The following is a 72,089-nucleotide window of genomic DNA, read 5'->3' on the forward strand; positions in this document are numbered from 1 at the left end:
TTTGGCTTTTGTTGCCATTGCTTTTAGTGTTTTAGACATGAAGTCCTTGCCCATGCCTATGTCCTGAATGGTATTACCTAGGTTTTCTTCTAGAGTTTTTATAGTATTAGGTCTAACATTTAAATCTCTAATCCATCTTGAATTAATTTTCATATAAGGAATAAGGAAAGGATCCAGTTTCAGCTTTCTACTTATGGCTAACCAATTTTCCCAGCACCATTTATTAAATAGGGAATCCTTTCCCCATTTCTTGTTTATCTGAGGTTTGTCAAAGATCAGATGGCTGTAGATGTGTGGTATTATTTCTGAGGACTCTGTTCTGCTCCATTGGTCTATATCTCTGTTTTGGTACCAGTACCATGCTGTTTTGGTTACTGTAGCCTTGTAGTATAGTTTGAAGTCAGGTAGCGTGATCCCTCCAGCTTTGTTCTTTGGACTTAGGATTGTCTTGGCAATGTGGGCTCTTTTTTGGTTCCATATGAACTTTAAAGCAGTTTTTTCCAATTCTGTGAAGAAACTCATTGGTAGCTTGATGGGGATGGCATTGAATCTATAAATTACCTTGGGCACCATGGCCATTTTCACTATATTGATTCTTCTTATCCATGAGCATGGTATGTTCTTCCACTTATTTGTGTCCTCTTTTATTTCACTGAGCAGTGGTTTGTAGTTCTCCTTGAAGAGGTCCTTTACATCCCTTGTAAGTTGGATTCCTAGGTATTTTATTCTCTTTGAAGCTATTGTGAATGGGAGTTCATTCCTGATTTGGCTCTGTGTTTGTCTGTTACTGGTGTATAAGAATGCTTGTGATTTTTGCACATTGATTTTGTATCCTGAGACTTTGTTGAAGTTGCTTATCAGCTTAAGGAGATTTTGGACTGAGATGATGGGGTTTTCTAAATATACAATCATGTCATCTGCAAACAGGGACAATTTGACTTCTTCTTTTCCTAACTGAATACCCTTGATTTCTTTCTCTTGCCTGATTGCCCTAGCCAGAACTTCCAACACTATGTTGAATAGGAGTGGTGAGAGAGGGCATCCCTGTCTTGTGCCGGTTTTCAAAGGGAATGCTTCCAGTTTTTACCCATTCAGTATGATATTGGCTGTGGGTTTGTCATAGATAGCTCTTATTATTTTGAGGTACTTTCCATCAATACCGAATTTATTGAGAGTTTTTAGCATCAAGGGCTGTTGAATTTTGTCAAAGGCCTTTTCTGCTTCTATTGAGATAATCATGTGGTTTTTGTCTTTGGTTCTGTTTATACGCTGGATTACGTTTATTGATTTGCGTATGTTGAACCAGCCTTGCATCCCAGGGATGAAGCCCACTTGATCATGGTGGATAAACTTTTTGATGTGCTTGGATTTGGTTTGCCAGTATTTTATTGAGGATTTTTACATCGATGTTCATCAGGGATATTGGTCTAAAATTCTCTTTTTTTTTGTTGTGTCTCTGCCAGGCTTTGGTATCAGGATGATGTTGGCCTCGTAAAATGAGTTAGGGAGGATTTCCTCTTTTTCTATTGATTGGAATAATTTCAGAAGGAATGGTACTAGCTCCTCCTTGTACCTCTGGTAGAATTCAGCTGTGAATCTGTCTGGTCCCGGACTTTTTTTGGTTGGTAGGTTATTAATTATTGCCTCAATTTCAGAGCCTGCTATTTGTCTATTCAGGAATTCGACTTCTTCCTGGTTTAGCCTTGGAAGAGTGTAAGCGTCCAGGAAATTATCCATTTCTTCTAGATTTTCTAGTTTATTTGCATAGAGTTGTTTATAGTATTCTCTGATGATAGTTTGTATTTCTGTGGGTCTCATTTTTTATTGCGTCTATTTGATTCTTCTCTCTTTTCTTCTTTATTAGTCTTGCTAGCAGTCTATCAATTTTGTTGATCTTTTCAAAAAACCAACTCCTGGATTCATTGATTTTTTGGAGGGTTTTTTGTGTCTCTATCTCCTTCAGTTCCGCTCTGATCTTAGTTATTTCTTGCCTTCTGCTAACTTTTGAATGTGTTTGCTCTTGCTTCTCTAGTTCTTTTAATTGTGATGTTAGAGTGTCAATTTTAGATCTTTTCAGCTTTCTCTTGTGGGCATTTAGTGCTATAAATTTCCCTCTACACACTGCTTTAAATGTGTCCCAGAGATTCTGGTATGTTGTATCTTTGTTCTCATTGGTTTCAAAGAACATCTTTATTTCTGCCTTCATTTTGTTGTGGACCCAGTAGTCATTTAGGAGTAGGTTGTTCAGTTTCCATGTAGTTGAGCGGTTTTGATTGAGTTTCTTAGTCCTGAGTTCTAGTTTGATTGCACTGTGGTCTGAGAGACAGTTTGTTATAATTTCTGTTCTTGTACATTTGCTGAGGAGTGCTTTACTTCCAATTATGTGGTCAATTTTGGAATAAGTGCAATGTGGTGCTGAAAAGAATGTATATTCTGTTGATTTGGGGTAGAGAGCTCTGTAGGTGTCTATTAGGTCTGCTTGGTGCAGAGTTGAGTTCAGTTCCTGGATATCCTTGTTAACTTTCTGTCTCGTTGATCTGTCTAATGTTGACAGTGGAGTGTTGAAGTCTCCCATTATTATTGTATGGGAGTCTAAGTCTCTTTGTAAGTCTCTAAGGACTTGCTTTATGAATCTGGGTGCGCCTGTATTGGGTGCATATATATTTAGGATAGTTAGCTCTTCCTGTTGAATTGATCCCTTTACCATTATGTAATGGCCTTCTTTGTCTCTTTTGATCTTTGATGGTTTAAAGTCTGTTTTATCAGAGACTAGGATTGCAACCCCTGCTTTTTTTTTGTTCTCCATTTGCTTGATAGATTTTCCTCCATCCCTTTATTTTGAGCCTATGTGTATCTCTGCATGTGAGATGGGTGTCCTGAATACAGCATACTGATGTGTCTTGACTCTTTATCCAATTTGACAGTCTGTGTCTTTTAACTGGACCATTTAGTCCATTTACATTTAAGGTTAATATTGTTATGTGTTAACTTGATCCTGTCATTGTGATATTAGCTGGTTATTTTGTTCGTTACTTGATGCAGTTTCTTCCTAGCATCCATGGTCTTTACATTTTGGCATGTTTTTGCAATGGCTGGTACCGGTTGTTCCTTTCCATGTTTAGTGCTTCCTTCAGGGTCTCTTGTAGGGCAGGCCTGGTGGTGACAAAATCTCTAAGCATTTGCTTGTGTGTAAAGGATTTTATTTCTCCTTCACTTACGAAACTCAGTTTGGCTGGATATGAAATTCTGGGTTTAAAATTCTTTTCTTTAGGAATGTTGAATATTGGCCCCCACTCTCTTCTGGCTTATAGAGTTTCTGCTGAGATATCTGCTGTTAGTCTCATGGGCTTCCCTTTGTGGGTAACCCGAGCTTTCTCTCTGGTTGCCCTTAAGATTTTTTCCTTCATTTCAACTTTGGTGAATCTGGCAATTATGTGTCTTTGAGTTGCTCTTCTCGAGGAGTATCTTTGTGGCATTCTCTGTATTTCCTGAATTTGAATGTTGGCCTGCCTTACTAGGTTGGGGAAGTTCTCCTGGATGATATCCTGAAGAGTGTTTTCCAACTTCGTTCCATTTTCCCCCTCACTTTCAGGCACCCCAATCAGATGTAGATTTGGTCTTTTCACATAATCCCATACTTCTTGAAGGCTTTGTTCATTTCTTTTTCTTCTTTGTTCTTTAGACTTCTCTTCTCGCTTCATTTCATTCATTTGATCCTCAATCGCTGATACTCTTTCTTCCAGTTGATCGAGTCGATTACTGAAGCTCGTGCATTTGTCACGTATTTCTCATGTCATGTTTTTTATCTCTGTCAGTTCATTTATGGCCTTCTCTGCATTGATTATTCTAGTTATCCATTCTTCCATTCTTTTTTCAAGATTTTTAGTTTCTTTGAGGTGGGTACGTAATTCCACCTTTAGCTCTTAGAAGTTTGATGGACTGAAGCCTTCTTCTCTCAACTCATCAAAGTCATTCTCCATCCAGCTTTGATCCGTTGCTGGTGATGAGCTGCATTCCTTTGGATGGAGAGATGTGCTCTTATTTTTTGAATTTCCAGCTTTTCTGCCCTGCTTTTTCCCCATCTTTGTGGTTTTAACTGCCTTTGGTCTTTGATGATGGTGATGTACTGATGGGGTTTTGGTGTGGGTGTCCTTTCTGTTTGTTGGTTTTCCTTCTAACAGTCAGGACCCTCAGCTGTAAGTCTGTTGGAGATTGCTTGAGGTCCACTCCAGGCCCTGTTTGCCTGGGTATCAGCAGCGGAGTCTGCAGAAGATAGAATATTGCTGAACAGCGAGTGTTGCTGTCTGATTCTTGCTCTGGAAGCTTCATCTCAGGGGTGTACCCCACTGTGTGAGGTGTCAGGTGTCAGTCTGCACCTAGTGGGGGAAGTCTCCCAGTTACGCTACTCAGGGGTCAGGGACCCACTTGAGCAGGCAGTCTGTCCGTTCTCAGATCTCAACCTCGGTGTTTGGAGATCCACTGCTCTCTTCAAAGCTGTCAGACAGAGTCATTTGCATCTGTAGAGGTTTCTGCTGTTTTTTGTTTGGCTGTGCGCTGTCCCCAGAGGTGGAGTCTACAGAGACAGGCAGATCTCCTTGAGCTGCTGTGGGCTCCACCCAGTTCGAGCTTCCCAGAGGCTTTGTTTACCTCCTTAAGCCTCAGCAATGGTGGGCACCCCTCCCCCAGCCTCGCTGCTGCCTTGCACTTAGATCGCATACTGCTGTGCTAGCAATGACGGAGGCTCCGTGGTTGTGGGACCCTCTGGGCCAGATGTGGGATATAATCTGGTGTGCCATTTGCTAAGACCCTTGGTAAAGCGCAGTATTGGGGTGGGAGTTACCCGATTTTCCAGGTGTTGTGTGTCTCAGTTCCCCTGGCTAGGAAAAGGAATTCTCTTCCCCCTTGCACTTCCCAGGTGAGGCGAGGCCTCACCCTGCTTCAGCTCTCACTGGTCAGGCTGCACCAGCTGATCAGCACAGATTGTCCCGCACTCCCCAGTGAGATGAATCCGGTACCTCAGTTGAAAATGCAGAAATCACCTATCTTCTGTGTTGCTCATGCTGGGAGCTGGAGACTGGAGCTGTTCCTATTCGGCCATCTTGCTCCGGTCTCTGCTTTATGGTTTTATGCAATTTTTAAAAATTTCCTTTACATTTCAGTTTAGAAATATTTCAAATCTGGCTAATCCTAACAAAAATTTTATTCCTGTATAGATCCAAAATTTTCTGCCTCTATGCATGCCTTCCATGTGTTGCTCTACTTCTGCCCTGATAGACTTCAGAAGAGTTTCCTTTTCCACATAGAAGCTCTTCCAAAAAACACCTGTGTTATCTCTTGTGAGGGGTGTCATCTGTAAACTAACTGCTTTCATTTCATCTCTCCATTCTTCAAGAAACATTTCTACCCCTGGATTATCACTTTCTTGTCTGGCAGGAAAGGTGAAGTGTATCTGCAGTGCTGATCATCTTGGGACAATGCACATTGCACAAATGCACATACAGCTGATCCTTTGAACATGTGGATTTGAACACGTGGATTTCTTTTTGTTTCTGCCACCTCTGAGAAAGCAAGACCAACCCTTTCTCTTCCTACTCTTCCTCAGGCTACTCAATGTAAAGTTGATGAGGATAAAAACCTTTATGATGATTCACTTCCACTTCAAAAACAGTACATATGTTCTCCCCCTTATGATTTTGTTAATAACATTTTCTTTTCTCTAGCGTACTTTATTGTAAAAAAAACAGTATATAATACATACAACATAGACAATGTAGCGATTCCGGAAACACCTAAAGGCAGAAATACCATTCAACCTAGCAATCCTATTACTGGGTATATACCCAAAGGAATATAAATTAGTCTATTATAAAGACACATGCACACATATGTTCACTGCAACGCTCTTCACACTAGCAAAGACATGGAATCAACCTAAATGCCCATCAATGGTAGACTGGATAAAGAAAATGTGGTACATAGACACCATGGAATATTATCCCACCATAAAAAAGAACAAGATCATGTCCTTTGCAGGAAAATGGATGGAGCTGGAAGCCATTATCCTTAGCAAACAAACACAGGAACAGAAAACCAAATACTGCATGTTTTCACTTACAAGTGGGAGCTAAATGATGGGAACATGTGGACATATAGAGGGGAACGACACACACTGGGGCCTATTAGAGGGTGGAAGGTGGGAGGAGGGAGAGGATCAGGAAAAATAACCAATGGGTACTAGGCTTAATACTTGGGCGATGAAATAATCTGTACAAGAAACCCCCATAACACAAGTTTACTTATTTAACAAACCTGCACATGTACCCATGAACTTAAAATAAAAGTTAAAAAAAAAAAAAACAAAATATATGTTAACTGACTACATTATCAGTAAGGCTTTCAGTCAACAGTAAGCTATTAGTTACATTTGGGGGGAGTCAGAAATTATACATGGATCTTCAATTGCGTGGGGGTCAGTATCTCTCAATCTCTAACCCTTGCATTGTTCAAAGACCTCCAATATCCTGTGTTCCTGATTTTAAAAACTGCAATCTACTTAGATCAAGTTATCAGCCTTGACATACATAAGCAGCCTAAGAAAAACACCTAAAAATTAAACTATATGTTAGACGTATTTTGATAGGTGACAGGAAGGATGTTAGAAGGCATCAAGCTGTGACTTGCCCTAATCAGCCAAGGCTGAGCATGTGCCCTGCCAGGTGGTAAAATCAGGAATTGGAGCCCTAAGAAGAAGTCAAAGCAGAGGAGGGCAACTGGAGATTGCAAAGCTGGAGAGGAAGGTGTAGGGTGGCCTATACAATGGGGAAACAAAGTGAGGCTAGGCACGAAAACCAGATGTTACCTTCCCATACCAGCCCAGAGCTTGCCTCAGTACATACAGCGACTCTGGGGAAAAAAATGTGATTGATTGATTTATTTAGTAAACACTTCCAAAGTGATGCTTTAAATATTTGGGATTTGGTTGGCAAATTGAAAACACTCTAACAAAACATATTTAGTGAACACTTCAAAAATGATGATTTAAACATTTGGGGTTTGGTTGGCAAATTGAAAACACTCTAACAAAACACTTTTACTCTTCAATGTTTAATCTCTCTGAAGGGTTTCGATACCTTCTTATTTCTCTCACAGACAGTTTCTTAGAAAGTCTTTCGATGTCAAGATCTTCCTATTAACTCTTGAGAGTATTCATTGTTTTTTCCTAAGAATCAGGAATTTACTCACTTTCTTTGAAGTAAGCAAACAAAAACTGTTAAAAGGTACTTGTTTTCAGTTCACAACTTCAACCCCCAAGTAAAGCAGACAACTCTAGCAGTCTTTATCTTCTACCATACACCACCAGCCCACTTAGCAAATGCCTGGCTGTTTCCATCAGCCCCCTGGCTGGTAAGGTATTATTTTAGTTCTAATCGGAGCTGGTGTACTGCAAGGCTGACTGAGTTTTTTTGTCTTGGAAGAATTCAAGAATTATTCAACTGATTTTCCTACCTCAACTCATCAACTTTCAAAATTAGATACATTATAAATGGTCACCACATAAATCAATAGTAAAACGCCTGGCACAAGAAGTATTTTGGATTTTGGATTTTTTTTTTGGGGGGGGTTGTGGAATATCTGCATACACATAATGAGAAAACTCAGGGATGGGATCCAAGTCTAAACACAAAATTCATTTATGTTTCATAATACACATATACACATACCCTGAAGGTAATTTTATATAATACTTTTAATGATTTTGTGCATAAAACCAAATTTGACTGCATTTCAACTGCGACTCATTGCATGAGGTCAGGTGTGAAATTTTCCACTTGTGGCATCCTGTTGGTGCTCAAAAAGTTTCAGGTTTTTTAGCATTTCACAGTTTTGATTTTCAGATTGGGGATACTCAGCTTGTATCATTGTATATGTAAGGAAGGAACCAATATTCTTTAATATTCAATATCCATCTGTGGTGGGTGATACATAGAAAAGCATATTCACATCCTTTATATATAATGTTGTTTGACCATGCAGCTTGTTGGGGACAGGGTACATAGTAGCCATCAGATGCTCAGAGGGGTCTTTGAAACTTTGTTAGGCATGATAAACCAGGAATGCTGCAGTATTCAATGACTTATGATATAGTTTGGCTGTGTCCCCACCCAAATCTCGTTTTGAATTATAACTCTCGCAATTCCCATGTGTCGTGGGAGTGACCCAGTGGGAGGTAATAGAATCATGGGGACAGGTCTTTCTCATGTATTCTCATGATAGTGAATAAGCTTCATGAAATCTGATGGTTTTAAAAACAGGAGTTCCCCTCTTCTCTTTGCCTGCTGCCATCCACGTAAGTAAGATGTGACTTGCTCCTCTTTGGCTTCCTCCGTGATTGTGAGGCCTCCCCAGACATTTGGAACTGTGAGTTCATTAAACCTCTTTCTTTTGTAAATTAGCCAGTCTCAGGTATGTCTTTATCAGCAGCATGAAAATGGGCTAATACAACTTAGCATACCAAATTTTAATTTCTTGTTTATGAGTATTTATGCAATGTACTTTTATTGGGGGGAAGAAGCAGAGAGGAGAGCTCTATTTCTCACACAGTCCCTCAGGATCCAGGCTCACAGAAGCTGCCTCATCTCACAGCCTCACCCTCTGGATCACAGCCTTCTTTGTTACTGTGGCCCAGAGGAGAAAATAGCATGGGTATCACGCATCTGTTCTACTATGCTTCTTCCCAGAAGGGATACATGCCTTTCCTACTTCTTTAGTTCACTGGCAACAACGGGTCACATGGCCCAATCTAACCATAATAGGGCTGGGAAATGTAATTTTTTGTGTCTAGAAAGATAAGAAATCCAGATCTTGATTTTGCTAGAGAAACTTCTACCATAGACCTTAAACAAACGTGGGTTATACTAGGATGTTTATCAAATAGTTTTATCAAAAATCAATGTGTCGATTGGTAGCTGGGACTCTGAAGGATAGAGACAATATTACCTGTATATGATTGATAACTAAATATGTAAAGGATCTGTAATTTATTTATAGAGGTCTCAGGATTTTGTTTCTTAATAACATTTGAACTTATGAACTGAGAAAAGAGAGGACAGCACACAGAAGTGCGGGACAGGAAGTACTAACAATGATGTCTTTGGTCACGTAATTCCATTTAGGAAGACATAAATCCTTTCAATGATGTACTGCATTTTCATAGAAAAACAACATATTTTTGGACATAAAAGCATAAAATAATTTAGTCACAGCAGAAATAGAAGGTTAACATGTGGAAGTGCTTTAAAATTTCACTTATATCATTTAGGAATTAAAGCAGAGTAGAGTGCACCGGGAGAGTGGAGTTTTAGGTCCGTGCATCAGGGCATTTAGTCTTATCTTGCTGAAGTTCATTGTCCCACAGCTACTGGCATTGTCTTGTCGTGTTCTTCTACTGCAAAACATTTTAGGTCCTCATCAAGTGCAGAATGAAGTGCAATCTCCCTAGCACACACTCAAGAGTCTTCAGTCATCTTACTCCTGCCCAATTCTTCAATTTAAACCTCTACCATGACTTTTCCCTTACTTCATTCTCTTGGAACCCAAAACCTCCTCACCCAGGCTATGCTCTATTGGCTTTGGGTATTTTATGTGTATTTAGTAACCACTATACAAGAGAAGAATTAGCAAAAGCAATTACTAGAATATTCTAATTACAATCCTGCTATCAAAGACAAACTTTGGTTTAACTACAATATGTTTTCTTATTTGAAGTGAAAACAGACAAAGAAAGAAAATTCATGCTTGAATTTTCACAGATACATTTGGATCTCACATTCTGTTCTTTAAAAGCAGAAATGTAGACTGGTTGATAGCATTAATTAGAGCAACGGGCTTTTATAAGATTTTTGTTTTCAGTTTTGAATGTTATACATGCTAACAATAAGTGAAATTTAAAAGTATATTAGTAATAATATATAATATTAATGTGGTAATAGTATACTAATAAGATGATTAGTAATAATTTAATAATCTTCTCTCAACTAACTTCATTTCTATTCCTTTGGGAATCAGTATAAACAATCTGTCATCACGTTATTCTTTATCTTTTTCCACATTCACATTACCAAAATATGTAATGTATCCATAAGGGTTTTTTTTTTTTTTGGAGTCTTGCTCTGTTGCCCACACTGGAGTGCAGTGGTGCAATCTTGGCTTCCTGCAACCTCGACCTCCTGGGTTCAAGCGATTCTCCTGCCTCAGCCTCCTAAGTAGCTGGCATTACAGGCGCCCACCACTACGCCCGGCTAATTTTTGTATTTTTTGTAGAGATGGGGTTTCACCATGTTGGCCAGGTTGGTCTCGAATGTCTGACCTCAGGTGATCGGCCCACTTCAGCCTCCCAAAGTGCTGGGATTACAGGTGTGAGCCACCACACCAGGCCAATAAGGGCTTTAAAAAAAAAAAAAAGAGAGAGAGAGAGAAAAAAAAAACCTAACCCAAACTCATTTGGGATGAAAGAGCACATGTAGCTCCAGGTTTGACTTGAATGATGTGTTCAGGATTCAGTTTCATTCCGTCTCAGTATGGCTCTACTGTCCTTTGTGGGTGAGCTTCATGGTGGTGGCTCAATGCCTCTACCAGTGGAGGCCATACACCCTTTTACTTATGTCCAAGTCCTGTAGGAAAGAGACTGCCTCTGCTTTGTTGCCCCAGCACTCCTAGCATTGTCAGAAAAAAAGAGTTTTATTAGATTTTATGGAGTTGGATTGCACTGACTGTACTCTTGAGCTCAGTATGTTGCCACCTGGGTCATGTGCTCCACCCTGTCTTGAGGATGGAAGCCCACATAGAGCATGTGGACTAAGATGGGAGCGACAGGTCCTTAATGAGATTTAGGGGTTACTATTCACAGTCTAATAAACGGATGGTGGGCATAGAGTTATATAGGTCATGGTTTGCCTATTGCTCTCCTCCAAGTCAGAAATTACAGCTCATTCCTTTTAGCAGTTTAATAACATCTTATGATCTAGAATTATCGTAACTTTTTAACTCACCAACGGACACTGAGAATTTTCCTGATTTATTTTCTATACCACAATGTTGCAACAAACATTCTTACATACTGTTGCTTTTACTTTTATATGCTGTGTTCTTCATTAATGTCTCTCTTAATATATCCTTTTCGTATCTATTATGTTCTTTATTTAATTTGCCAAAAATTGTCAGATTTTTTCCAGAAAGGTTGTAATAATTCACACAAAATTTGAGAGTGCTCATCTCCTTACATATGCGTAGGACTAGATGTTTTAGTTCTTTTTATTTTTTAGGTGAAAATGCCATCTTGTTTTTATTTTTTTCTATAATTTCCTTGCAAGTAATGAGATTATCTTTACAAATATTTATTTAAATAGATTCATATATTTATGTAACTTTCTACTGGGCTATGTATATGTGTGTGTGTTTGGTAAATTTTCAAACAATGTTTTTACAATAGAAAAATTAAATATCTGACTGATTTATTTGTTTATTTATGTGCATTTTTGATGTTTTTCCTTTGATTTTAGCATATTCTTTCTTCCTTGGGGAAAAATTAAACTCCATATGGTCAAATATATCAATCTTCACCATATTCTTGAGCTTTCTGTTTTGCTAAAAAAAAAGTTCTCCTTAATACAGGGTTACACAAATCTTACCCTTGATTTTGCCAGATAATAATTATTATTTATATTTATGTATTTAATCCATTTGGAATTTCTAAAAATATTATATAATATGGAGGAGGGAATTTAAACCTTTTATCAATTGGATAGAGCCAATTTACTAGAGGCATTTATTTAAATTATCCTTTTAATAAATAGTTCAAATTTTAATTAATAAATAAATATTCATTTAAAATATTTTCCTACCCTATTCGCATTTTCTTTTTCACATTATTAAGTTTTCATACATATATGCTTAAATGTGTTTCTGGAATATCTCAGCTATTCTACTCTTCTATCTTTCTGTCCTTATACCAATGCCATACCATTTTGTGGTAAGTTTAATATCTGTAAGACAATTTCTTCTAACTCTTCTTTTTAAAAAATCTCTCAGGGGGAGGGAAAGATGGCCAACTAGACACAGCCAAGTGGAACAGCACCCACTGGGGGACAAAGAGAACTGGCGTGCTCCCAACAGATTTTCAGAGGGAAGGCACCAAGAGTGGATGGAGGGAAGTCACCGAAGCTGGGCTGAAGGGGAGGAAAGCTGGGAACCCTGCACCAGGTTACCTTGCACCGGACTCGTTTCTGGCCCTCAGTGGCTCCAGGAAAATGGATGAGTTGAGCTGGCAAAGAGCAACCTGCTCACCCCACAGGCCTCTGGAATCCCGACAGGAGGAGGCCCCTCAGTCACCACAGACACTCAGATTGGCAGGGAGCGATGCTTAGAGAAGTGGTGAGGCAGCAAACCAGCTGATGTGGAGCCCAGAGTGTTTGGTGCAGGAGCGTCTGTAGTGGAGCCCGGCCAGGGACATCCATTCCCTTAGGCTCCACTTGCTCCCATAGGGGGCTTTAGCTCTAGAGAAACTGTGAGTACTGAAGTCTGCAGGGTGTTTTGCCCATCAGATAGGGCCAGTTTGACCTGAACACCCCTTGGTCTGCTGGACTCTCCTGGGGTTCCAACCTGGCCACATCTTGCAGGGCAGCCTTGGGCCCCATGGAGACCCACACCATAGTTTCTGAGCTGGTGGATCGTGCCAGACTGGCGAAGGGTTCTAGTGGGTTGGCCCCTACGGCCACGTACCAGCCCACATATTCCCTCCCCATACTGCAGCTTCACTTGGGTCCATGGACACTCTCCACATCACTTTGCTGATGTGTGTGGGCACAGGTAGGTTTTGCTTGTCTTGCCTCACCAGTCTGCCCCCATTCCCCAGGCAATCACCATTGCAGATGAAGTCTTGGTGGACACAGAGACAGCCAGCCCTGCCCCTACCAAGGTCCTGCCCTTGTGCTAACACTATGCAGAGAACAGATCTTCCCTCACCCTAGGCAACCACTTCTGTTTGTAGGGCACAGAGAACGTACTCAGACCTGCACCCGCCAGCACCCTACCCCTGAGCCAACACCACTGCCAACATGACTAGGTACACAGTTGCCAAAAAGGCCCCCACCACTCCCCTGAGCGTTGCTTTCTCCACTGTGGTGTAGGCCTGCAGGGAGGCAGGCACCCTGGCACCTGGTAGCACTCTGCTACAGCTGCTACTACTGCTCCTGGCACATATGAATGAGGATGGATCCTGCTGTCACCACAGTATGAAATGCTTTCGCTGACACCACTCATCAAAGTGTAGTGACCAGCATTCTGGGAGCCTCCCCTTCATAGTGAATCCCTAACCTTGAGGAGCCAGAGAACAAAGTAAGGGCCCAATACAAGTCCCCCAGTGTTAGCGCACACAGTGCAGGAGTTGGGAGCTGAGTGTTGGCCCCCTAAAGTCTTCTGGAAATGAGGCCAGTTGGCCCAATTCATCTTACACCACAATCAAAACCTCAAGACCATCAAATAGCATAAAAGGAAAAAAAAAAATCCAAAAGTCAGCAACCTCAAAGAATAAAGGAAGATAAGCCCACAAAGATGAGAAAGAATCAGCACAAGAACACTGGTAACTCAAAAAGCCAAAGTTCCTTCTTTCCTCCAAATGACTGCACCAGTTCTCCAGCAAGGGTTCTGAACCAGGCTGAGATGGCTGAAATGGCAGAAATAGAATTCAGAATATGGATAGGAACAAAGATCATTGAGCTACAAGAGTACACTGAAACTCAATCTAAGGAAGCTAAAAATCATTATAAAACAATGCAGGAGCTGACCGACAAAATAACCAGCCTGACAGAGAATAGAAGAGAATATAACCAACCCGACAGAGCTGAAAAACTCACTATAGAAATTTCATAATGCAATCACAAGTATTAATAGCAAAACAGATGAAGCAGAGGAAAGACTCTCAGAGATTCAAGACTGGCTTTCTGAAGTAAGACATACAAGATTATAGGAAAAAATGGAAAAGAACAAATAAAACCTCTGAGAAATACGAAATTTTGTAAAGAGACTGAGTCCCTGAAAGAGACGGGGAAAAATGGAACAAACTTTGAAAACATATTTTAGGATATCATCCATGAGAACTTCCCCAACGTAGCTAGAGTGGCCAACATTCAAATTCACAAAATGCAGAGAACCCCAGCAAGATACTTCACAGGATTATCCAGAAGATACATAATCATCAGATTCTCCAAGGTCAAAATGAAAGAAAAAATATTAGAGGCAGCTAGAGAGAAAAGTCAGGTCACCTACAAAAGGGATCCCATCAGACTAACAGTGAACCTCTCAGCAGAAACCCTACAAGTGAGAAGAGTTTGGGGGGTCAGTATTCAACATTCTTAAATAAAAGAAATTCTAGCCCATAATTTTATATCTGGCCAAACTAAGCTTCATAAGTGAAGGAGAAATAAGATCCTTTTCAGAAAAGTAAATGCTGAGGGAATTCATTACCACCAGACCTGCCTTACAAGAGGTCCTGAAGGAATCACTAAATGTAGAAAGGAAAGATTGTTACCAGACACTACAAAGACACACTGAAGTACACAGACCAGGGACACTATAAAACAACTATATAAGCAATTCTGCATAATAACCAGCTAGCATCATGACGACAGGGTCAAATCTGCACATATCAATACTACTTGAATGTAAATGAGATGAATGCCCCAATTAAAAGACACAGTGGCAAGCTGGAGAAAGAGCCAGGACCCCTTGGTATGATGCTGTCTTCCAGAGACCCATTTCACATGCAATGACACACATAAGCTCAAAAGAAAGGGATGGAAAAAAATCAACCAAGCAAATGGAAAACAACAAAAGCAGAGATTGCAATCCTAATTTCAGACAAAACATATTTTAAACCAACAAAGATCATGAAAGGCAAAGAAGAGCATTATATAATGGTAAAAAGTTCAATTCAACAAGAAGATCTAACTATCCCAAATATATATGCGCTCAACATAGGAATACCTAGATTCATAAAGCATTTTCTTAGAGAACTTCAAAGAGACTAAGATTCCCACACATCATAGTGGGAGACTTTAACACCCCACTGACAATATTAGACAGATCATTGAGACAGAAAATTAACAGAGATATTCAGAACCTGAACTCAGCACAAGATCAAGTGAATCTGATAGATATCTACAAAATTCTCCATCCCAAAATAACAGAATACACATTCTTCTCATTGTCATGTGACACATACTCTAATATTGATGAAATAATCAGACATAAAACAGTCCTCAGACAAAGCAAAAGAATTCAAATCGTAACAAACACTCTCTCGTACCACAGCACAATAAAATTAGAAATCAAGACTAAGAAATTAGCTCAAAACTATACAATTATCTTGAGACTGAATAACTGCTCCTGAAAGACTTTGGGGGTAAATAATGAAATTAAGGCAGAAATAAAAAAGTTCTTCAAGCCTAATGAGAACAACAATACAATGTACCAGAATCTCTGGGACACAGCTAAGGCAGTTTTTTTAAGAGAGAAATTTATAGCACTAAATGGCCACATCAAAAAGTTAGAAAGATGTCAATATAACAACTTAACATCACAACTAAAAGAACTAGAGAACTAAGAGCAACCAATCCCAAAGCTAGCAGAAGACAAGAAGTAACCAAAATCAGAGGTGAACTGAAGGAGATTGAGACAGGAATAACCATTCAAAAGATTAATGAATCCAGGAGCTATTTTTTTAATTAATAAAGTAGACTTCTATCTAGACCAATGTTTGTTAGTCTTATAAACATGTTTAGATTAATAAAGATTGTTAATCTTTATTGAAAGAAAAGAGAGAAGATTAGAATACACACAATAAGAAAGGAAATGGGGGATATTACCACTGATCTCACAGAAATATAAATAACTATCAGAGAATATTATGAACACCTACATGCCCATAAACTAGAAGATCTAGAAGAAATGGTTACATTCCTGGACACATACATCCTCCCAAGACTGAACCAGGAAGAAACTAAATTCCTGCACAGATGAATAATGAGCTCAGAAAATGAATCAGTAATGAATAGCCTATCAACAACAACGACAAAAAGCTAGGACCAGACAGATTCACAGCCAAATTCTACCAGATGTATAAAGACGAGCTGGTGCCATTCCTGCTAGAACTATTCCAAAAAATTGAGGAGGAAAGACTCCTCCCTAACTCATTTTATGAGGCCAGCATCATTCTGATACCAAAACCTGACCGAGACAACAACAACCAAAAAGCTTCAAACCTATATCCTGCTAAATACTGATGCAAAACTCCTCAGCAAAATACTGGCAAACCAAATCCAGTAGCAGATCAAAAAGCTTATCCACCACGATAGGCTTCACCCACGGGATGCAAAGTTGGTTCAACGTATGCAAATCAATAAATGTTATTCATTCATCACATAAACAGAACGGAAGACAAAAAACAAATGGTTATCTCAATAGATGCAAAAAAGGCTTTTGATAAAATTCAACATCCGTTCACGCTAAAAACTCTCAATAAATTAGGTATTGAAGGAACATACCTCAAAATAGTAGGAGCCAAACCTACAGCCAACTATGACAACTATGACAACTATGACAAACCTACAGCCAACATCATATTGAATGAGCAAAAATTGGAAGCATTCCCCTTGAAAACTGACACAAGACAAGGATGTCCTCTCTCACCACGTCTATGCGACATAGTATTGGAAGTCTGTCTTGGAGAATCAGGCAAGAGAAAGAAATAAAGTGCACTCATATAGGAAGACAGAAAGTCAAGCTATCCCATTTTGCAGATGATGTAATCCTTTATCTAAAAAATCCTATAGTGTCAGCCCAAAGCTCCTTAAGCTGATAAACAACTTCAGCAAAGTCTCAGGATAGAAAAATCAATGTGCAAAAATCACCAACAGTCAAGGCGAGAGCTAAATCAGAAATGCAATTCCATTCACAATTGCCACAAAAAGGATAAAATACCTAGGAATGCACCTAGGCAGGAAGGTGAAAGATCTCTACAAGAAGAACTACAAAACACTGCCCAAAGAAATCAGAGATGACACAAACTAGTGGAAAAACGTTCCACGCTCATGGATAGAAAGGATCAATATTGTTAAAATGTCCATACTGCCCAAAACAATTTAAAGATTCAATGATATTCCTAATAAAGTACCAATGACATTCTTCCTAGAACTAGAAAAAACTAAACTTTAAAATTCATATAGAACCAAAAAATAGCCTGAATAGACAAGGCAATCCTAAAGAAAAATAACAGAGCTGGAGGCATCATTCTACCCAACTTCAAACTATACTACAGGGCAACAGTAACCAAAAGAGCACGATACTGATACAAAAACAGACACATAGACCAATGGAACAAAATAGAGGACCCAGAATTATGGCCACAAACCTACAACTATCTGATTTTTTACAAACCTGACAAAAACAAGCAATGGAGAAAGGATTCTTTATTCAATAAATGGTGCTAGGATAACTGTCTAGCCATATGCAGAAGATTGATACTAGACCCCTTCCTTATGTCATATACAAAAGTCACTCAAGATGGATTAAACACTTAAATATAACACCCAAAACTATAAAAACCCTGGAAGACAATATAGGCAATACCATTCGGGACATAGGAACAAGCAGGGATTTTTATGACAAAGACACCAAAAACCATTGCTACAAAAGTAAAATTGACAAATAGGATCTAATTAAACTAAAGAGCTTCTGCACACAAACGAAGCTATCAACAGAGTGAACAATCTACAGAATGGGAGAACATTTTTGCAAATGATTCATCTGATAAAGGTCTAATATCCAGCATCTACAAGCAACTTCAACATATTTACAAGAAAAAGCAAACAAACATTCCCATTAAAAAGTAGGAAAAATACATAGACACTTCAAAAGAAGACATACATGTGACCAACAATCATATGAAAAAAAGCTCAATATCACTGATCGTTAGAGAAATGCAAACCAAAACCACAAACAGATTCCATCTCACACCAGTCAGAATGGCTACTATTAAAAAGTCAAAAAGTAACATGGGCATTGCAGCACTATTTACCATAGCAAAGACATGGAATCAACCTAAATGCCCATCCAATGGTAAGACTGGATAAAGAAAATGTGGAACACATACACTATGGAATACTATGCAGCCATAAAAAGGAACAAGATCATGTCCTTTGCAGGAACATGGATGGTGCAGGAGGCCATTATCCCTAGCAAACTAACGCTGGAACAGAAAATAAAATACTACATGCTCCCACCTATAAGTGGAAGCAAAATAATGAGAACATGTGGATGCTTGGAGGGGAACAACATGTACTGGGACCTATGGGAAAGTGGAGGGTGGGAGGAGGGAGAGGATCAGGAAAAGTAATTAATGGATACTAGGCTTAATACCTGAGTGACGAAGTAATCTGTACAACAAATCCCCATGACACAAGTTTACCTATATAAAAAGCTTTACATTAATTAAAAATAAAATAAAATTCCTTGTCTGTTTTTGGACACTCTTCTACATGAATTTTAAATTCACTTTATCATAGATTTTCCTAAAACACACCCACACGTGAGTGCACACACCCATACACACATATACATCTTTCTTATTTTAGGATGCTTCTGGTGGGTTTCATGATATTTTATTGTGTTCTTAATTTGCATCACCTTGATGCCTAACAACATTGAGCATCTTTTCTTTTGTTTATTGATAATTAGCATATATTATTTCCTGAAGTTTTTGTTCAAGCTGCACATATTTTTCTTGGGTTGCTTGTCTTTTTACTGAGTTGTAAACATTCTTTATACATTCTGAATGCTAGTCATTTATTAAATATATATGCATTATAAATTGTGGCTTGCAATTTCATTTTCTTAATGGTGTTTTTTAAAGAGCAGATTTTTTTTTTTTTTTTTTTTTTTTTTTTGAGACAGAATTTCACTCTTGTCGCCCAGGCTGGAGTGCAATGGTGCGATCTTGGCTCACTGCAACCTCCACCTCCTGCGTTCAAGTGATTCTCCTGCCTCAGCTTCCCGAGTAGCTGGAATCACAGGTGCCCACCACCACGCCCAATTAATTTTTTGTATTTTTAGTAGAGATGGGGTTTCACTATGTTGGCCAGGCTGGTCTCGAGCTCCTGACCTCATGATCTGCCCTCTCGGTCTCCCAAAGTGCTGGGATTACAGGTGTGAGCCACCACGCCCTGCCAAGAGCAGACTTTTAAATTGCTATAAGATGCAATTTATCTATTTTTTCTTTTATGATTAATACTTTCTGTGCCTTAGCTGATGATTTTATGCTAATCTTGGGATCATGACAATTTCCTCCAATTTATTTCCTAGAAAGTTTATAGTTTTAGCTTGTTGTTCAGGCTACAATCCCCTGAGATGTATATGTGCATTGTGCAAGGTACGTTTTGAGACACCTAATTTCTGTCTGGCCTTGTGTCTGATTTCCAGTCTGAAAATTTGCCTGGCACATTGGTCCTTCTAGAACTGGTATCCACCTTGCTTTGGCCTGTACATCCCCCTATCCATCCCACTCTGGGAACAGACTTTTAGACATGAATTTCTGCTCAGGCCCTATTCCCACTAACAGACTTTATGGGACCTACTTCTCATCTCCGGATAGTGCCTGCTCCTTGATTCCTTTGCCCATACTTTCTCTACTTGCCTCTCAGCAGGCCCTGCTGCTGCATGTTCCACGTATTTGCTGCTATTTGCAATACTGCACTAACACCATTGCCTGTATTCTCTTCTCCAGCTTACTTTGCCTCAGACTAGACATCCAGTTTCAAGTCTAGTATCTCCCACTCTGTGCCATCCTGGGCAATTTAACTGGACCATGCCTAGGCATGTCCATGATTGTTGCAATAGGTCTTTTTGTGTATCTGTGATTATTGCTTCTCCTTAGAGGCAGGGATTTTATCTTTCCCATTTACATACATCCCTTGTTCTTCCCTGTGATGGTTAATTTTATGTGTCAACTAAATCATGAGGTACTCAGATATTTGACTAACCATTATTTCTGTGTGTGTCTGTTAGGGTGTTTCTGGATGAGATTAGTATCTGAATAGGCAGACTGAAGTAAGCGGATGGCCCTCCCCAATTTGGTAGGAGACTATCCAATCTCTTGAGGGCCTGAATGCAACAAAAAGGTGCAAAAAGGGAGAATTCACTCTCTCTCTCTCCTTGACTGAGTTGGAACATTCGTCCTTTACCCTTAGACTTGAACTTATACCACCAGAGTTCCTTGTTCTCAGATATTTGAACTTCTATTGGGACTTCACCACTAACCCTCCTGGGTCTCTGGCTTGCAAACAGCAAATTGTGGGACTTCTATATAAAGAGAGCTGGGGAAGGGAGATTCATTTTATATATATATATATGTAGACTCAATGGACAATGCACTGCCTTACATTTATAATCCAAAAGAAGGCTGGTAGAGGCTACAAAAATACATAAAACATATAAAAACCATACATACCAGCACACATATGTGTGTGGGTGTATATATATAAATAATAAATCTCCCTCAGACTCTAATGCTCAGAAAGAGTTAAAAAAAAACAAACATTTTGAAAAACACATGAATTTGCAAACAAATCTAAGTTTTATAAAGAATTTTCCTAAGTCACAAAATGTTTTACAGAGTTCCTTGAGTAAAAAAGGAATAAAATCAAATTGAAGTAAAGATTCGGTTGCTCACAGGCTGATTTGCTTTGAGTAGAATTTATTTTCTTTCAGACAGCAGCTTTATGAGTCTATGTTGAGACTGTCTGGGCAATTCAGAAATTTAAGGGCTCTCTTTGACCAGGGCAGACAGCCTGTAAGTCTTTGTTCTCAATGGACAGTACACTGCATTACATTTATGATCCAAAAGAAGGTCGGCAGAGGCTATAAAAAATATACTTTGCAAGAAAGTTTCCAAGTCATTCAACTGTATAAATTACCCAGATATCTTGCTCTCTACTTAAGAAAAGAACATTTCCCTCCCACAAAACAGATTACTTTTTCATTCCTGAATGATTTGTTTTTGGATATTTATTTGCTGGCTTAATTTTTGAATAGGTATTAAATTCACATACGTCTAAATTTTTAAAATATACATTGAATGAAACAACTTCCTTCAATCTCAGTCCTTCATCTACCTGTTCCCCATCCTCACCAAAGATAAAACATGAAACCATCATTGTTTCTTTCTTGTGTATCCTTCCAGAAGTTTTCTATGCATATACAAATGAATATGAGTGTATATTCTAATTCCCACCTCTTTTACAGAAAAAAAGGGGCTAGACAAGGAGGACTGCCAACTGTCTGTTAGCCCAGGACTTTCCCAGTTTTAGTGCTTACAGTCCTCTGTCTCTGGAAACTTCTTAACTTTGAGCAACTAGGATAGTTGGCCACTCAAGTATCCTTCTCTACACTGTCTGACGCCAATCTATTTCAAAGATGTTCTCATCTCAGTACCAAAATCTTCTCATTCCTTTTTTATATCTTCATAATTTTATAGATACACCACTATGTATTTAATCATTCTCCTGTGGATAATATTTGAGAGGCTTTTTGGGATAATCTTTGGCTATAACAAACAGTGCTGCATTGAATAAGTCTCCAGAGAAACATGCAAAGTTGTCTTTAGGTTATATTCTCAGAAGTGGAATTGCTGAGTGTATTAGTTTGTTCTTATGCTGCTATAAAGAACTTCCAAAGACTAGGAAATTTATAAAGAAAAGAGGTTTCATTGACTCACCGTTCCGCATGGCTGGGGAGGCCTCAGGAAAATTACAATCATGGTAGAAGGGGAAGCAAACGCATTGTTTTTCACATGATGGCAGAAAAGAGACATGCTGAGCAAAAGGGGGAAAAGTCCCTTATGAAATCATCAGATCTCATGAGAACTCACTCACTATCACAAGAACAGCAGCATGGGGGTAATGGCCCCCATGATTCAATTACTGCCCACCGGCTTCCTCCCATGACACAGAGGAATTATGGGAACTGTAATTGAAGATGAGATTTGAGTGGGGACACAGTCAAACCATATCACTGAGTAAAAGGAAAAATGTATTTGCTCAGATATTGCCAAATTATCATCTATAGGGGCTGTGCCAATTGGCACTCCCATAGAAGTACATGAGAGTGCTTTTCCCCATGATCTTGGCAAGAGATACTGTTTTAATCCCTCAAATTGAAAAAAGTCTAGAAGTTTGAAATACCAGTAAAGATTTAACTTTAATTTCATTTTTCATCAAATTGGAAAATATCTAGAAGTTTGACATACCAGTAGAGCTTTAATTTCATTTTTTAATGGTAGAGGTTGAGCTTTCCTTGCCAGAGAACTTTTTGCAATTTCTGTTCCTGAGAACTCTTTATGTTTTCTGTCATTTTTTCTTTCTATTGAACTTTTCCTGTATGAGAAATATAGCATATTTTTAAGGCAATTTACCATTTCTAAAACTGTTAGTTTCAGTTTTTTTTTCAGTTTATAATTTTGTTTTGATTTTTATTATTTTTAATGCAGCTTTTTTAAAATTTTTATGTAGTCAAATTTATCTACCATTTCTTATGGCTTATAGGTTTTGAATCATAAGAAGGTTACTTTTACTCTCCAGGTTATAGACAAATTTTTTCATTTCTTTCTTTAATATATAATGGCTTGATTTTTTATAATTTAATCAATATATCTGGCAATTATTCTCATGAACAGTGGTGTATAGTTCTAACATATTTTTTTCCAGATGGCTACCTAGTTGTCTCAGCACTATTTTATTAAATTATCCCAATTTCCTCACTGATTTTATCTTAGCCACTAGACCACCAGGGACATACGGGGGTCCTCACTGATTTTAAATGTCACTTAATCATATACTAAGTTTCTGTATGTATCTGGGTCCTTTCCTGAAGTTATCTTTGGTTCCATTGGTCTGCCTACTTATGCTCTGGTATAATATCATCTTACTTATTGAGGATTTATCATATATTTTAATATCTGGCAAGGCTATTTGTATCATGACTAGTTTGTTATTCTAGAGTTTTCATGGCTATTCCTAGGTTTTAATTTTTTACATGAAATTAAAAACCCTAGATACATTAAAAATCATTATTATGTTGATAAGGATTATACTATATTTATATGTTAACATAAGGAGAATTAAAATTTTTATGACATTGAATCATTTTTGTCCTTAATTTATCAAATTTTAAATCTTCTCTTGTGGCTTTGGCAAACTTTTAAGGTTTTCTTTATATACATCTTGCACATGAGTTGTTACCTTTATTTCTAAAAATTTCACTTTGATTCTATTATGATTATAGAATCAAAGTAAAATTATAATTATGTTTACTTTTTTAAAAAGATGTTATATATTATCTGACTGGTGGTTTATGTGTGTGAAGACAATTAATTTTGTAGCTTTAAAACTTATGCAATCTCTGATTATTCAAATACTTTTTATCTTATTCTTTTGAGTTTTCTGGGTACATAATTATATTAACTGCACTAGGAATAGGTCAATTTTCCCCTTTCCAAATTTTATATCTTTATTTCTGCTTTCTAATTGCTTTGGCTTTTAATCTTCAATAAGATGCTAAATAATAGTGGCAGTAGTTGGATTCCTTGTCTTGTCCTGAATTTACTGTTTTCTCATTAATTTTGATACTGTGATGGACATAGAAAGAGTGTCATATTCAGCAATTCTATTATTGGGTATACAAACAAAAGAAAACAAATCATTCTACCAAAAGACACATGCACTCACATGTTCATTGCAGCATTATTCACAATAGCATGGAATCAACCTAGGTGTCCATCAATGGTGGGTTAGATAAAGAAAATGCGGTACATACACATCATGGAATACTATGCAGCCATAAAAAGGAATGACATCATGTCCTTTGCAGCAACATGGATGTAGCTGGAGACCATTATTTTAAGTGAATTTGTGCAGGAGCAGAAAACCAAATATCACAGGTTTTCATTTATAAGTGGGAGCTAAACATTGAGTACTCATGAACATAAAGACAGCAATAGTAGACACTGACTAGGGAGTGGGGGAAGAGCTGAAAAACTAACTGTTGGGTAGTATGCACACTACCTGGGTGATTGGATCATTTATACCCCAGACCTCAGCATCATGCAATATACCCAGGTAGCAAACCTGCACAAGTATCCCCTGAATCTAAAATAAAAGTTGAATAAAAAAAGAAATAATTTGTCATAGTAACTATCTATTCTTATTTTATTGTGTATCTTTTTTAAAAAAATCACAAAGCATTGTTGAATGTTGTCAGATGCCTGTTTAGTTTGCTTGCAAATGATCATATGAATTGTATTTTTAAATCCAGTAATATGATATATGAATTAATTTTCTAACATTGGGCCATTATTGCATTCCTTGAATTCATCTCCACTTGATTGTAATGTATTATCTCTTTAAGTTGCTCCTAGATTTTTTTTTCTACTAATGCTTTATTTAGAACTTTTGTTCTAAATAAATTTGTTTTTCCTGTAATCTTTCTTAAATACTGATACAAGATTTTAGATCGTTTACTTTTTTCCAATGCTTTTCTAATTAAATGCACTAGAATTCTTTAGGATTTAGTATAATTTCCCTAGGTCTGGTGCCTTTTGGGAGTCATTTCCTTTGAAAATTTTCCCTACTTTTTCCTATTTTTTGTATGTTTGCCCTTTCACATCGTCTGCTTCATCTGGAGTTAGTTTCAAACTACATTTGCCCAGGAAATTATTTGATTAATCCAGATTTTCAACTTATGTGTATGAAATTGTACAAAGCCTTTCTCATAATTATTTACATTTCTCATGTTTCATTTTTACTTGCTATCTCATGTATTTGTACTTTTTTTTCTTAAAGTAGTTAATGAGTATATATTTTATTGGGTTTCTGAAAGAACCAGTATTTGGGTATGTTTTTTAGTTTTATTGTTTTTCTGTTTTCTAACTTCATAGTTTCTGCTTTCATGTTTTAAAGTCTTTCTTTTTGCTTTTTTCAGTATTTTAGTCAGTAATTCATTCTTTTTCTTAATTTCTTCTCCTATTGAATTAAGTATTGAAGACTCTGAATTTTTCTTTTCATGTTAATTTTCTTGCTTTCCATAAATTTGACTGTTTTCTAGAAGTTCTGTAATTTTAGCTAGTATTTCCTCTATGACCAATGATTGCTGAGTTAGGATTTTTATAGCTCCAGGTTGAAGACAATTTTTGCAAGAAGGTCAAACAGGCACCTCATACAACAGGAAATACAAACGGCTGATATGTATATGAAAAGAGTCATAAAGGTATCGTAAATTAACCCCATGGAATATCATCATATACCTACTGGAATGACCAACATCAAAATAAAGTGACTGAAACAGCCAAGGTGAAGGAGCAATGGGAACTCTCATCTGTGACTGTCGGAGGTGTAAACTAGTGCAAACACTTCAGAAAGGAATTTGGTAATATCTACAAAAGTGGAACATACACATGTCCTATGACCTGGCAACTCTATTCCCAGTATTTTACCCACCAGAAATGTGTAAAAATGTTCACCAATCATATATATGAATATCATAGACCACACTAATGTTACACATAGTAGCACAAAATAAGAGACACAATCAAAATGTCCATCACAGTGGAATGAAGAAATAAACTGATCGAGTCACATAATTGAATAGTATATAGCAGTGAAAATGAATGAACTATAGCTACATGTTACAACATGAGTAAATCTCACAAACAGTATACTCCAAAAGAAGCTTTATGATTCTGACTATGTAGGTTCAAGAACAGTCAATATTAAGCTTTTGTGTTTAGGGATTATTCTAAAATGGTAAAAGCAAGGAAGAGATGACCACATAATGAAAAATATTTGTTATATTTAAGAAGACGCAAAAGGGTTGTAATTAGGGATGGATTACAGAAGGCCTCTAAGATGTTGACAATGTTCTATTTATTGATCAGGGCGATGGGTCTACAGGTGCCTTTTTTTAAAAAAAAATTTGTTAAATTGTTTTATGCATTTGTATGTGTGAAAAGAGCAGTTAACTCACAGGAATTTATAGCTACAATAGAAACATATGGCCTAACCTCTGCTCTACTTTTCTTTGCGCTATATTTTCTTTGTGTTTGTTTCCTTTTATTTTGTATGACAATATATATAGAAAATGATATTTAATTCTATTCTATTGCCTTTAATTTTGCCAAATATATGTTAAACCAAACCTACATTTTTATAATTTTCAACAGGCCATAACTTTTCATTGTTCCTCCTCTATAAAGTGATAGGGAGTTTGGCAAAAATTTACCTTGTTCTGTCTTCTCAGCGCTTCATCACTTCCCAGTATTACTCATTTAATCTGGAGCTGTAAGCCAGTTTATCCTTTGCATTTTTTACAACCACCAAATCTTTATTTCAGAATTGGTCATGGTTACTTGCATTTGGTGTCATAACCAGACTGCAGCTGAGCCAGTACGCTACCATCCCTTGGAACTCCACGACTGCAGTGCCCTCCTGCCGACTTCCGGGTTTCCGACAGCTGGACGCTGCATCTACCAAGCAATGGGGGGAAAGAGATGAAGCACCCGCTCCTGATTCCCCAGCCAATGACTGGTGAGCCAATGACTTGATGTATAAACGTTCCAGCTCTCCTGCCCTCGGGGTGCCGTAACTCTCCGAGTGCGTTTTGCAGGCTGTGTCAAAATTGCCCCATTGCACTAAATGCCAGTTACCCTCCTGGAAGCTGGCTTGACAATCTACCCTTTCTTGGTTGCTTTTCTTTTCTTTCATATTCTTCTACCTGTTCTCGACAACCTAAATCAATATACTTTCTCTGGAATTCTTGTCTCTGGGCCTACTTCTGGGAGAACTCAAAACTAAATACAGATTTAGGAAAAAAATTGTACTTAATTCTACATTTTTAATTTCTTTCAGTAGCCACCAGTAGACACTATATAAAAGAATTTTCACATTCTCGATGGCTTGATTTGGATTAATTTCTTAGCCAGATAGAGTACATTTTAAATAGGGTCTCCGGCTCCCCCAGAAAGAATAAATGGGCAGCAAACTTTTTTTGTTACTTGAGAATGTTACTTGAACGAATTTGTCTCTCTTTGGCAGACAACGATTTTGAGCCCCCTGCATTTTCCCAGTAATGTTGAGAAACTATATTCTGCAATAATCTTCTATCTTTAGGATTGACAGTCATCTAACGTCAGGATGATTTTTGTTCTTTTGTATGCAACCTGTTTATTTTATTTTTGTACTTGAATAGGTAAATAGGTATAGGATTTTTCCCCCTTTACCTTCAAAGTTTCCCGGTGTGCATCTAAACATGACTCTATTTCTTTTTTTTCTTTCTTTTTTTTTTTTTTTTTAATGGAACTGTGTGTGACCTTTCCTTTTTAATCTTGAAAAAGTTTCTTACACGGACAGTAAAGTTCATGGTAATTTCCACTCTGCCTCTTTGTTTTTCCCCCTTGATTCTGCAATTCTTGAGCTGGTTGGGTGACCATGCAGTTGCATGGTGCCTTTCGTTCACAAGGACCCAGAGTAGGCTCCACTGTCAGTCTGAAAATTCTTAATTTAATCTTTAAAATTTCATGTTGGAAGTGAAGACCAATGGGACCATGGAGCATGTGCCAGGGCCCAGCTCACGGGTAGTCCGCCTCCCAAGGCCTCCCCACGCTCGGGACTGGGGTCTCAGCCGCACACTCCCATGGCCACACTCAGCTACCGCAGCCGACCGTGTGCCACCTTTCGGCTCCTGGGCAACTGCACCTGGGAGGGAGGGTTGGATGCATATACTTTGCGTGCGGTGTCGCCTAAGGAGGTCCCAGAGTCTGTGAAGTTCTGCAATGTCCCTGGGGGTATTCCTGCACTTCAGGGAGCACAACGCTAACAGCAAAGAAAAAAACACGTGAAGGTGGAGAGAGAGGGACAGCAAAAGAAAGGAAAATACATGTTGTCCTGCTTGTTGAACAGTGAGACCCCATTTACATGTTGCACTGGATCCCACAAATGATGCTGCCGGCTCTGGCTGGCCATCTCATAATCACAGGTGTCTCTTCCATCATGTTTTTTGTTTAGAACTCCAATCCTTTCCTTCCTTTTTAATATCAACAGCAAACTTTTATTTTTCAATTTTTTAAATAATTTAAACTTCTGTTTTAGATTCAAGGGATACATGTGTAGGTTTGTTACGGGGGCTATTGCATGGCACTGAGGTTTGAGGTACGGATGATCCCGTTACTTAGGTAGTGAGCAGAGTACCCAACAGGTAATTTTTCAGCCCTTGTCTCTCTCCCTCTTCCCCTACCCCAGTAGTCTCCAGTGTCTATTGCCACCTTTGTGTCTATGTGTACCCAACTAGAACCCCAATCCCAAATTGATTCATATAGAAAATATTCCCTAGATGATACCTAGTGACTGCACACTGCCCTGCCCTGCCTCCCTCTGTACCCCATTACGGTACATGCTTGACTAGTTTGCTTCTTCCTCATACTGGTCTCTGTTGTCTGTGAGATTGTGTGAATTGAATTGACTACTTTTCTTCCTTTTCTGTGCTTCTCTCCATCATCTCTGGCTTTTCTAAATGCAGCAGGCACTTTCATTAATTGATTCTCATTAATGAAGGAATCAAGACAGAAGGGAATAAATAACAGAATGAGTGAAGGAACACGTAATAGAAGCAGGCAGTGTTCTCTTTGTCACTGGAATTGTCGTTGGCATGTTACTTACTTTTCTCTGTGTAAAAGGTAGCTTTTCCCAATAGAACCAAAGGACATTTTTTTAGTATGCCTTCAAAAAGTGTATTGGATCGAAAAGTACTGTTCTAAACAGTGGACTCCATCTACAAAAAAATAGATTCATCTACTGAGATTTTGATTAAAGCCATTTTCTTTCCCCAGCATCCTATTCTGGTAGGACAGCATTCTCAGACTTTCTGTTAATCACTTTAAGCCAATAACTTCCTAGTCACTTTTGTCACTTTGAATTGGTGGTCATCTGTAGTCCCTAACAATGTAAAGTGTTTTGTATTTCCAAATCAATAGTATTTATCTTTGCCTTGACAAAATATTCCATTTCCATAGTGCCCCTAGAGTTTTTTAAAATTCCACTTTAAAGATACACATCCATATTTTATAGATACATTGCCTTACTGTGTATTGATATTTGGGAAATGGGCAGTTAATTATTCCAGTATGAACAGGGGCATACAAATTCAGAGGCTGGTGGGGTAATGCTTTTAGATCTGTTTTCAATCTTCTTCCTAAATTTCTCTGTGGCTAAATAATGTAAATCTTATTTTCCTATTATACATTTAGAAGCAACGTGGTTCATTTGGCAGAGTAGATGTATTCATGACCCGACTCTCAATTGATAGCATTTTTATCTGCAGCTTCACATAGGTCAGCTGTTTGAAATTAAGCTACTCTCACTCCTCACATAATTACTAAGATAATATAACACATTATTATCAGAGATGCTCTCATACTAAGTGGATTTTAATGTATTTGTATTTTATCTGTGGAAGAGGACAGAGATGACCAGGGAAGTTATCTGAGTACCTACGTTCATCCTAATTGAATTTTATAGGATTACTATTTCTTATTTCCATCTTTGTTCCATGGGGATTTTTCAGTGCCAAAGAACGGCCAAATATGTAGCATAATGACCATCGCAGGAGAAGATGTTTGTGGTTAGAAGAATCTTGTAAGTGACTTAAAATGTACTTAGGTTTATTAAGCATTCCTCTAGTGTTTCAAAATCTTTAAAAAGATTGTGTGGCTAGAACCTATTTAAAAATCAACCATCCAGTAATATCATCAGCAATTTCTACTTCAGTTCACATAACAAATAAAATAACCTCCAAATGGGGAAATAAACCCTTCCACCAAAGAACCTTTAATATCCTACAATTCATAGTCCTAGGTTGCAAAATATTCATTGCAAAATTATTCTTCTAGGAAGAATGCTGAGAAAGTGTTAAATAAAACCATGGTTAAATATTCTTAAATTTATCTCCATTTCTAAATATTCTTATGTTCTGTTCAACTGTATTTTAAAAGTCACTTTTAAAAAGTGATTTTTAAAAGTCACTATGTTTTAAAAGTCTCTTTTAAACTGGGTAGCTAGAGGTCTATGCCTTATTTTATTCTTGTATCCCTAGTGACTAGCAGAGTTTGGCATGTAACATATTTGTATAACATAACATGGTTTACAAAATACTCTCATTAAGCTAGGTTTATTCTCTCATAGCCATATTAATAAATTAGAGCAATATTAGGCTACCATCATTTTATAGATTAGGAAACTGAACATCGAAGAGGCTGCTTATTTGTACAAGACCCATAGATAAGTAAAGGGGAGAATTGAGACTTGATCAATCCAGGTCTTCCAATCTGTAGCCTGGAGCTTTTCAACTGCCTCCCAGTAGAAAAATTTTGTGACTATATGCTCCATGGAATAGGGGAGGCTGAAGTCCTTGGATGTGGTAATTACTCACTCTCTTTGGATTGGTGAATAATAGATCATGAGAAGTCATCCCATATGGTATGATGATGATTTAAGAGACATTTTTTATTTCTTCTTTTCCTTTACCTTCTATCTTAGTCCATTTTGTGCTGCTATAACAGAATAGCATAGACTGAGTAATTTACAATCAACAGACATTTATATCTCACAGTTCTGGAGGCTGGGAAGTTCAAGAGCAAGGGACTAACATCCAGTAAGGACTGTCTTGCTGCATAATCCTATGGCAGAAGGAGAGAGGAAAAGGCAGAGGAATGAGAAAGAGAGAGCAAGAGGGGGCCAGACTCATTCTAAGCAAACCAGTCCTGTAATAACAAACCCACTACTACCATAATGGCATAAATCCATTCATGAGGTTGGTTCCCTGACGACCATTATGCCCTGATGACCACTTCCTATTATGCCCTGATGACTACCTCCCAACACTGCTGCAGCATGGGGGATCAAATTTCCAAAGCACATGAACTTTGGGGGACATATTCAAACCATAGAACCCCCCAAAACAAATTAATTATATTTTCTGAATACCTTTGACAGTGATATTCTTCTTATCCTCATCATAGGCCCATCCTAATTCAGGCCCTCTTCCTGTTTCACTAGGATGACGTCATAGTCCACCTACTGATCATTCTGCCTTCAGTGTCTTACCCATTCTTATCCTTCATTCAGTACATTTTGATAAATACTAAGTATCTACTACTTGCCAAACAATGTTAGGTAACAGGGAATCACACAGGTAGATGAGAAAAACATCTCTAGCCCTTTATAAGAATTTCACTGCCTGGCAAAGAACACAAACAACATAAACAGATTATTGTAACTCAGTGTTAAGTGCAATAAACTGTCTTCCACCCCAAACGAGCCTGCCATGATGGGGGATCCTAGGGATTGGGCTCTTCTTACTCCACTGCTCAGAAAGCTTCTATCCGCCTGTCCCCAGACTTGACCCTCTTCTGTGCTGGACTTCCACTCACCCACCGTTTTCAAGTTTAGATAGCGTTTCAGCTGCAGTCCAAAAGTAACAAAACAATGCCTAATATTAAGTAGGAAGTCAATCTGTGTGCTATTTTTGTTGGTTATGTTGAAATCACAAACTCCAGAGGAACAAAAGGGTTTTTCAATGTCTTTTGCTTTCAGACACAGAATATAATATTCTCCCTGAGGCCTTGAATTGATTTTTTCTCATAAAATAATCTAATAAGCTAATGTTTAAAAAGAAATGCCGTTAAGTATGTTGCATTGTGGTTTAAAATTACTAACAAGTTCTGGAAAGAAAAATAATATTTGATTTTTAATCTTAAATGTTTTTTAAAATTAGACTTGAATGGGTGTGCAGTACAAATATTTTGTTTCTTTATGGAGGACATGTGCAAAGGATTTGAAGTTTTGGGCTGGGAGAAGTATTTTGTAGAGCTATCCATGTACAAATGATTTTTTAAAAATAATACAGGTATTTAAGAAGTGAAAAAGAATACAGAAATACATATAATGTACAACAGGAATGCAGAGGGCATCTTAACATTACTACCAAGGTTTTCTTCCCAAAGCAAAATTTTTGTGTTTTTGTTGTTTTGAGACGGAGTCTTACTCTGTCACCCAGTCTGGAGTGCAGTGGCATGATCTCAGCTAACTGCAACCTGCACCTCTCGGGTTCAAGTGATTCTCCTGCTTCAGCCTCTCAAGTAGTGGGGATTGCAGGCATGAACCACCACGTCTGGCTAATTTTTTTGTATTTTCAGTAGAGACAGGGTTTCACCATGTTGGCCAGGCTGGTCTTGAAGTCCTGACCTCAGGTGATCCACCCATCTTGGCCTCTAAAGCAGATTTGATATTTAAAAATCCTTCGATGGTAATCACCTGCCGACAACAAGGGTTACAAACACAAATGTCTAGGTGTGTCCAGCAGGTACAAATATGTGGTGAAATGGACAGATATAACACATTAGGGAAAGAGGAGAGTTTGTAAACTGTGGTGAACTGAAGAATACATGCCCAGACTAAAGGGTCAGCAACTACTCAATTCTACCCAATTGCAGTGAGACCCAATGTGGCAAGATGGTCAAATCATTTGTTTACACTTTAGGTTTTTTGTTTGTTTGTTTGTTTTGTTTTCCACAGAGAAGTTGGATGTCTAGAATTTTATGTCAGGTCTGTCTCCCAGTCTTTTTAATGTTTTAATTTTTGTAATTCAAATTACAAATAATGGTAATAATCTAAACACATACAGAAAAAAGCACTATGAAGCCAACTAAAACACACCTGATGGCTTCTGGTTTGTTATCTTTGGCTTATAAAAATAGAGCCAAAACTATTTAGCAAGACATCCAAGACTTTGCATAATCTGGATCCAATATACTTTTCCTTTTAAACTTCTAGGTTTCTGGACATGGTGGCTCATGGCTGTAATCCCAGTACTTTGGAAAGGCTAAGGCAGGAGGATCGCTTGCATTCAGAAGTTCAAGAATAGTCAGGACGACATGGTGAAATCCTGTCTCTACAAAACATACAAAAATTAGCTGGGCATGATGGTGCATGCCTGTAGTCCCAGCTACTCAGGAAGCTGAGGTGGGAGGATCGCTTGAGCCCAGGAGGTAGAGGTTGCAGTGAGCTGTGATTGCACCATTGCACTCCAGCCTGGTGACAGAGTAAGACCCAGTCAAAACAAAAACAAACAAACTAACTAACAAACAATAATAAGCTTCTAGGTCATCCCACACCAAACACACTGTTGTTTTTTGAATATACCTTCCATCCTCATGCCAAATGTCTTCACTTTGTCTGCAATGCTCTTCTTTCCCTCATCAACTTGGTGAAATTTCATTCCTTGTTCAGTCCCCAGCTTTCATGTCAGCCATTATTTAAAAATTTCCCTTGTATGCTCACATTAAAGCTAACTTCTCATTTCTTTTTTTCTCCTGGAACATTTTGTTACCACTAGTCATAGAGAACTTGTATCTGGTTCAAATTCCCACCGGTTATGGGCTTTTCTCTTCCTTGATTTTAAATTCTTTTTTAAAAAATTTCAACCCAACAGATTTTTGTTTTCTTTCATTAAAGCTTAGTTATATAAACTGTAAAGGCCTGTAACATTTTATCTAGAATTCAAAGTGATTGGCATGAAGTTTAGCTGTGTTACTTTCTGTCTGCTATGTGGCTAGAACCTATTTTTTTTCCCCCAAGTGTTGGTATTCTACAATATCCTGACAGCATCTGTATTTATTTTCTATTGCTGCTGTCACAAATTATCTCAAACTTAGTGGCTTAAAACAACACAAAGTTATTATTTTTCAGGTAAGAAATTCCACATTCATCTCAATGCACCAAAACTGAGGTGTCAGCAGGGCTGAATTCTTTTCTGGAGGCACCAGTAGAGTCTTTTCCAGCTTCTAGAGGCTGCCTACATGGTCCCCTTTCCTATTAATCTGTTCTCATGCTGCTAATAAAGACATTCCCAAGACTCGGTAATTTATAAAGGAAAGAGGTTTAATGGACTCAGTTTCACATGGCTGAGGGAGCCTCACAATCATGGCGGAAGGCAAAGAAGAAGCAAAGGCATATCTTACAAGGTGGCAGGCAAGAGAGCTTGTGCAGGGTAACTCCCATTTATAAAATCATCAGATCTCATGAGACTTATTCACCACCATGAGACTAGTATGGGGGAAAACCACCTCCATGATTCAATTATCTCCACCTGGCCCCATCCTTGACATGTGGGGATTATTACAATTCAAGGTGAGATTTGGGCGGGGACACAGCTAAACCATATCACCTTCCTTGGTCTTCAAAGCCAGCAATGGCAAATTGAGTCTCTGTCATGTTGTTAAAATGTGACTTCCTTTTTATACCTCCCTCTTCCAGGGTCTCACTCTGTCACCCAGGCTAGAGTACAGTGTCACAAGCTTGGTTCACTGCAGTTTCAACCTCCAAGGCTCAAGCAGTCCTCCCATTTCAGCTTCCTGAGTAGCTGGGATCACAGGCACTTGCCACAACACCCAGCTAATTATTTTTTTTTAATTTTTAGTAGACATAAGATCTTACTATGCTACCTAGGCTGGTCTTGAACTCCTGGGCTTGAGTAATCGTCCCACCTTGGCCTCCCAATGTGTTGGGATTACAGGCATGAGCCATCATGCCTGGCCACAAGTTCTATATTGTAAGGTCAATGGATTAACAAACTTAATTCCACCTGCAACCTTAGTGCCTCATTTCCATGTAATGTAACATGTTCATAGACTCTGAGGATTTGGCCAAGGATATCTTTGAGAGGCCATTATTCTACCTATCACCTCTTTCATCTGATAGCAGTTTACTCTGCCATCAAGGAAAGTACATGAAGAAGAAGAGGAGGAGGAGGACGAGGAGGAAATTCTCAGTATCCAATCTTTATAAACTAAAATCCATAAGGTAAAGAATAATGGCTTGTTTTTCTAATTGATCTTTTTTGGGCCTTACAAATTAGACTGTATAGAGAACATAGGCTACACTTGTATTTGTGCAACCAAATACATTTTGCCTCAAGAGAACAATGGATATAAACATATCTAATTGAAAAAAACTTTATCCCTTTCAATTTTTAAGAGTGATCAAATAAGTTTATTCTGTGAAACCACAGACATAAAAAATCAATCAAAACCCCAAAATTTTTAATTGAATAACTGCTTTTAGTATTAACCTACAAAAGAAATATGATGTATAGTCTATTCTTTTATGTTTTAAGGAAATATCACCATCCTCAGTGATGATTAGATTTTTCACATTGTGTATGCATATGCCAATGATATCCCTTGCCAGTGTCTCCAGGATACAATATATCTATGTTATACTAATTCAAACTAATTTCTCTTCTCGTTTTCATATTTTATTTGCTTGGTACCAAGTAACCTAATCAGAGTTCCTCTCCAATAGCAGATTATGTCAGGTTGAGCTTTAAAATTGAAACTATCTGCATATTCGGAAACTTAATACATGAAAGCTAAAATGTATTATCATTTGAGAGGACAAAAACAAATAAAATAACTCGAAATATTGCTTGGAAAGAAAATGTATGATTTGAGAATGGCTACCACTTTCCCTTATTCAAGTTCCTCATAGTGGTAATGAATATAATTGCATTCTTAGACTGGACTACTTCCATAGTCACAATACTCTACCTTTAGATAAGACACTAATTTAGAACAAGTAAGTTACGGACAATTGCTGAAGTGTAGGATGGTTGGTTAACTGCTACTCAGGATACAATGTGAATTAAATAGTGTTTTTTAATTCTATTACTCTCCATGGCAAAAACTACAATCACTTTTGCACCGACCTAATAGTAGATTATCTATTTTTACATGCAAATATTCCAAACTTACTGTATTAAAACCACAAATATTTAGCATTTCACAGAATGTGGGTCAGAAATATGTTAATGGTTTAGCTGGGTTGTTCTGACTCAGAGTATCTCATGAAGTTATAATCAAAATGTCATCCATGACTGCAGACATCTGAAGACCTGACTGGAGCTGAAATACCCATTTCTAAGCTCATACATACAGCTGTTAGAAGGTCTCAGTTCCTATTTACACGAGCCCCTTCAAGGACTGTCTATGACATGGCACCTGGCTTCCCCCAGAGCAAATGGTTAAGAGAGAAGCAAAATCTATGATACTTCTAAAAACCTAGCATTGGAAGTAACACATCATCAGGTCTGCCATGTTCTATTGGTCACACACACCAACCCTGATAAAACATCAAATGGAGCTACACAAGGGCACAAACATGAGGAGGAATGGATCGTTGCAGCCATCCTCAAGGCTGGCTACCACGATCTGTTCTATGGCCCCCAATTAATCAAGTTTCTCCCAATACCTAATACACTCCCTCCTTCCAAAAGCCCCCAAATCTCATCCTATATCAGTGTGATTTCAGAGTCCAGAATATCATCATTTAAATATGGTTTAGTTGTGAAAGAGGTTTATTGTGTGTAATTCTATAACCATAGATTCTTGATTATTGTTTATTTTAATCCAAAGATTTACAAACAAAAGAAGCAAGTTATTTTCCCCCAAACACGAAATACACAACAGGGGCAGGCATAGGACAACTGATACTGACATTTATAAAGAAGGAAATAAAAAGCACAGGCGTCTCCAGATTAGAGCAATTATGAAATCCGCTGGGCACAAGTTGGCAGATTCTTGATTAGGATTTATACTTTGGAATAATCCTCTATGGCTTTTAGCCCCATGCTATTAATCTCTTGATTCTACCCTCTGAGTCATCCTTCATTTCCTCATAAAAAGTAGCATGTGTTCACATGTGAGTAGCTTTTTCACTCTCCTTATTGCTTATACAAATGTGGAAATCCAAAGCCTATTTTTCATTTTGTAGTATCTTTATCCCTTGCAGTCCAAGCTTGTGGTGTTTCTGTGAATATGATAATCTTAAAGACTTTGTGAGTTTTCTGTGAAACTCACTGGGATTCACTCCATTAAATAAAAGCCACACCCACAAACATCTTTGACAAAAGTCCTTTACATTTGTCTTCTGCTGAGACAACTATTGGACAAAACTCTTAAGTGTTTTAGATTTATTGTTTGAGAGTATCTGTGAGACACACCCTTAAGAAAGACTTTATAAACATTAAACAATTACTCCAAGGCACCAGCTTTGATCTTGCTGAAGTCACATCAAAAGATTGTGTAGTTTGACCCTGGTTTTTTTTTTACCGGAAGCCATCATGTCTTTTATAATCTAGTCTCAAAACTATCACACTATGCCTTCTGCTGCATTTTATTGTTCACACAAACCTAATGTGATAAAAAGGAGAAATCTGTAAGAGATCATGAATATTAGGAAGTGGGGATCATTGGGAACCATCTCTGAAGATGGCTATTTCAAGAATTATTTATTCAAAACAAAATGAACCACACACAGCAATTTATACGTTGTGGATGAATGTATAGAGCTCATGTATGTATCCATCTGATCTCTAAATTGAAGATTATTAAAATAATAAATCTTCTGTTTTAGTGGAGTTCCCGATCCTTTTCCAACTTCTGTGGGTCTTCAGACAACTATCTTTCAATCATCAGTAGACAATAGCATGTAAGTTTTTTCTTTGTATTACATGTCTTCAGTGGACAGGGTAATTGAATCATTATTTTAAAAAAATTGGGGCAAAAGTCATATGCAGTCTAGCCAAGTCATGATACTAAAACATTAACTTTGACTCCAGTGACTGCCATTGACCACACATTAAAGGTAAAGTTTGGGTCAGCTATCTTTGAGCTAATGGAGATGCAGAGGAGTGTCAAACTGAAGTCTTTGTCTTTCATCTACATTTTGCTGTCTTCTTGTAGAAGGAATAAAAATGCGTTTCATGGGCCCTGCAAACATTCAGTTGACGTCCAGGCCATAAGATTGCAGTTCTGTTAGCTTACACTGACTTTCACAATCGAGAAGAGGGTTGCAAAATGATAGTGAACAATGTTCTCACTGAAGATCCATTTTAACGGTCTTTCCTGATCCCATTGGAATGTAATTATTTTGATGCCAGCCTAACCAAAACAAAGTAGCAGATATGCCCTGCAATAAGCCTTCAGCTGAGCAGCTGGAGACAGGATAAACACCTGGCTTCAGAAGTTAATAAAAAGCTTGTATCAGCAGCTTTGCTGACCTTTGTTAACAAGGGTATGTGTGGCTTTGCATCATCATGTCAGTGTTCTAAACAAACAAGGATATGGGCAAGTCCAGAAGTCGCATACAAAATGCAGACTCCTTGTGCATCTACCGCCAAGATTTATGACTTTCTTAAAGCTAGAAACTCATATTATTTGAGGAAAGAAACCTTTTTAAAGCAATCATCAAGTGCCTTATTTGCTTTGGACTCCAGAGACAGAAAGTGAAACAATTAAAATTGAATAAAAGTATCAAGTAAGGACTCTCAAATTGTTGCAATAAGCAGGTGACTTCAGTACATATTAACCAAGCAATTATTGGGTCTCAGTAACATCAGCTCTGACTTGCTGACTTCCCAGGGCAGCTCTGAGGCCAGTGTGGTAGACGCTTCTCCATTGTGAGCCTGTGCATGTTTCTATCCGCAAATCTTTTTGCTCTATCTCTACAAAGTTAGGAAAAAGTGGTATTGAATGGGTTGTGATTTTTTTCTTGTAACTTCTTGGAACTCTGTTCATTCTTGTTTTGATACTTTCTCAGCATATCACAGAATAATAAGAGTATTCTCCCTTACTTTTCATGTCCTTCCCTTTCCCTATACCCTCCCAATTTTTTCCTATTAGTGTCCCCATAATTTTCTCTTTCCACATCCCCTGTCAACATGACATTCTAACTTCCCATTGCTTCATTCATAATCTCTATACCTGTACTTCCTTTATGTGTTTTTTAAAAACCCAAAAATACAAACATCTTTCCAAAAATTAGAGAACTTTAGGGTCTTTTAGAGAGCATTTGGTGATGTCCGTACTTTTGTTTTAAGTGGGACTACACGCGTATTATTGCAATTAGATGAAGAGCTATTCTGTTTTAAACAGTCTACAGAGGAGACAATTCTAGTTTACACTTACTGATGCTAGCTGCTTATCAAATCCATGTTCTCCTCCCTGGAAACGGGGCATATTTCCTAATTTCCTTTGCAGTTAAAATGTCCTTGTGACTGAGCTTTAGCCAGGGACCATGAATAGAAAAAAGCTCCACTCATAGTCCTGGACCATATAAACTTTCCATAAATAGACCTCCATACTCCTCCTTTTCCCTCTGACTCGGATAGAGAAGAGTCCCAGGATGACTCTGGAAAACATCTGTTGAAGACAACAAAGCTTCCATCACTCTGTGCTTCTGGATGATTATGTTGAAAAGTGTCAATCAACCTTTCTTCAGACATCTAGTAAGCATGAGTAACAAATATGTCTATATTACTTTCAGGCCAGAATACATTTCTGCCTTATTTGTAATAAAAGTTAGCATTATTCTAATGAATATAATAGCAGCTTAATATTAAAACTGTCATTCTGTGAGGCATGTGTATCATTTCATTCCACTGATCTAAGTTTATGAAACCAATGCTCTCTCTTTGATATGTCTTAGAAATCTTTGCTGATAGTATAAAAGGCGTTTTGGCTTTCTTTCCTTTCTTATTATCTTAAATTCACTTTTAGTTTACATATAAGATTTAAGGTCTGTACAGAATCCATGATTTTCCTATCAAATTCTCCATTCATTTTTTATTTCACTACCACCACCACTATAATTTTCTTTCTAGACTTTTTCAGCAGCAATTTAAAATTTTTATACATAATTAAATTGTCTGTTTTCTCTTTCATATGTAAGAATTGGCTAAGAAAAAGTATAAGGAGCAATTTTTTAAAATGTGGAATCCCAAGTGTGTATACTATATAACTTCATATTGAAAAATTAACCCACTTTTTGACTTGGTCAAAACATTACAACTAGCATTTCACTTTATACAATATCTTAGTTTTAGAATTACAATATTAGGTCTTCTTTTCCAAACACAAAATACCTCTAGGCTGCTTTCTTTTACTCTTTGGTGACAGGTGCATTAAGAACATGTTATTACTTTAGTTTTTTCTTATAAAAGTAAAATATGCTTGATATTTTATTAGGTCATTCTTCCATTGCTACAAAGAAATACCTGAGACTGGGTAATTTATAAAGAAAAGAGATTTAATTGGTTCATGGTTGTGCAGGCTGTATACGAAACATGGCACCAGCATCTGCTGCGGAAGCTTCGGGGAGCTTTTATCCATGCAGAAGGCCAAGCAAGAGCTTGCACATCACATGGAAAAAGCGGGAGCAAAAGTCAGGGGGGCAGGTGCCACACACATTTAAACAACCAGATCTTGCAATAACTCATTCACTACTATGAGGGTAGCACCAAACTATGAGGGATTTGCCCACATGACTCGCCACTTTCCACAAAGGACCACCTCCAACATTGGGGGATGACATTTCAACACTAGATTTGGGGAGATAAATATCCAAACCATATCAGATATTAGAAGTCAAACAATACAGAATTCAATAAAATAGAAGTAAAATTTGACTTTCTCTCCTGATACTGAGTTCATGTAAAGTCCAATGCCCACTGCTCAAAAAACATGAGCTACTAGATTACATGTAACAGAGATATTGAAATAAGGTGTGGTAAACAGAAATAGGGTCCTATTGAAAATACAGTGTCTACATTCTTCAAGGACCATGTAAAAGAAAATCTGATTCTTAACATGAGACTGGACATTTGTCCTCACTTGGGAGAGATAGAATGCTATTGCCTAAGAGAGATATAAGAGGAGAACTGGGGAAGGCAATGGGGTCTTTGTTTAGGGTTAGCAGAATTTGCAAACTGAGAGAATTGCTTGTGATGTCTAGGTGCAAGAAGGGGAGCTCAAACCTTGTTTCATGGTTGGAAATTGCGAAAAGAGCATGGTTTCATGTTTGGGAAGCAAAGCTAAAAGGACTGCCTCATGAAAGGAAAGGAAGATAGATCCCATTCGAGTTTTCAGGGCTAGTGTTGGGAAGAGAAGTTACAAACATATGATGGTGCATCATATAATGGTTCTTTCCAACATGAGGCAAAGAGGTGTGTGTCAGAGGAATTCAGGTGGGATGCACTCAATTGGGATCAGTTTAATATGTAACCTAGTCTCAAAGAGTTGGGTGTTGCCTTGAAATCTCTTTGAGATTGTATTACATCACTAGGACCTGTTGGGCCTCACTTACCTAAGACCTAGACAAAGGCCTAGGTCAGTCGTGATGACCAACAGAAATGTGATGGCAAATTCATGACCACCAATATAGAAGTTCACATAAAAGACATAAATTGAAGTACAGAAGCAAACATTTAACTTGCAATGGAAAACCCTCTTCCAGCACCAAAATGAGACTACTAGCCACAGAGGAGGGATGGGGTGAGCAAGAGGAGACCAAGTCCATGATATTTTTTTCCTACTCTTCAACATCCTTCACACACAGAAACTGGCAATGGACCCACATCTTTAGTCTTGAGGGGACGGGTCAATGGTGTGCTGGTAAATGTTTAACAACTGGTTCTCTAGAAGGAAAATGTGACTTGTAATGTTTGATTATTGACATAGTGTAAATACTCCCATCATGGCCAATGTCAAACTCCAATAGCACATCACTGAACTTTGAGCTGGAAAGAGATGTGCACAGTAGGCTCTTGTGAGCTGTCTCAAGCTGGCTTCATCACATTAGCAGGAAAGGTAAGAGCTGTGAGTACGAGATTATAATTCTGTAATGAAAAATCTTAAGAATTAGTAAAAATGAGATCATTTTATTAATTGAAAAGTGATAACATCAGATTGAGGAGTTTTCAAAGTTTCTGGTAGATGTCCAGTGGGAAAGAGGATTGGATACAGCACAATTGGTAGCAGCTATATAAAAAAAAATTGTTTGATATTTCTCACTTAACAAGTGGGGATTTTTAATCAACCCAGTCATAGAATTCTTGGATACACAGCCAAGCAGTAAACTAAGAGGGGAAATTTACTGCAGAGGGAGTTCAAAGGTAGCATAGCGGAGCTAGATGTGAAAGAATTAAAATTTCAGGATACAAGTCTTTAACCTCATTGGTTTACTTCATACCTAAGCATACTATTATATGAAATTGTTTTCTTAATTTCCTTTTTAGGTGTTCATTGTTAGTATATAGAAATACAACTGACTTTGTATGCGGATTTTGTATCCTATAACTTTATCAAATTCACATATTCATTCTAATAGTTTTTAACTTTTTTTTGTATGGAGTCTTTAGGGTTTTCTACATGTAAAATTATGTCATCTACAAATACAGCTCATTTCACTTCTTCCTTCTTGGGTAGTTGCCACGGCTGAGGGGAGGAAGAAAGAGAGGGTTGTTTAATGGGATAAAGTTTTAGATGAATAAGTTCTAGAAATACACTATACGAAGTAGTGCCTATAGTTAACAATATTATATTATTAACTTACAAATTTGTTAAGAAAGATCAATGACACAGAAGAAAGAACTCAGAAATAAATTCATCTATTTACAGTCAGTTGATCATTGACAAAGTTACCAAGAACACACAACGGGGAAAGGAAAGTCTCTTCAATAAATGCTGAGAAAACTGGATATTCACATGCAGAAGAATGTAATTAGACATTTAATTACACCACATACAAAAATCAACTGAAAGTGGATTAAAGACTTAAACATTAGATCTGAAACTGTAAAAGTATTAGAAGAAAACATAGAGAAAAAGCTTCTTGACATTGGTCTAGACAATAATTTTTTGGACATAACCCCAAAAGCACAAGCAACAAAGCAAAAATAGACAAATGGGATTGAATCAAGTTAAAAAGCTTCTCCATAGCAAAGGAAACAATAAACAGAGTAAAGAGACAACCTATGGAGTAGGAGAAAGTACTTGCAAACCATATTTCCGATAAACAGCTAATGTCCAAACTACGTAAGGAACTCAAACGACTCAATTGCAAGGCAACAAACAACCTGATTTAAAAATGTGCAAAAGACCTGAAAAGACATTTCTCAAAAGGAAACATATAATGGTCAGCACATATATGAATCAGTCATATTTGCTCAACATCACTAACTATCAGGGAATTGCAAATTAAAATCACAATGAGATATCTTTTCACACCTGTTAGAAAGCTATTATCAAAAAGACAAAGGATAACAAGTGTTGGTGAGGATGTGGAAAAAAGGGAATGTACATTTTTGGGTAAATTAGCACAGCTATTATGGAGAACAGTATGGAGTTCCCTCAAAAAATTAAAAATAGAGCCACCACATTATCTAGAGATCCCACTTCTAGGAATACATCCAAAAGAAATGAAATTAGTATGTTGAAGAGATATTTGCACTCCCAAGTTCATTGCAGTATTATTCACAATAGCTATGATATGGAATGAACCCAAGTGTCCACTGATGGATGAATGAATAAAGAAGATGTGGTATAAATATACAATGGAATACAATTCAGCCTTATGAAAAGAAAGTCCTGCCATTTGTGACAACATGGATACACTTGGAAGACATTATGCTAAGTGAAATAAGCCAGGCACAGAAAGACAAACCCTGAAAGATCTCACTTGCAGGTGGAGTCTAAAAAAGCCAAACTCAAAGAAGCAGAAAGCAGAATGGTGGTTGCTAGGGGTAGGGCAGAGGAGGGAAAATGAGAACATGTTGGATAAAGGGGGGGTGAACTTTTAGTTAAATGGATAAACAAGTTCTAAAGAACTATTGTACAGCATGGTGACTGTAGTTAATAATAATATATTACATCCTTGAAAATTGCTAAAAGAGTGGATCTTATGACCAAAGCATATGTGAGGTGATAGATATGTTAATTAGCTTGAATCAATCATTTCACAAGGTATATCTATATATATCAAAACCTCACATTGTACACTGTAAATATATATAACATTTTTATTTGTCAATTATACCTTAATAAAGCTGGGGTAAATTGTTAAAAGGATAAATCACATGTTAAGTGTTCTGATAACAACAAAAAGCAGAGCAAAACAAAACGAAACAATAAACAAGAGAAGAACAAGACAACTTTTGGAGGTGATTAATAAGTGTATTACTTTGATTGTGGTGATGATTTCATGGGTGTATGCCTATGTCCAAACTGATCAAATTGTATCTATTAAATGTGCAGCTTTTTGTATATCGATTACACCTCAATAAAGCTTTTTTTTAAAAAAATTGAATAATGGTTGGAATATATTCTTTGTGGCTGTGGCTGGGGTTCTACTTCCCATAAGGTAATATTGGTTTGGGGATCCAGCCACAAACTCTTTGCATGTGGGGATTATCAAGTCTAAAACCAGCTATTCATAACTCTATGAAAAGGGCAATAGAAAACCCCAATCCTCCCAGCCTGGAAAGGAGGCAAAGAAATATGCTGTCAGCTTGGAATCTTTGGAAGAAAAAAACAAGACATGAAAAATAATGTCGAAGCTTAGACTCTTCACATTAAAACTAATACATAGCTGGTGCACTCCCAGGGGCTAAGTGAGGCAGAGCAAAAACAACTGTGGAGAAAAATGCATACAGCTCAGGGCACACAAACTTTCCGCCAAATATAAGCCCTCTTGGGATGGAGCTCACAGACATCACAAAACACTTAAGGAAAGGAATCACTCTGAGGAGTAAGTAGCAGATGACAAATGGGGGCAATTGTATCCCCAAGAACTAAAAAATTAAACGTTCTAAAAGAGACTTTAAGAAAAATGTAAATGTTTGATAAGATGAAGGAAGGCGTAGAAGAAATAGACAAGAAAAGCAAAATATGACAACAGGAAACTCAAATTTTGTAAAGGACCAAATGGAACTTCTGGAATAAAAGTACAGTCACCGAATTAAACAACAACAACAACAACTACAAAACTCAATGGGTGTGTTAAGTAGTAGATTAGGCACAGACTACTATGTAATTGGAAGACAAATCTGAGAAAATTACCCAAAAGGCAGCCTAAAAAGAAATCAATGGAAAATATAAAAGGACCAGAGACACGTGGTATGGAATGAGAAGATTCGAACAGCACACAGAGGTTCTATAGAGCAAAAATAGAAAGAGGAGAAGACAGACAACGAATAGCAGAATGAACAGATAATTTCCAGGGGTACATGCTATTACTCCTAAAAGACTGGTCCTGTCCTCTTCATTTTTCACCTTTCTCTCTTCTGTGGTGACTGCACTAATTCCCATAGTGATAAATATTATCTTATGACTGTGACTCAAAAATGTATACCTTTAATCCAGACTTCAGTTTTGAATTCCAGACTCATATATATGCACTTGATTATATTCGTTTATATATTTCACGGGCATCTAAAAATGAGCTTGTTGAAACCTGAATGTTTTATGTTTCTAAACCCATGTTTCCATTATCTCCATTCACTCAAATGCTAAAGAGAGATATCTGGGAATTAATTTTGAAACTTTCCTCTTTCTTTTGGCCCTGATCTCATCCTTCACCAAATTCTGTTCATTGAACCTCCAAAAAGCTCTGACACCATCATCTTAGTCCTCTACCACTGCTTGTCCCCTAAATTTTGCAATAATTTCTTAATTAATCCTCCCATTCTCAGTCTTGTCATCCTCCAATCGATTCACCAAATAGGAGCCAAAAAAAGATGTTTTAAAAACACAAAGTAGATGCTATCACTCTCCAGCTTACAATTCTCCATCGGTTTGTCTCTTTCTTTGAAAAATTCAAGCCCCTTTCCATGGTTAATGTCGACACAACAACGTCCCCTATCCAAAGATCCAGAACCTGTGAATATGTTAGGTCACATGGCAAAGGTGAATCAAGGTTTCATATGGAATTAAGTTGTTAATTAGCTGACCTTAAAATGAGGAAAGAAGCCTGGATTATCAAGGCGGGCCCAATGTAATCACAAGGATTCTGAGGAGTGTAAGAGGGGAACAGTAGAGAGAGTGAGGGGTTGTCAGAAGCGCTGAACCCACTTACCACTGCTGGCTGCAAGGATGGAAGGGGGTTATGAGCGACAAAAGACAGACAGAAAAGGCATCCTCCTCTAGGCTTTTAGAAAGGAACACAGTCCTGCCAATGTTCTGATTCTAGCCCAGAGAGACCTGTTTTGTACTTCTGACTTCCACAACAGTAGGATCATAACTTTATGTTGTTTTAAGCCACAAAGTTTATGGTAATTTGTTACAACAATAGAAAGTGATACCTCAGCTTCCAGGACTTGGCAGCATTTGGCCATTGTTCCCAGCTTCAGTCCCCCCCAGGGCACTCCCCAGCTCATTGTGCTCTGGCCAGTCTGCCCTTTCTCTGCCCCTCTATGCTGAGCTCTTGGCCAGGATTAGAGCTTTCTTATCTCCCTTTCCCTCTGCTTGAAGTACACTTCACCTGGTGTCTTAGTTCAGGTTCTCCCGGAAGCAAGCCTTCATATAAGTACTTGCATTCAAATTATTCATTTGTAAGGTTGTCCCGGAAACACAGGTAGGGGAACAGGAGACTAGGTCAAGGAAAAACAAATAGCCAGTAAGGAAACACTAATGAGCTGGTCACCACTATGGACAGTTGGAGTTTACTTCCGCTGGGGAATTCTGTAAAATAGTGTAGACTAACTCTATTTGGAATATCACTGTATACAGAGCATCTATTTTAGGCAATTAATAGATATTTGTTGCATGAATAAATAGAGAATAAATTAATAAACTAGCTGGCACATGAATAGTGCTCACTATGTGCTACCTGGAATGTGATGAACTTTAATAAATTTTTGCTGCTTTGCTATATTTTCAGATTTGTTAATTCTGGGGTCATCTTTTTTCTTCTATATGCTATATGGCCTCAAAGTAGCCACTCAGACTTTCTTTTTAATCATCTAATGCCTTAATGCCAACTGAATTTGTAATGCTCACTCCAAGAGAAGGAGTAGAAATGAAGGAGCCTCTATGATCACTTGGAAAATCTGTCAGTAAACACATAGAGATTGGAAAATGAGGATATACTAAGCTGGAGGGAAGAGATATAATGTTCAATGGAAAAATTCCCTGAGTAATTTTGATAGTGCCTTCTCATTATGACAATGACTTGAAATGAGCCAAATCATTCTCAAAATTTCATTATTCATTTCAAGCAATTATAGTTTTGATTTTATTTTTCAAATGATGATCTCTTCTGGGCATGAAGCACTTGCCATCACCTTTCCAGTTCAAAATTCTTTTTGGCTGCATTTAAGCTTTTGGTCTTATAAAAGCATTGACCTTTCTTACCCCATAAAAGCAGCTTGTTAAAATCATGAACTAAAGTGTTAAAGTGTCATTCTGTTAAAAGTCTCACAGATACTGTGTGGCATGTGGCTTTTGCTCACAAAATTGTTTAAGTAATGGTACTTGAGTATTTATTTTATACGTGCTAGGAATCAAAGAATACCAAATAACAACTATACCCTTATTCAGTAATAAGGGTAGATAAATAAAGATTCATTCTACATTTCGGTTCTGTATGAGATGTGTGTGTTTGGTGGCGGGGGGCAGAGAATAAGAATTAACTGAATAAATCATTCAAGCTGTTCCTTACACAGGAAGCACTGTCATAATGGGTCACCATTAACTCTGGGAGTATACGATATCTTTTAGGCACGCTGGGATGGACACAAAAGTGAGACCTACTTTATTAAGTCATACCGAGATTTGTGTTTTTAGCTCAGCAGTGCATTGTATAACACTGGTCTGACTTGTGATGTGTTCAATTGAAAATCAAAAAATTATGCTTTGTCCTCTAACATACAATCTTTGTGAAGAAAAAACCAAGCTACAAATAATATAAGCCATTTATAAAGATGGCCTGGAGATTCCCAAGACATGAGGTGAATATATCTGTCAGTTTGATGTTTGTCTACCACACTTATGGTGAACTTTGAGCTAATTTTTAATGGTTAGAATTGGTGACATAAGAAATGGTAAACTCTTCCTCTTCTTGGAGTCTGTGGCAGATCAGGGATCATGAAAAGTTTGTGTAAATATATGTGCCACTCACTATTAAAGGGAATTCTAGATTCCTCCAAGTTGATTTAAATATGAAAATATATCAGAAGCTGTAGCAAGAACTTTAGCTATTGAGGCCCTAAAATACTTTAATTATTGATTGACTTTAATTAAAGAAAGATAAAGTAGACCTCCATCTTTGATAAAGTAATAGACTGACCTAAATGAAAACGAAGGCCCTAACGAAAAGTAAGAACCATTTTGGGTGCTAAGTTGATGAAAGAGGGCTACTGAAGCATGTGGTAGTGAGGCCAAGTGGTCTAAGAGGGCTCAAGGCTAAAGAGTGGGAATGTTTGTGAATGTTGAATGATAAACTGGAGAGTGAGAGAGGTAGGGCATATGTAACTAGTTTCCAGTTCTCTTAGGAACTGATGTGGAAACCATACGGAGAAAACTTTTAGTGGAGTGATTCAAAATATATTGATGCCTTCTGCCCATCAAGGTTATGCTTTTACTGGGGCTGCTGATCTCTTAACAGCATGGTAACAGCAAGTGATACCACAGGAGGAAAACAAGCTTCTCTACCAGAGCAAAGGATAGGGAGAGAATTGGTAGGGGAAGGCAGAAGGCAATTAGATATCAGAAACTACAGAGATGTTTTAAAGAATGTGATTAACACAAAGGAGGGATGAAAGGCATAGAGGATTCCCAGTTCTAAACCAGATGAGCAAAAAGAAATGCTTTTGCTGCAAACTTCCTTTTCCTTGGGGTACACCTAGAAGAACATATTCTTTCATTTTAAAAAATTCATTAATTTAACAAGTTTATTAGGAACCTACCATGCACCATGCACTATCCCAGGAACCACAGTTCTTCCAAAGAACTAGATAAAGTCTGTGCCCCATGGAATTTATATTTTAAACAAGCCAATCAATCCACACATAAAAAGGTAATTGTATCATAATAAGAACTATAAACAAAATAAAACAGGATGAAAGTTGAAATTCATCAAGGTGGCTTGAGATCATATTAAAGAAGGTTTCAGGGCCCGGTGCGGTGGCTCACACCTGTAATCTCAACAATTTGGGAGGTTGAGGCAGGCGGATCACTTGAGGTCAGGAGTTCAAGAGCAGCCTGGCCAACATGGTGAAACTCCGTCTCTACCAAAAATGCAAAAATTAGCCAGGCATGGTGGTGGTGTGCTCCCATAATCCCAGCTATTTGGGAAGAGAATCACTTGAACCTGGGAGGCAGAGGTTGCAGTGAGCCAAGTTCACGCCACTGCACTCCAGCCTAGGCACAGAGCGAGACTTCGCTAAAAAAAAAAGGGGGGGGGGATTACAGGTAGTAGCTCACGCCTGTAATCCCAGCACTTTGGGAGGCTGAGTGGGGCAGATTGCCTGAGGTCAGGAGTTCGAGATCAGCCTGGCCAAACCAGTGAAACTTCATCTCTACTAAAAGTACGCTAAAAATACTAAAAATACTTTGCAAAAGGAGTGTCTATTGAGGGCCTACTAAATGTCAGGCACTGTGCTAGATGGTGTGAAAAGCATTGGTCAACAAATCAGCATAATCCTTATGCTCATGGATCATGATCTGGCAGAATTTTATAAAACTTCTCAAGGCCTGATTCAAACACTTAGCCTACACACACTTGGACAGACACAAAAACTGGATGCTAGAATTGCACAAACACCTGACCTTTATCAGCAGGAAAATATCTCTTGTTTTTGGGTAAAGGGATGGCAGGAAATATCCTTAAAATTTTGTCACTAGCCAGTCTTGGAGTTGTCCTACTTTCTGCATTGTGTCAAGAGCTGTTTCATCACCTCTCTTCTTCTTAGCAATTAGAGGAACACATGTTTTGCACACTTAGACTTACTAATATTCATATCTGCAGGTCAATTTGAGTGACAGCATTTCTGGTCATTAGAAATATTGACCGTGATTCAAGAAAAGAAATGTCTAGATTTAAGACTATACTTTCAGGGATCATTTCTATAGTTCATTACTAGAGAAGTTCCTCTGAACATGTAGAACACTGGCAACCATGAGGAAGACATGCAGTGTTCTGTCCTGAGTGTGAAGCCAGGTCTTGGTGTTGCTTTGCTGCAAGTACCATTTGCCACTGATAATCGTTTTTGTCTCCCTCTGGGACAGTAAGGGAAAGGATGCCGTCGGAGTGATTATTATTGAAAGCAAGAAAGAAAGAGAGAGAAGAAAGGAAGAGAAAGAAACAAAGAAGACAGAGATGAAGCAAGAAAGAAAGAAGAAAGAAAGAAAGAAAAAGAAAGAAAGAAAGACAAAGAGAAAATAAAAGAAAAAGAAAACTATCAGATTTTTCAGTGTTAGAGCCCACAGTTCCTAATATCCCATTCCTACCAGTCTCTGAAATCACTTTCCCTGGATGTCTTCCTAAGTTTGGACACTGCACCCACTGACAGTTACACAGCAAAGATAAGAGAAGGGTGACACAAAAGAATGCTGACAGTCTGAAGCCACTGACAGGCTGTCTCTACTGGCAAGTATAGCATTCCTGATATACTTAATTGACTAATATTATTAAGTATTACTAATTAATATATTAGTATAATTTTGGCTATCAACAATAAATCTCCTCTGGTTTAATATGCAGATGACTGATGTTATTTGTCTCTTTAGAAAGCTTTCTGGAAGAAACATAAACCCATGAGGTCTAGAGGGAGCGGATAAAATGGCCAGAGTGGTGAACATGACAACAGAGTTAAGATAATCAGCAGCATTTGAAGAGGTCCCCAAGCAGAAAAGGATCCAGCAGACCAGGCTGGTATTTTTAAAAAGTTGGCAGATACTTAACTCATTCTGTTAGACATTTCCCTTTGGAATAGACTGGAGCCTATTGGGCAGAGGTGGGAGGAAGGCAAGAAGGGCTGGGCATGGCATCCTAGATGTGGGTAAAAGTGGACAATCCCTTCTCATAGTCTCCCTTCCTGAGAGAGTTGCAATAATTCTATGATGTTTCCCAGTCCTCATACAAATATTAGACAGCATTTACCTTGCCTGTAGCCCCTGCTTACTTTGAGCTTGATGTGTCCCTTGAAACCATTGCCAAGGCTGGTTAAACTAAATGTCAGTCACTGCTTTCCACCTGCCCTGCTATCGGCCGTTCTCTGCCTATGCCTCTTCCACCTGGAGCTCTTAGGTTCCTACTCAGGAAAGAAAACGTGTGTGTGTGATGAAAGGAAGTGTTCTCATTTGCCCTACTTCTGTTTAATATAACATCTTTTTAAAGGTGCTTTTCAACTATTTGCCTGAGCTAGACACCAATGCAAATGTTTAGGAATCAAAGCTCCTCCTGTGACTCTCTTCTCTCTATGTGGAATTTCCCCTTTGTGAGCAGTTGTAGCAGTAGCTGACAGGTGTGTATTCAGGCTGAAGGGAGATGGATAGTAATGTAGTAGAAAGGGCCTTGAGCAAGAAGTTACAAGACTGATTTTCCATCACAGATCTGCCATGTGACTCAACGTCAGCTTGGGTCTATCTAATGGTTCAATAAAGATTCATTAAGCACCTACTACACAGTAGGCACCAAGCTGCAGTTTTCTCATCCAACTAAGGATAATAAAACAGGTAATAAAAGGGGTTTTATAGGATAATCTTTATAGTCTCAATTTTGTTACAAGTCTATGAAAAAATAAGTCAGGTATAAACTAGAAGAAAGAAAGACTCAGACTCCCCATTTCTGAGTCTAGGAAACTATTCAAGTCATGGTGTGTGTAACTAAATTATGGTTTATGAACTACCAGGAAAGAATGTTTCCCTGGTTGAGAGCAAGAATCACCTGACAATAAGACAATGTTTCATGCCTTAATGAAAGCCAGGGTGTGGCACTGAGGCCTTGTCTATCAAACAGGAAACTCAGCTTCTATTAAAGAGAGGAAACTTCTTGTGATTGATTGCCTAACCAATTAGGCTCACACATGGTATTGTTTATTTACCATCTCTCCTTTTCATTGGGAGCACAGAATTTAGCTCAATTAGTTCCAAGACCTACAGACAAAACTCCCCAATTAGGAGGATACTGACTTAACACGTGGCACAAAACTGTAGAGTCTAGTAAGTATATATTCTGAAGTATTCAATCACCAGGTAAGGCTTATTGATGTGCCCAGGGCTGCTTTCAGTTGTTTCTTTTGCCATTACAGAATGAATTATCTGAATAATCAGCTAGAAGAGCACATCTTTCTTCTGCAGTTGCAGTAACAAGAAGTGGGAGGGGGAGAAGGAAAAGGAGAAAGAGGAGGAAGGAGAAGAAAGCCGTCATTTAGGATCAATATCCTAGGTGTATATTTAAATGCTTTATGGATGAGCTGTTGAGTCCTCTGCTCTTCTGTTGAAAGAATTAAAATCTAGCAATGTTTCCAGACTCTTTTTTGACTTGACTCTGATACCTACTATCATGTGTGAGTGAGTTATTCATTATTCTTTTTGGATCTCAGTTTTCTCATCTAAAGATAGAGAAATTTGGCCTCCATCAGTAATTTTTGTTTGTCAGTATTGCAATTTTGGCTTTGTTAAAATAAAGCTTACAAAATCAGATACTGATAGAATTCCATCACTGGACTTGCTTTAAAGAATGAATGAGATGACATGGGGAAGGTTCTTATACTTGGCATATAGGAATTAGTTGATGAAGTAAGACCACTAGGCTGTGCTTGCTTCTCCCCTGATGCCCATGGTATTATCACCCCATGTGTCCTCTCACATACTAAATCCATGTTTTAAGCATGTGTCTGAAGGTCAGTGAGAAACCTAGTTCCCCCTCCACAAATATCTATGTGGATTGTTGGCCAGGGAAGTGGCAGGAGCAGCGAATCGCCCCTCTGGTCATTTCTCATGAGATGTTCTGATCTCATTGGATTCTCAATCTCTGCTCTGTGCATCTGCTTCAGCCACTGCTGCCCTGCATGTGAGCTTGTGAATTTTCCTCAAAATGTAAACTGCACCCAATGCTTTCTTCAAACATGCACATGAGACCTAAACACTCCATTCCTTTCCCCGCTTGAGTTCCATTAGTACAAAGCAATTGGACAAAGCCAGCTTTCAACGGAAGGTTTGGGCTAATGGAGGGAAATAGCCACATATACTAGCACAACATGGTCACTAAGATGGAATATTAAACAACGCTGCTCTAAACCCACAGTCTTCCTCTGCCTCTGGGAATGTCTTGTAGATAGGTTCTGATCCCTCTGGGTTTGTCTCCTCAGACCTTTCTCTCTCTCCTACCACCTTAGCCTTCAAACCTCCAAATTTCTCATGAATTAGAGTTTCATTTTCTACCCCCTACTCAAATTGAGCTCGGATGATTTGCTAAATGAGAACCAACTACATCACACCTCCACAGCACAAAACACAGGGAGAAGCTTTGAAATTACAGTTTCTCCTTCCATCTGATTACATTTTCAGGCTGAGCTCCTGTCTCTGTAGACAATTTAGGGAAGAGGGAAAACTACAAAGATATAAAACCAGTATAAGTTCTCTCCCTACTTTGAGAGAACTATTCCAGCATATGGCTTTCTTTTCTATTTCCCAATATAAATATTATCATTGTCAGTTTTATCGTACTATTATCTATCCTGCTAACACCCAACACTTAGGTTAACAGTGTGCCATTCTGAAACAAGAGATGAGACCCTGCATCCCTGTACCCTGGCTCCTCAGTCTAACTTCACATGCCCCAGGCTGTCCCCTGGGTATTTCAGTATGACCAAAAGGGCAGTTCTTCTTAAACCATGTGAGGAAGGAATACTTAATTTTTTTCCCCAATTTCTCAAGGACTGATGATTTTATAAAATCAAAATAGATTACCAGAAGACAAAATTAAAAACAAAAGACATACAAATTCAATTCCCAGGTTTTTAAAATTGGTGATGAGATACAAAAGATAAAATAACTGTCAGATTGCTGTATAGGTTTCTAAATGCATACTCTTCATTTCTGTGCTCTTCTTGGTGCAGATGGGTTAACAATGTTTCTTGGGATCAGTTGCTTTCTGAGTTGATATCCAGCTCTAAAACTGTAACATTCTCCTGTGAAATCTTGACATTCTCAGGTCTGACATGTATGAACAGAACCACAGTAGGTGTGGACATGCAAGCTAAAGGAAATTTAGTTGTGAAGCATCTTTCCAGCTTGCAACGTTGTTACGAATTTATTTGCCACATTTAGCACTGTGGTGTCACATTGATGTACAGTACCAGTGGCTTTTAAGCAGCACAGAAGCTAGATGACATTATTTCAGTTCTTGCTAAAATGGTTTATTTCCCAGAGAACGTTGGGTTTTGTTTAATGTATCCTGGGCCCCGAGGCTAGAATCCTGTAATAATTTAGCATAGCCAGATTTGTTTTTATGGAATTCAGTTATATTTTTTTTAATTGATTTTCTTTTTTTTTTTTTTTTTTTAATTTATTTATTATTATTATACTTTAAGTTGTAGGGTACATGTGCATAACGTGCAGGTTTGTTACATATGTATACTTGTGCCATGTTGCTGTGCTGCACCCATCAACTCATCATTTACATCAGGTATAACTCCCAGTGCAATCCCTCCCCCCTACCGCCTCCCCATGATAGGCCCCGGTGTGTGATGTTCCCCTTCCTGAGTCCGAGTGATCTCATTGTTCAGTTCCCACCTATGAGTGAGAACATGCGGTGTTTGGTTTTCTGTTCTTGTGATAGTTTGCTAAGAATGATGGATTCCAGCTGCATCCAAGCCCCTACAAAGGACACAAACTCATCCTTTTTTATGGCTGCATAGTATTCCATGGTGTATATGTGCCACATTTTCTTAATCCAGTCTGTCACTGATGGACATTTGGGTTGATTCCAAGTCTTTGCTATTGTGAATAGTGCTGCAATAAACATACGTGTGCATGTGTCTTTATAGCAGCATAATTTATAATCCTTTGGGTATATACCCAGTAATGGGATGGCTGGGTCATATGGTACATCTAGTTCTAGATCCTTGAGGAATCGCCATACTGTTTTCCATAATGGTGGAACTAGTTTACAATCCCACCAACAGTGTAAAAGTGTTCCTATTTCTCCACATCCTCTCCAGCACCTGTTGTTTCCTGACTTTTTAATGATCGCCATTCTAACTGGTGTGAGATGGTATCTCATTGTGGTTTTGATTTGCATTTCTCTGATGGCCAGTGATGATGAGCATTTTTTCATGTGTCTGTTGGCTGTATGAATGTCTTCTTTTGAGAAATGTCTGTTCATATCCTTTGCCCACTTTTTGATGGGGTTGTTTGTTTTTTTCTTGTAAATTTGTTTGAGTTCTTTGTAGGTTCTGGATATTAGCCCTTTGTCAGATGAGTAGATTGCAAAAATTTTCTCCCATTCTGTAGGTTGCCTGTTCACTCTGATGGTAGTTTCTTTTGCTGTGCAGAAGCTCTTTAGTTTAATGAGATCCCATTTGTCAATTTTGGCTTTTGCTGCCGTTGCTTTTGGTGTTTTAGACATGAAGTCTTTGCCCATGCCTATGTCCTGAATGGTACTACCTAGGTTTTCCTCTAGGATTTTTATGGTATTAGGTCTAACATTTAAGTCTCTAATCCATCTTGAATTAATTTTCGTATAAGGAATAAGGAAAGGATCCAGTTTCAGCTTTCTACTTATGGCTAGCCAATTTTCCCAGCACCATTTATTAAATAGGGAATCCTTTCCCCATTTCTTGTTTCTCTCAGGTTTGTCAAAGATCAGATGGCTGTAGATGTGTGGTATTATTTCTGAGGACTCTGTTCTGTCCCATTGGTCTATATCTCTGTTTTGGTACCAGTACCATGCTGTTTTGGTTACTGTAGCCTTGTAGTATAGTTTGAAGTCAGGTAGCGTGATGCCTCCAGCTTTGTTCTTTTGACTTAGGATTGTCTTGGAGATGCGGGCTCTTTTTTGGTTCCATATGAACTTTAAAGCAGTTTTTTCCAATTCTGTGAAGAAACTCATTGGTAGCTTGATGGGGATGGCATTGAATCTATAAATAACCTTGGGCAGTATGGCCATTTTCACGATATTGATTCTTCCTATCCATGAGCATGGTATGTTCTTCCATTTGTTTGTGTCCTCTTTTATTTCACTGAGCAGTGGTTTGTAGTTCTCCTTGAAGAGGTCCTTTACATCCCTTGTAAGTTGGATTCCTAGGTATTTGATCCTCTTTGAAGCAATTGTGAATGGAAGTTCATTCCTGATTTGGCTCTGTGTTTGTCTGTTACTGGTGTATAAGAATGCTTGTGATTTTTGCACATTAATTTTGTATCCTGAGACTTTGCTGAAGTTGCTTATCAGCTTAAGGAGATTTTGGGCTGAGACAATGGGGTTTTCTAAATATACAATCATGTCATCTGCAAACAGGGACAATTTGACTTCTTCTTTTCCTAACTGAATACCCTTTATTTCTTTCTCTTGCCTGATTGCCCTTGCCAGAACTTCCAACACTATGTTGAATAGGAGTGGTGAGAGAGGGCATCCCTGTCTTGTGCCAGTTTTCAAAGGGAATTTTTCCAGTTTTTGCCCATTCAGTATGATATTGGCTGTGGGTTTGTCATAAATAGCTCTTATGATTTTGAGGTACGTTCCATCAATACCGAATTTATTGAGCGTTTTTAGCATGAAGGGCTGTTGAATTTTGTCAAAAGCCTTTTCTGCATCAATTGAGATAATCATGTGGTTCTTGTCTTTGGTTCTGTTTATATGCTGGATTATGTTTATTGATTTGCGTATGTTGAACCAGCCTTGCATCCCAGGGATGAAGCCCACCTGATCATGGTGGATAAGCTTTTTGATGTGTTGCTGAATCCGGTTTGCCAGTATTTTATTGAGGATTTTTGCATCGATGTTCATCATCAGGGATATTGGTCTAAAATTCTCTTTTTTTGTTGTGTCTCTGCCAGGCTTTGGTATCAGGATGATGTTGGCCTCATAAAATGAGTTAGGGAGGATTCCCTCTTTTTCTATTGATTGGAATAGTTTCAGAAGGAATGGTACCAACTCCTCCTTGTACCTCTGGTAGAATTCAGCTGTGAATCCATCTGGTCCTGGACTTTTTTTGGTTGGTAGGCTATTAATTGTTGCCTCAATTTCAGAGCCTGCTATTGGTCTATTCAGGGATTCAACTTCTTCCTGGTTTAGTCTTGGAAGAGTGTAAGTGTCCAGGAAATTATCCATTTCTTCTAGATTTTCCAGTTTATTTGCGTAGAGGTGTTTATAGTATTCTCTGATGGTAGTTTGTATTTCTGTGGGGTTGGTGGTGATATCCCCTTTATCATTTTTAATTGCGTCGATTTGATTCTTCTCTCTTTTCTTCTTTATTAGTCTGGCTAGTGGGCTGTCAATTTTGTTGATCTTTTCAAAAAACCAACTCCGGGATTCATTGATTTTTTGGAGGGTTTTTTGTGTCTCTATCTCCTTCAGTTCTGCTCTGATCTTAGTTATTTCTTGCCTTCTGCTAGCTTTCGAATGTGTTTGCTCTTGCTTCTCTAGTTCTTTTAATTGCGATGTTAGAGTGTCAATTTTAGATCTTTCCTGCTTTCTCTTGTGGGCATTTAGTGCTATAAATTTCCCTCTACACACTGCTTTAAATGTGTCCCAGAGATTCTGGTATGTTGTATCTTTGTTCTCATTGGTTTCAAAGAACATCTTTATTTCTGCCTTCATTTCGTTATGTACCCAGTAGTCATTCAGGAGCAGGTTGTTCAGTTTCCATGTAGTTGAGCGGTTTTGATTGAGTTTCTTAGTCCTGAGTTCTGGTTTGATTGCACTGTGGTCTGAGAGACAGTTTGTTATAATTTCTGTTCTTGTACATTTGCTGAGGAGTGCTTTACTTCCAATTAAGTGGTCAATTTTGGAGTAAGTATGATGTGGTGCTGAGAAGAATGTATATTCTGTTGATTTGGGGTGGAGAGTTCTATAGATGTCTATTAGGTCTGCTTGCTTCAGAGATGAGTTCAATTCCTGGATATCCTTGTTAACTTTCTGTCTCGTTGATCTGTCTAATGTTGACAGTGGAGTGTTGAAGTCTCCCATTATTATTGTGTGGGAGTCTAAGTCTCTTTGTAAGTCTCTAAGGACTTGCTTGATGAATCTGGGTGCTCCTGTATTGGGTGCATATATATCTAGGATAGTTAGCTCTTCCTGTTGAATTGATCCCTTTACCATTATGTAATGGCCTCCTTTGTCTCTTTTGATCTTTGATGGTTTAAAGTCTGTTTTATCAGAGACTAGTATTGCAACCCCTGCTTTTTTTTGTTCTCCATTTGCTTGGTAAATCTTCCTCCATCCCTTTATTTTGAGCCTATGTATGTCTCTGCATGTGAGATGGGTCTCCTGTATACAGCAGACTGATGGGTCTTGACTCTTTATCCAGTTTGCCAGTCTGTGTCTTTTAATTGGAGCATTTAGTCCATTTACATTTAAGGTTAAGATTGTTATGTGTGAACTTGATCCTGCCATTATGATATTAACTGGTTATTTTGCTCGTTAGTTGATGCAGTTTCTTCCTAGCCTCAATGGTCTTTACATTTTGGCATGTTTTTGCAATGGCTGGTACCGGTTGTTCCTTTCCTTGTTTAGTGCTTCCTTCAGGGTCTCTTGTAAGGCAGGTCTAGTGGTGACAAAATCTCTGAGCATTTGCTTATCTGTAAAGGATTTTATTTCTCCTTCACTTATGAAACTTAGTTTGGCTGGATATGAAATTCTGGGTTTAAAATTCTTTTCTTTAAGAATGTTGAATATTGGCCCCCACTCTCTTCTGGCTTGTAGAGTTTCTGCTGAGAGATCTGCTGTTAGTCTGATGGGCTTCCCTTTGTGGGTAACCCGACCTTTCTCTCTGGCTGCCCTTAAGATTTTTTCCTTCATTTCAACTTTGGTGAATCTGGCAGTTATGTGTCTTGGAGTTGCTCTTCTCGAGGAGTATCTTTGTGGTGTTCTCTGTATTTCCTGGATTTGAATGTTGGCCTGCCCTACTAGGTTGGGGAAGTTCTCCTGGATGATATCCTGAAGAGTGTTTTCCAACTTGGTTCCATTTTCCCCCTCACTTTCAGGCACCCCAATGAGACGTAGATTTGGTGTTTTTACATAATCCCATACTTCTTGCAGGCTTTGTTCATTTCTTTTTCTTCTTTTTCTTTTGGTTTCTCTTCTCGCTTCATTTCATTCATTTGATCCTCAATCGCTGATACTCTTTCTTCCAGTTGATCGAGTCGGTTACTGAAGCTTGTGCATTTTTCACGTATTTCTCGTGTCATGGTTTTCATCTCTTTCATTTCGTTTAGGACCTTCTCTGCATTAATTACTCTAGCCATCAATTCTTCCACTTTTTTTTCAAGATTTTTAGTTTCTTTGCGCTGGGTACGTAATTCCTCCTTTAGCTCTGAGAAATTTGATGGACTGAAGCCTTCTTCTCTCATCTCGTCAAAGTCATTCTCCGTCCAGCTTTGATCCGTTGCTGGCGATGAGCTGCGCTCCTTTGCCAGGGGAGATGCACTCTTATTTTTTGAATTTCCAGCTTTTTTGCCCTGCTTTTTCCCCATCTTTGCGGTTTTATCTGCCTCTGGTCTTTGATGATGGTGATGTACTGATGGGGTTTTGGTGTAGGTGTCCTTCCTGTTTGATAGTTTTCCTTCTAACAGTCAGGACCCTCAGCCGTAGGTCTGTTGGAGATTACTTGAGGTCCACTCCAGACCCTGTTTGCCTGGGTATCAGCAGCAGAGGCTGCAGAAGATAGAATATTTCTGAACAGCGAGTGTACCTGTCTGATTCTTGCTTTGGAAGCTTCCTTTCAGGGGTGTACTCCTCCCTGTGAGGTGTGGGGTGTCAGACTGCCCCTAGTGGAGGATGTCTCCCAGTTAGGCTACTCGGGGGTCAGGGACCCACTTGAGCAGGGAGTCTGTCCCTTCTCAGATCTCAACCTCCGTGTTGGGAGACCCACTGCTCTCTTCAAAGCTGTCAGACAGAGTCGTTTGTGTCTGCAGAGGTGTCTGTTGCGTTTCTTGTTTACTGTGCCCTGTCCCCAGAGGTGGAGTCTACAGAGACAGGCAGGTTTCCTTGAGCTGCTGTGAGCTCCACCCAGTTCGAGCTTCCCAGCAGCTTTGTTTACCTACTTAAGCCTCAGCAATGGCGGGCGCCCCTCCCCCAGCCTCGCTGCTGCCTTGCCGGCAGATCACAGACTGCTGCGCTAGCAATGAGGGAGGCTCCGTGGGTGTGGGACCCTCCCGGCCAGGTGTGGGATATGATCTCCTGGTGTGCCTGTTTGCTTAAAGCGCCGTATTGGGGTGGGAGTTACCCGATTTTCCAGGTGTTGTGTGTCTCAGTTCCCCTGGCTAGGAAAAGGGATTCCCTTCCCCCTTGCGCTTCCCAGGTGAGGCGATGCCTCGCCCTGCTTCAGCTCTCGCTGGTCGGGCTGCAGCAGCTGACCAGCACCGATCGTGCGGCACTCCCCAGTGAGATGAACCCAGTACCTCAGTTGAAAATGCAGAAATCACCGGTCTTCTGTGTCGCTCGCGCTGGGAGTTGGAGACTGGAGCTGCTCCTATTCAGCGATCTTGCTCCGCCCCCCCGGAATTCAGTTATTTTTTACTTTTCTATTTCTTGAAAGTTGAGCAATTTTGAAAGCAATACAGAGTATAAAAAAACAGGCCAGGTGTGTGACATGGTGATGTGCCTGTAGTGCCAGTTACTTGGGACACTGAGGCAGGGGGTTGAAGCTGCACTGAGCTGTGACCATGCAACAACTGCACTCTAGCCTGGGCAACACAGCAAGACTCTCTTTTAAACAAACAAAAAATTAATTTAAGAAAGAACAGGAAAAAAAAAAAAAAACTACATCTACTTCTAGTGAATCTTCCTCGTAAATCAACTATTTCCAAAAGGTTAAAACAAGAGAGTATCTTCAACCTTGAGAGTTCTGGCATTTAACAGACTGTTGAGAGCTTTCTTCCTACCTGTGTATTTGTTGGCAGTAAGTACTAAGGCAGGAGGTGTAGGGCAGGGACTGACATTTTTGTTCTTTAGTGGGCATTAAATTCTTCAAGGAGTCTGCGGAGGCTTTTTCTGTGGTACCATCTCATCTTCCAAACTTAACCTCTTCCTTGTTCTTCAGTTTCTACTTGCAAATTTTCCAGGGGTAGAAGAGCTCGAAGAAAAGAGAAAGATCTGGTTCAGTTAAGACTGAGTGGGCCGGGCGCGGTGGCTCACGCCTGTAATCCCAGCACTTTGGGAGGCCGAGGCGGGCGGATCACAAGGTCAGGAGATCGAGACCATCCTGGCTAACACTGTGAAACCCCGTCTCTACTAAAAATGCAAAAAATTAGCCGGGCGAGGCGGCGGGCGCCTGTAGTCCCAGCTACTCGGGAGGCTGAGGCAGGAGAATGGCGTGAACCCGGGAGGCGGAGCTTGCAGTGAGCCGAGATCGCGCCACTGCACTCCAGCCTGGGCGACTAAGCGAGACTCTGTCTCAAAAAAAAAAAAAAAAAAAAAAAGACTGAGTGGAGCCTTGACACATTTCAATTCTTTCTTTTTTAAAACTTCACTTTAAATTCAATTTAAATGTCTAGCTTAGGTTTTCATTTTTAAAATGGACTTGGGGGCAGGTGATTCCTAACTTCATTATAAGTACTTTCAGACTTGCAACAATTTTATCTAATATAACAAGTTTATATTAGACTTCTTTAGCTTAAGTGAGAAACATAAATCTGGTTTATGCCTAACAACTTGTGTTTTGTAATGCTCCACAAAAGACCTTTTGCTGAAGCAGATCAGGTTGAAGAAAAAACCCTCTTCCCCAGGATTTTAGTTCCTGAAATTCATTAGGTCTGCAGAAAAACTCAGAAATTTCAGTTGTGGATCAAGACTTAACATGTAGACTTCAACTGTTCTTTTTCTAGTCTTTGCATCTTCCCAAGTGATCCATGTCTTTCTTAAACATGGTGCTTCAGATTAGGGACTCTATGCCTGTCAGATTCAGTTCAGTTCCCATTTGTTAACCTCCTACTGGGTGCTAGATGTTGTGCTAGGCATTGACAATATAAATTTGTCCCTTCCCTTGAGGATTTCATGGAACTTCATTTGTTTGTTAATTTTTGTCATTCAAGTTCTTATCCATGTCTGTAAAATACATAAGTAATGCTCACCAAAAATCTATTTTTTTAAATTCATTGTTATTTTTGCCTGTTTTTATTAAGGATCTTAAAATACCAGAAGTTAAAATAATGATACCTTATTTAAGACAACTTTCTCGTCTCACATAGGCTGGGTTGGGCATTTCTCTTATGCACGTTCGTAGCACTTTGCTCAAATATGGCATAGTACATTTGCATATCTTTGTAAATGACCTCTTTCTCTGGCATCCTTACTGGACTATGAGCTTTCTGAAGACAGAGCCTGTGTTTTAGCCATCATTGAATCTTCAGAACCTAGAATATTTCCTAGCACACGGTAAGGCTCTATAAATGTTTACTAAATTATTGAATAAATAAAAGAAAGAAAAGAAAAACTCCACTTATTTGGTCTTCAAGTAACTCATAGCTAAGCTGCTATTGAAAATAGGATCTTTATAAAGTCTGGCTATGTATTCATTCAACTGCCAGGAGTTTCAAGTTGATTTATTAATGTGAAGAATCAAAGAGCTCTTTGAGACCAGCATCTCACCTAATTCACCTTTAGCATGAGTTTCTTGGCTTTGAACATGTGATTGCAGCAATGTAGCAGTGACAAAATGCATATAGCATTAATATAAATCAATGTAAACCCCCACCCCATGCCACCCCACTGAAACAGTTTTCTGTTGTATTTGAGACACCAAATATATGGCTCTATCATATGTTACCTGCATGACCTTGGGAAAACGGCAATCATTTTGAGCCAGTTTTTTCATCTGCAAAATGGGATAACAAGAATTACCACATAGTGCTGTTGTGGGTGATGTTAAAAGATAAACGTACATATTAGCATTTAAAAGAGTTTATTTAAGCAGATAGTGATTTAGGAATTGAGCAGCACCATACCATAAGCAGTTTAGGGCACCACTGAGAGGACCCAAGGGGAAACGTTTTGTAGAGTGTTCATGGAAGTCAGACAAAGAGAACATTTGATGGGTTAAAATGGAAAGTGCCTAATTAGAGGTTAGTTGGCAGTTTCTGATCCTTAATATTGCTGTTATAATTATGGTAATTTGTTGATTTTGCTTCAAAAATTAGATGATCACACATTTGAACTTAAGCTTAATGGCTAAGCTTAAGTTTCCTTTTCATAGCTATGACCAGTCACTCTGGGTTGGCTTTCAGTTACTTATGTTGGAACCCAAAGCGTGGGAGCCCTCTCAGCCTAATGGTCTCCCAATTGTTATTCTTTTTAACAGTACTTAGAAGTTAGTATTTATAAAATGCTTAAAACACTGTCTCGCGCATAAGTGCTTAATTAATGTTAGCCATTGTGAAAGCAGATGTTTACATTGCTCTGTAAAGGCATTTATTTTGAAATTATTAAACATCAAAGGAACACTTACTGGAATTTGTTCTTCACTTACAAATGTGTAATTCTTACTAAGTGCAAATCTCTGTAGCTCAGCTGTAGATTCTTCAAAGGAAATATAAGTGCAAAGTGCTATATGCTGCTTAGGGTGGCAGCGGAATTGGAAAATGGTTTTCCTTAGTGACGATAGCCATTTCAATCAATATCTGGTGGTTACATCTGAGTCAGCCACACAATTTCATTAACAGAGGTAGCTTGAACCTTAGTAACTGGTATTATTGTTCACAAGCAAGCTCCCTCTGCTGCCCCCTAAAGACCAGATCATATAATTTCTGAAGGGTATTGTTCTCTGACCTATATTTCCTTCTACATTTTAAGGTGTGCCAACACAATTCATTTTCGATTACGCTAAGCACCATGGCAATAACTATATAAGTAGTATTAGATACATTGGACTTCATTTACCTTTAGGATAATTTCTAAAATGCTTCAGTGTTTGATATCTAGTGAAAAATGAAGACTCCTCTAAGTTCTCTGAATTCATACCATTTGACATACAACTATCTGCCAGTACTGAAAAACCTTAACTGCATCTAGACTCAAAAACAAGCTAAAAATGGTAGAGGAAATTTTACATTTGCCGAAATATATAATACAAAATTGAGAATGAACTGCTTGTGTGTTCTCAATAAAGAAGGAATTTTTTGACTCGCTCTAAAAAACAAGTTTTCATGATTGCAGTTACTTCATTTTGGGGGAAATAATTGCTGGTTATTTTGTCACATTTCCTATTGAGCTCAAATGTGCTTTCATCTTTTCTTTTTTTAAGCAAAATCAATAAATTACCATAATTGAAACATCTATATTAAGGATCCCACAATGCCAATTGGTGTAAGAAATCAGTTTCATAGCAGATTTCAATTACCATAATTCTGTTGCAACTCTCAAGGTCCATCCTTCCACTAGTAACTTTCTCCCAAAAGAAATATTTGTAAAGGAGAAACACTTAAAAAGGTACCACCAACTTCTTGGGGATTCACAGCAAATAAAGCCATCACTCATTTGATGTGGGGGCACATGTGCTTATTTCATGTTTAAATTGGCTGAGTTTTCCCTGGAGCAGATTTACTGAAGTACCCACCCACCAATATCTAAGTCAAGAAGTTTTGGGATGGCTCTTACTGTCTAACTTTTCATTGTATGGATTGCTAGATGCTGGACAGTCTCTTTTATTTGCTACAAAGGCCTAGAATTTCTATTTCCTTAAAGTATGATGTGCTGGGTTTTTTAAACATTATATTGAAATACTATCCCTCTGCAGTCTCTGATATGATTAATAGGATACAGAGCCTAATCATTTGCTGTTTGTTTTTAGCTCTAGGAAATGCACTGCTGCTCCCATGTTTCTCTTCATAATATTTTCAACATACCATGAAACTTATTGAAGAAGAAATGTAGTGACTCATACAGCCAGTTGATAACAGTATATAAAAGATTCCCAACTAGACCAGAGTGTACACATTTCTGCAACTCAGAGATCATGGTTATCTGTCTTGTCTCCTAAAAACTGAAAGTAATTTTAACTACCACATGTATACTGCTAAACTTGCAAATAGGCAGGTTATTATGAGCTTCAAAGTTGATATTTTTTCAAAGAGATTTTTAATATTATAAATAAAAATCATAACCAGTGTTACCTTTAAGACATTAATATCATATTGCTAGTTTGTCTAATACAGTACAGGGGTTTAGAAATTTGCGTGGAGAACTTCTATGAAATCTTTCCTTTTGAATAGTGGAGAAATTCTATGAAGTCTTTCCTTTTGAATAGCAATAGAACTATTGTAAACAATGCAATTAATTTCTGAAATGGGTGCTGTATTAATTTTGTATTGTTGCTGTAACCAATTATCACAAATTTTGTGGCTTAAAACAATACAAATTTATTCTTACAATTCCATTGCTTAGAAATCTGACACCAGTCTTTCTGGGCTAAACTCAATATATCAACAAGTTGTATTCCTTCCTAGAAGACCTAGAGGAGAATCCATTTTCTTCCCTTTTTCAGCTTCAAAAGGCTGCTTGCATTCTTTAGTTCACAGTCTTCTTTCTCCATCTTAAAAGTCAACAATATTACATTTCTCTGGCAATCCTCCCACAGTCACATTTCCCTCTGACCACATCTTCCTCAACCAGGAAATGTTCTGTAATGTTAAGGACCCATGTGGTTAGATTTGGCCCACTAGGAATCATGTACAATCTTTCATCTTAAGTTCTGCAACATAGTCACATCTTTAAAGTCCTTTTTTGCCTGTAAGGTAACATGTTCACAGGATATAAGAGTTAAGACATGGACATCTTTGGGGAGAAATTATATTGCCTACTGTGGATACTATTTTCATCACTAGGAAAAATTGAAGCACAATGTGTAATTGCTTAAGGGTACTTCCTGCGTGCTGCACAGACAAAACCAATTAAATGAGACCATGGTATTGCAGTAAAGAAAGAGTTCAATTGACACAAAGCTGGTCACATGGAAGATGGAGTTATTACTCAAATCAGTCTCTCTGACTGCTCAGAGGTTAGGGGATTTTCAAGGATAGTTTGGTGGGCAGGGTGCTAGGGAATGGAGAATGTGGACTGGTTGAGAATGAAACCATAGAGGTGTGGAAAACAGTTCTTGTGAGCTAAATCAGCCTCCAAGTAGAGGCCACAGGACCAGTTGAGGCAAAAGTCGCCATCTGGGTGGAGTCAGCTTGTCTCAGAAATGCAGTAGTCTGAAAAGGTATCTCCAAAGGCTAATCACAGATTCTACAATAGTGATGTTATTTACAGGAGTAATTGGGGAAGTTACGAATCTTGTTACCTCCAGAACAATGGCTGGTGATCATTTATCCCTACATCTTAGCAGAATGCAGGCCCCTTTCATAGCCCTAACCTGGTGGTTTTTCATTAGTTTTACAAAGGCAGCTTAGTTTTGGGAAGGGCCATTATCATCCTTGCTTTCAGATTAGACTATAAACTAAATTCCTCCCAAAGTTAGTTTGGTTTATGCCCAGGAATAACCAAAGACAGCTTAGAGATAATAAAATGGATGGAGTCAACTATGTAAAATTTCTCTTATGTAATTTTGCAAAAGCAATTTCAATTGCATACACAATGTGGTCTCTAACAGTAAATAAATAACAGTAAACCTATTATTTCTGTTGACTTTCTTCAAATCCTCAACTCTATAGTTTCCTTTCCACTAAAAAACAGAGGACTAGAACTACATATTAAAATTACTTAAATTCATATTAAGAAGTCTTAAAATAACTGTGATTGGCGTGTGTGTGTGTGTGTTTTCTCAGAGACTATTTGAATATTTTCTCTTTCAAAATATCTTCCTTTGTGACTGTACTCTTTATTAACTGGAGCTGATTCAAATAATCATAGAATGGATGCTGGTGTCTGATTTGCTTTTCTCCTGACTCTCAATTTCCCACCATGACTATCACCATATCTCATTAATCATCAGGATAGAACACCTCGTGTTGTTAAGATCTAAATGCATTCTGATAACTCTCAGAGATGATCTGGCACTGAATGTGAGAAAACAGATGACTGTATTCAGAACTGATGGTTTGTTGAATACTTTATTTGTAACCATTAGACTAAGTTACTTTTCATAAGTACATAGGTCTCGGTGCTCCATTCTCAGTGCTCCCCAACTCCTGACATCCCCAAATAGAGAATGTTGTCATAAAAACCAGATGAAGAGGGAGAACCTGCCACTTCCTAAGATCAGGCGGGCTGACCTCTAAGAAATGTCAGATCATGCACCTTACCTTGGCTAAATATGCCTCACTCTCTACACGGGACTTTGTTTTTAAGCAATCCCCACAATAATTTTGTAATATAAGCATAATCCTCCCCCACCACCAGAACTTCAGAAGAATTGAGTGAAGTATCCAAGATCCACAGCTAAAAAGTATTAGAGTTTACTGGATTTCAAGAAAAAAAATTACAAGGCATGTTTTGTCCTCTTAAGGCAAGAAAACACACAGTCTGAAGAGACAAAGAACTTACCAAACTCAGATGTGACATAGATGCTAGAATGATATAGGTTAGAAACTTGGATCTACATAAGGAAAGGAAGAACACTAAAGAAGGAATAAGTGAAGGCAAAATAAAATCTAATTTTTTTATTATTCTTAATGCTTCTAAAAGATGTATGTTTGTTGAAGCAATAATAGTAGCAATGTATTGGGTGATTAGAGCATATGAAGTACTGAAATTAATGACAGCAATGGACAGAAAAGAGGAATTGGTAATACTACATAACTGTTCAAATGGCTAAAATTCACAATACTGACAGTACCAATTACTGGTGAAGATGCAGAGCAACAGAAACTCTCACTCATTGTTGATGGGAATGCAGAATGCTGTAGCCATTTTGGAAGACAGTTTAACAGTTTCTTATAAAGCTAAACATACTCAGCCATACCACCAATTCTCTTCTTAGGTATTTACCCAACTGACTTGAAAACTTACATAAACACAAAAATCCTCATGTGAATGTGTATATAGTAGTTTTAGTCATGATTGTCAAGAGCTGGAAGTAACAAAGATGTCCTTCGGTAGTGAACAGGTAAACAATCTGTGGCACAGCCCTACAATGGAATACTACTTGGTAATAAAAAGAAATAAACTACCAAGCCACAAAAAGATGTGGAAGAATTTGAAGTGCATATTGCTAAGTGAACAAAGGCAGTTTGAAAAGGTTGCATATTCTATAATTCCGTTAGTATGGGAATCTGGAAAGGCAAAATTATAGAGATAATAAACGTATCAGTGGTCACTAGGATTTGGGGGTAGGGAGGTTAATAGCACTGGGGATTTTCTAGGACTGTGAAATTATTCTCATATGATGCTGTAATGATAGATATATGACATGCATTTATCAAAACACAGAACTTTCCAGCACAAGGAGTAAACCTTAAGGGATGCAAATGAAAGAAACGTTTAGGAGGTTGGGGAATCCCAAGATGGAAGAATGCAGAATGTGACAAAAATAATCTAACTGTATTACAAATGTGTAAAATAACCTCACTAAAGGGGAGGGGAGGAAATGGTGCTGACCTAAGTGACTTTGGAAATGAGTGGAATCTGTAAGATAAAAAGCAAAAGAAACTATAAATAAGCAGTGTACTCTAGTAATAGAGTTACTTCCCATGAGGCTGCGGATTTACAGTTCTGAAATAACTATATGTGTACACTGGAAATGAACAGTAAAGTAAATTGATGGCTGATGTTGGAAGACAGGTTTCTCACAGTTGGAATGGGGGGCTTATAGATAAGCAAGAGGAGTAGAAAACTAGAATGATCGATGTAGCAACGGATTGGAGTTGGAAATATCAGTATAAACTCATGCTTAGCTGAATATAAATACAAATGGCTAAACATATAATTATTTATAGATATGCATATATACATCTACCAGTATACACACAAACTTTTCTTTCTCTTAGCTGAGAGGGCCTGGAAGGAATGAACATACCTAGTGCCCAGATCTTGGTTACTCATACTAGATAAACACTAATTTAAAAACCGAGATCTCCTTGGAGAAATGGCTGATTCTAGACCCATGGCAGGAAATATAAAAGATAAGCTTTGAACATCTTGAAGTGTCAGAAAGTAAGGAAGTGCTAAAAACATAAAACCAAACCTAACAAAAAAACAAAATGACATAGGAGCCAGCTGAAAGAGTTCCCACTGGACAAAGCTGGAACAATCTGAGCAACAACATAAAGTAGTATTGAATTATAACTCCAACTATGAAATAAACATCCATGAGTCCACACTTGTTTAAATAAATAATTGGATGCATAAGTAAGTAAAGGGGGAAAGAATAGAAAAATTTCCCATGCAGAAGAATTCCAAATAATTTGTTTTTATAGATACTTGGCCTTCAAGGAGGTGAAGCATTGGAGCGTAACTCTCATTCCTTAAGTGTGAGCTATGCTTTGTGACTTCCTTCTAAAGAGTACAGTATGTAGGAGTAAAAGAAAGAGTAAATTTACAGTGGAGAAGCCTTACAGACACTACCTGATTCAGCTGATCAAGGTCAACATCAACAAGTCATGTCAGTAGTATGTACTCTTGATACGATGTGATGAAAATGGTACTTTGGCCTCCCTCTCCAAATTCCATAATGCTAATCTAGTTATAAGAAAGCATCAGACAAAGCCTAATAGAGGATCACTCTACAGAATGCCTAACCAGTACTCCTTAAAATTTTCAAGGTCATCAAAAATAAGGAAAATTCAAAAAACTCACAGCTAAAAGGAGCCTAAGGAGACCTGATGACTTAATGTAGTGGTATCTTATGTGAGACCCTGAAGCATACATACATATTAGGTAAAAATTAAGGAAATGTAAAAAGGATGGACTTTAGTTAACAATAATGAATCAATAATTTATTCACTAATTGTGACAAATACACCATACTAATGTAATATACGATTAATTGGGGAAGCTGAATGTGGAGTATACAGGAACTCTCTGGACTGTCTTTGAAAATTTCCTGTAAATATAAAACTATTTTAAAGGGAAGTATTTTTTGAAATAGAACTTATAATGGGATGTCACTACATACATTCCTATCAGATGGACTACAATAAAAAGTTATGACTATACCAAGTGCTAGTGAGCATGCAAATCAATTAGAATACTCGAACACAGTTGATGGGAATGAAAACATTACAACCATTCAGGAAGTCAGTTTGGCAGTTTCTTATAAAGCTAAACAAACATTTACCATATGACCTAGCAATCTCATATCTAGGTGTTTACTCTAGAGATGTTAAAACTTATGTCCATACAAAAACCTGTGCACTAAATTTTATAGCAGTTGTATTTATAATCCCCCAAAACCGGGAAAGCCATTATCTCTCAATGGATAAAAATAAACAAATTGTGGTGTACACATACAATAAAATGCTGCTAAAAGAAATCTCAAAAGTTTGAATACCTTGCAATTCAATTTCTATAGTATAGAATTTTAGGAAGAAGATGGCAGATAGGAGACAGGGCTAACATGCAGCTCCCACTTGGATAGACAGAGCAGCATGTGGAGACACACTGTGAACTTTTGCTCCAAGAACCACCACAGGAATGTACCAGGAAAACTGAAAGAATTCACAGATCCTTTGAAAGAAGTGGCATGCCACTGCAAATTCCACAAGATGGGTGAAAAATTGTGAGCTCCCAAAGTGCAAGAGGGGGGAAAACCTGCCTCTAAACACACACCCCCGCTGGGGAATCTGAACATCTAGATTACAGGAGAAGGATTTAACCTTACCTAGTGCTCAAACAGATTTAGAGAACCACATGAACTATAAAAGTAGAAGTAGCAGTGGAAAGAGCCTTGTAGGTACTCCCAGTCTCCCTCTTAAGCCCAGGGAAGCCAACCCCGACTCTATTCCACAGGGGCCTCAGGGAAGGCAGCCAGCAGAATTAAGGAGGGACCACAGAGTGAAGAAAGCTTCCGACTAAAATTAGTCATAATATCGACAGGGCATGAATTTTCCTGAGCAGAATATTGGGGTTGAGTGGGAACTGCTGCAGATACGAGTGCAGGAGCCACCACTCACAATGTGGGTAGACTGGGAAGGATGAGGTCTGAAAGCCATGCTTGCTTTCTCAGTGGGGAAGCTCACAGCCTGGGGCAAGTTCTCATCGGAGCACTGTGGGATTGAGATTGGCCTTGCCAACTGCGTGGGAGTGGAGTGACGCCTCTCACTACCGGCTATGCTCCACTTCCCTTGTGAACTATATGACACAGCAGAGGCAGCCATCATCCCCTCTGGAACATAACCCCATTGGCCTGAGAACCACCCCTTGTCCCCCACAGTGGCTGCAGCAAACCCTACCCAAGGAGAGTCTGAGCCCTGAGCTGCCTAACCCTGCCCACACCTGATGATATTTCTCTACATGAACTAGTAGCTGAACACAAAAGACAGAAACACTTGGGAGCTTTATGGCCCTGCCCATTGCCTGACAAATCAGAATACTTGCCTTGGCCAACTTAGGGCAGGTTCATATTCCTCTACTACTACTGCAGCTGGTGCTTTCTTGAAAGTGCCACCTCCTGGCTGGAGGCCAACCAACTCAGGCCATTACAGCAACTCATGACAGAATAACCCTGCTCCCAGGAAGGAAAAAATAACAGCTAATTCCACAGCCTACAGCATCCTGACTAAACAGGGATCCTGAGTGTGTCCACAGGAAAACTAACCTTTGAGAAAGCCAGCACACTAAACCTATCTACAACCAAGGATTCCCTTCACTCCCCTTCCACCTCCACCAGAGCAGGTGCTGGTATCCATGACTGGAAGACCTGAGACAGATCGCATCACCGGACTCTCTGCAGACATTCTCCAGCACCAGTCCAGAGCCTGGTAGCCACTCTGAGTGGCTAGATACAGAAGAGCA

The 72,089-nt window shown here is 38.3% G+C and overlaps 2 long non-coding RNA genes and 1 other non-coding gene across 3 annotated transcripts; 2 read left to right on the plus strand and 1 right to left on the minus strand.

Annotated features, from left to right (window-relative positions):
* Positions 1-26,547: 26,547 nt before the first annotated feature.
* LOC126956712 (uncharacterized) lies at positions 26,548-30,852 on the minus strand. Its single transcript, XR_007726458.1, has 3 exons — positions 30,580-30,852; positions 28,812-28,923; positions 26,548-26,623 (listed from the first exon to the last, which is right to left on the minus strand). It is a non-coding gene; the product is annotated as an uncharacterized LOC126956712 (long non-coding RNA).
* A 10,901-nt stretch (positions 30,853-41,753) lies between these two features.
* On the plus strand, positions 41,754-44,348 carry LOC126956713 (uncharacterized). The gene is made up of 2 exons (XR_007726459.1): positions 41,754-41,851; positions 42,662-44,348. It is a non-coding gene; the product is annotated as an uncharacterized LOC126956713 (long non-coding RNA).
* Positions 44,349-50,079: 5,731 nt separating this feature from the next.
* On the plus strand, positions 50,080-50,293 carry LOC126957836 (small nucleolar RNA U3). The gene has a single exon (XR_007726987.1). It is a non-coding gene; the product is annotated as a small nucleolar RNA U3 (small nucleolar RNA).
* The last annotated feature ends 21,796 nt before the right edge of the window (positions 50,294-72,089 follow it).

Source organism: Macaca thibetana, chromosome 6 (assembly GCF_024542745.1).
Source record: "Macaca thibetana thibetana isolate TM-01 chromosome 6, ASM2454274v1, whole genome shotgun sequence".
NCBI classification, from domain to species: Eukaryota; Metazoa; Chordata; class Mammalia; order Primates; family Cercopithecidae; genus Macaca; species Macaca thibetana.